Genomic DNA, 72,089 nt, shown 5'->3' on the forward strand with positions numbered 1-72,089 from the left:
TTTTTAAACCAAGCTAAGATGGCATCATCACCCTCAAGGATCAATGACTGAGGAAAATCATCTCCATAAGACCCAACCGAGGCCTTAGACGCATTAGCACCCGAAGAGTTCGAGGCTACTCCCGCATCCAAATCTGGAAGGTCCCTAGCACCGCTCCCCTCTGGAACATCACTAGCATCCACGACTCCCTTTCCCTTTCCATCCGCCTTGCTAGAATTACCAAGCACATCCCAATCGTCGTTTGGGGAAAGCATGTTGAACTCAGAAGCCAGGCCCAGGGCAGCGTTTATGTCAAATTTATCCTCCGCAGAATAAATCCACCCAAAGGAAAACTCCTGAGACGTAGCGGGAATTTCACCACCAACACCCTGATCATCAATGCCAATGTTATCATCACCAGCATCACTGCAACCCGCGGGGTTAGCTTCGGCACCAGCATCATGACAACCTGCGGGATTAATTTCACCACCAATACCGCTGCCACTAGCGGTAGTATCCCCCTCAAAAAATTCTTCATCATCATGACCTGGAAAGGATTATCAGTACGCTCTTCCATATCAGATATCTTCATCCTCTCCAAGCTCAGTCACAGGACTGTTAACTTCTTCATGAACCTCCGCCTCCTCGATTGTTGCGGTGATGGACTGCTTGGGATTTATCCTCCTCTTCTTCGTCGCCTAAAAAGACAAGGCACATAAAAATAAAATCCCTGAATTTGAAAAGAATTAAAACTGCCTCAACTAAAGAAGGACAAGGCATATGGAAATCTTACCTTGACAACCGCAACATTCTTCGTCTGAAGATCAGCATCAGAACTCTCTTCGTCATCTCCATCAACAATATCGAGGGCATATTAGAAATTCATGCCCTCAAAATTCAAATTCCAAGGACGGAAATTCCCATAACGAGCAGGAGGAGCCTCACGTATATGGCTATCTGCGGTAAGACGCCATCCTTGCGGACCTGGAACCCACCACCAAGCCCAGGGACCAACAACCTCAATAACAGTCGCGTGCCATTCATAGTCATGATCACGCTTGATCCGCTCACGAGTAGGAAACACCAGTTTGTTAGTAGAATTCTCTGTACCCGGGACGTACTTCACCTTAGCACCACTTACTTCACTCAGAAGGCGGATCTCACCACGAGGAGCGGCAATATTACGAAGACTCACACTCCACGGATTACGATTCCTACTGTTAACATAGTCACCAAAAGACTTGTTAAAATTCTCAGGCGTATAACACTCCATTTCCTCAGGATTGGTAACATAAAGAGTCATCATTGTCTCTCCTTTGCTCCGAAGATAACACTCCCTCAATGCACGAAGATAATTCCCATGAAGTTGGGAAATAGAGCGACAGTGTGTGTTCTTCGAAGAAACCTCTCGACCAGCCAGCACATCATAATAAAAAGAATCCCCAGACTTGTACAAAGGCAACATAAGACCCGCTTCAAAGGCCCCCGCCGTGGTCAGCAGATGAAATTCATCAAACTTATATGTCGATATCATCTCATAAGTAATATCATCATCAGCAGCGTAAAAATGAACATCGAATAGCTGAAGACCATGCTTTTCCTTGAAAACCTCCAGATCAATATGTTTGAAGGTCACTTTCTTCTCCCCAACAGCGACGCTACGTATTTCCTGAGAAATATCTTCCTCCTCCACGGGATCAGGCGCAGAACCCTTCGAAGGGTTTCTATCGGAAGCTTTCCTCTTAGTATGAACCTTAGATACATCAGTCTTCGAAACCACTTCTTTCAAAGACCTCCCCTTGGGTTGAGACACTGGAGGGGGAGGTAGAGGATGTTGATGAGACGTGGAAGGATGCGCCACTGACCGAAGAGGTAGGACATTCCGTGTTCTCTTGGGATCATCACGCGGATTATCTAAGGGACGAAAAACGGCATACCGGGAGCCAGGAGCCTCTTTTGGCTGGTCCCCCTTCTGCGTATTCCCTCTCTGCGACTCTCCCCTTTTAGAAGATAAGTGCCTCTGACCAGAAGAAGACGAAACCCTATGAACGCGGGCATCACCTTGGGAAGACTTAGACGAACCTCCACCAGGCGGAGAAACATCAGGATCCCTACGCGAAGGAGATCTACACGGACTCGGCGGTGGAGTTTGATAAGAAACCCGCGAATGGTCAGCCATGTCTGCATAGTACACAAACAAGTTTCAGATTTCCGCGGAGACAAAACATAAATCAAAAAACCCAATTTCATCCAGTTCTTCATAATCATGAACCAGATGGAAAATAAGAACAAACCCTAAATAAAAGGGGAAACAACAAATAGGGGAAAGCATATACGAAGGAACAAAATCATTACTGTTTGTAACAACGAACATGGGAAATCATACACACATTTATATATATGTTCTTCATCACAAACACATATAGCAACAGCAGAAAACGAATATACTTTTCATCAAAAGATAATCAAGACACAGCAAAACCACCTACCTATAAACAAAAAAAAATTAAGTAGAAAGCCTCGACGAATAGTAGCAGCAGCAGAAAACCTCGACGAACAACAGTAGCAGCAGCAGAAAACCTTGAGGAACAACAAACAACAACAGCAGAAAACTTTGAGGAGCAACAGTAGCAGCAGCAGCAGCAGTTAATAACAAGGATACAAAAGCAGAGAACAAAGAATAAAAATTCTGAGGAAAGAGAAGGAATGAAATTTATGATTAGAGAATTTTCACATTCCTTCTCATATATATATGCAAAGAGAAATAAAAACCGCCCCACTACCCAAGAAGAAGTTATTGCAAATAGTGGGGAATGTGCCCTAAAATCTAGGAAAATAATAAAGAGAAGATGAAGAGAGTAATACGTTTTTCCACTACCCAATAAGAAGTTATTACAAATAGTGGGGAACGTGCCCTAAAATCTAGGAAAATAATAAAGAGAAGATGAAGAGAGTAACACGTTTTTTCTTCCCACTTCGACTAACCGCCCAGTAGGAGGAAAAGGGGAAAATTGTAGGTACACATTTCATCTTCCGCCACGTGCCCACAAAGACACACGTGGAGGACATGCGGCTGAGGGCATCAAGATATGATATCACGCGTGGACAGCCAAGAGTCATTTTATCCTATCCCTAGAAAGATATAAGATCTACGGCTGGGGATAGTCAGACTGACGCAGACAAGACAGGGGCAGAGGAAAGCTGTCTACCGCGGACAGACATCTCAACTACCCGCATTAAATACCCTCAAACAGCATACGTGTCAGTCATCCTGCATAGGAAGCGCAGATAACACTGCGTATCTATACAGAACACGTAGATGCAGCCGAGAACACGAAGGCCTCTGCGTGAGTGACACAAGACATAAGAGGATAAGGTTATAACGGGCTTCAGAAGTGGACCCCACGTAACCTCCCTATAAATACCCCTATCTCCCAAGTGAAGAGGGGAGCCCGAAAAACATTGAGAGGAGAATAGGAGAGAGACAGAGAGATAGAGAAAGTGTAAGTGAAGTTGCTCCTTCTACGCAGGCTTATGTTGATCTCAAAGTCATTCGACTATTTCTGTAACCTTCATACATATAATGAGAAACTCAAACCCACAGACAGAGATCTGAGTGATGAATCATATAAGTTAATCGTTTCATCTATATTCATGCATTTATACTTTATATGTTCGATTCGATACTTATGGTATATCATGTTCGTACATTTTATACTTAATCCACTATTTATTTTATTGTATGAGCTAAGAAAAATGATTGTAGTTGATGAGACGAGGAAGAGTATTAGAACTCTGAATCAATGATTCGACATAACAAATTCATTCCCCCCAGGCGCAGCTTATTTACTGTATTGTCATGAGTCTGCGCGCATTATTTGTGAATACTCAGATGACAATGATCTTTGTGTTCACACCGATGATTCCAAGGAAGCTCATATCCCCGTAAGTGATGGTGATATGGAACGTAACTGATTGGATTATAGTCCAGCAACGCCCGAGAATTATCAGCTCGAACCTGCCGCTCCAAAGAACTATCCATTTGACGCTGACCAGCTCGAACTTGCCTTGATTAGCTTAAACCTTCCACTCACCGTTGATCGGTTAGCAGGGGTGCCTACGATGATTCTGCCATACTTTATACTTCTGTAGCTCGTGGTCTGATCGGCAGTGCCATGCTGCCAATTGACGCATGCTTATAGGACTGGACTGGAAAAGCGTCTGAAGTGCCTGATAAGGCTAAGCAATGTAGTTTTGAGGTAGGCATTTACTCCCTCCGTACCACATATATAGGCGGAGTGAATAATTCTCTTAGATTAAGAAAATTACCTTGATTTCATCATTTTTCATGTTTTTTCTTGTTTTACCCTTTGTCTTATTACTAACACAATTTTCTAATGTACAATAAATAAGGGTATTTGTGAGAAAATTCATCTTGAAAATAGGATTCCGCCTATCTATTGGTACAAAGAAAATTCAAAATTCCGTCTATATAATGAGTATGGAGGGAGTATTTACTATTATTAAATAAATGTACCTAACTAATTATTGGTTTTCCCATATGAATTTGCGGATGTGTAGAGCCTCCATTCTCACCAAAGCTACCGCCACGAGCCATTTGTTGACGTACTCAATTGAAGGTAGCAAGTTGTAGACACCCCTAGGTATAGCGGGAAATGACCACTGACTCACTGCTAGATGCGGCTCTCTCGCTGGACTCTTCGGTCATGTAGCTAACAATGCTTTTTATACAGTTTTTTTATGTTACTCTGGATATAAGGCTAAAAGTATCCTTGAGGAGAAAAACTTATGCGCCAAATTTCTTTCTCCAGAATGATTCTCACAGCACCTTTCATATGCCTTAACGAGCAATTTCTTCCTGCCTCTTAAGTCACACAATACAGGAACGGTTCCATTGCAAAAAACTTTTTTTCCTTTTTTTCCTTTTTTTCTTCTTTTCTGCAGAGTTCATCCTTGATCAGAGTATATCCACGTGCTCTTTAATATTTTCATTTCCCTCCATTTTTAGCTCCAGCTTTTATTGAAACACTTTCTTTTCGCCTTTCTCTTTATTAAAAAAATATTGCGTCTTTTTCCTTAATAATCAAAATACTTCATTTTTGTCTTTCTCTCTAATAGAAAAACATTCCTTCTATTTCCTTAATGATCAAAGTACTTCGTTTATGTCTTTCTCTTTATTAGAAAAACATTATAACTATTTCCTTAATATAATAATCAAAACACTTCGTTTTTGTCTTTCTCTTTATTAGAAAAACAATGCAAGTATTTCATTAATAAATACATGCAAAAATGTTCTCAATTGTAATTATAAACTCGATTTATAATGTAATAATTGGTGAGGACTTACCTCCCCAAGCGTTCGTTTGTTCAACCATAGCCGCTCCCATTACTTGAAATGATACTGAAAAAGATGTCTTCTACTGTTCAACTTCTTTAAACAAGTTTCTTTTGATTTCGTGCTTGGCGACACTTTAGACGCCCCCATTATCTATAGAGATATTTCCAAATAGCAAAGACTCCCCCAGGTGAAGCGGGAAATAGATCTATTATATTTGATCCTCACTTGCTAGATGGCTATGGGCTTATGATCAGGTATCTTTTCCGTTGCCATCTCTATTTCTGGGTCCATCACGATTTTTCTTTTTGGAATCACCCGCAAAATGTTGTCGTGGTGTGGCGTGTCCTTCGGATGTAGACCCTTTCGATGTCCGTGAAATCTTGTTTTTTTTACAGCTTTTCCGTATCTATCAGCCCTATCGTACGACTCCTTGAGGGTTTCGACTCGTTGGACAACTAAGAAATTGTATATCCCAAATTCGTCATAAGGTAAAGCATTCTTGTACGCTTCAATTACGAGGCTGGTATCGACTTTTCCAATTTCACTAACCTCTTGACGAAACCTTCGTGTGAAGTTTAAGAGATTTTCATTTGTCTCCTGTTGCAAGAGAAACAAGTGACTACTCCCCAATTAAGGTTATTGGGAAGGTCCTGCACAGTAGTTCGTCGCTATATCCCCACAGACTCATTGAATCTTGGAAATGTTGGACATGCTCCACTGGATCGCCATTCTTTCCATCAAAGAACTCCTTGAACTGAGGTTGGGGTGAAGTTTAAAGGCGGATGAAAACGTTTTATCTTATTAACGAATGGTGAATTCATTGATCTCTTCATTGTTAAGAGCTGCTGCCTCTCATCTTTGGATTGCTTTCGAGTCAACACTTCTTCAATCATTTCATTGAGTTTCCTTCTGTTGAACTCCTTGCTTCGTGGTGAGTCTCCCTCGGTTTCTCTACGGATCCGTTCGTTCCTGAATGGATCTGTTCTTCTTTTTGGACGGTCTTTCTCACGCCTGGATCATTTTGAATAGTCCCTGGTGACGTGGTCGTCCCTATGCCTGCACCTTTCGAGTCGTCTATGGCTCGTCCCGGATCACCTATCTTGCTCATCCGTATGATATTGTCCGTCATCAGGTACGTAACGATCATGATAACCATTGTTATGAGCATCACGACTGTGTTGAAGATTATTTCTGGCAGTTTCTACTCTTCTCTCATCATTTCGGTCGTCCCATCGCCCGTCAAGAATTTCATTCCTTTCGCGTGCGATGCCACGTTCTTGGGGTGTATGATGATTTGACCTGTTGCTCTCGGAATGTGAAACAACTACTTCTTTAATTTCTTTCCTTTTCTCCAATGCGATTCTGAGTCGCTTGTTTCCTTTTCCAACTCTTGGTAACGCTCACTTAGCGCCAAGAAGATAGGTGTTGCTTGTGGATTGACTTGCACAGTACGTGGTGGACAATGCACTTCTCTATTATCAATAGTCTCAAGATGAGTAACTTGAATACTTGGGTGTTGATTTCGAACCTCTCCTTGTCGATTGAGGTTTTCACTATTGGTTAGAGGAGGTGTTCTACGTACCCAGACACTGTTCCTCTTGGGATTTGGACAGATTCTCACAGAATGAGCACCCGATGCTGTTGAAGAAAGCGATGTTTCCACTCCATCCTGGTAGGTTTGGACAATATCACTCTGTATTGTTCGATTGACGACTCATTGAGAAGAAGGATTAGGTGCATCACGGTTTTTTCCATGTTGATTTGCTTGCGAAGATTCCATGTGATTTCTTTCTTTTGCTGCTTTTCGTAACACTATTTTTGTAACAGAAAAGTGTTTTTTTTCAACGTTCTATGTAACACTTGATAATATGTTGTTGTTTTCTTGACAGATCTGTAATACCAGTTTAACTGTTTCTGGACATATTCGTATCCCTTCGTTAACTGTTGTTGTTTCCGGACAGATCTGCAACACCTCGTTTAACTGTAGCTGTTTTTGTACAGATCTGTAACACTTCGTTAACTGTTGCTGCGACTTTTGTAACGCTTCAGGATCTGTTACAGAAACATCTCTTCTAAAAAAGCCTTGAGAAACAACTTATTTTGCAAGGGAAGCACGATCTTTTTGCTCGTCTTTCCCCTTAGTCGGCGCCAAAAGATGTTGGTGCAAAAATATTCACCCCAACACTCTTCGAGATGAGTGTAGATGGATTAAATTAATCTCCTTCGTCTATTTGATTCCACCAAAGATGCTGATGAAATTGTGATTGATATTGATTGATTGATCTCCAACTACTGATTCAACTCTACAGGAAATTGCTGATGTGATTGATATTGAATGGTGGAGGGTACCTGCAAAAAATACTTCGATGCTAAAGTCAGCGAGAGTTTCTTCACAAGTGTATAGTGTGGAAAAGGATTAGAAAATCTCTACCTTTTGAGTTAGAATTTAGCCTCTATTTATAGGCATAAAGTAGGTCTAGCTTTAGGGTTTTCATAGTTATCTTAATAACTTCCCTTTCGTATATAAATCCAATAAAACAACCAGGTTCATGATAAAGTTTGTTCTCATAATTCTTATTTATTTTAATTATTATCTTGAATAATAATTATCCTCTCTTAGGAATTATAATTATCTTAAATAATTATAAAATCTAAATCAATTTCTTCCTCTTTTTGTTAGGGTTCTGTATTTATCTTAACTATTATCTTAAATAATAATTAAAACCAAAGATAATTATCCTAGATGATTCCAAAGACTAGTATTAATTTTTAAATATCCTAGTCCTCATGACCCTTATCCAAATTAAAACCCCTTTCATGGAGAGAGGATAATTTGGATTGGTAGACCGAACCAATGAGTTCTAAGAGCCAACTCATGGGTATTTAGGCTTCCATAATAAGCAAAAATGGTTTTCCATAATAAACCAATGGGCTTCAATAATAAGTCAACTAGGCTTCCCAAATAAGCCAGTTATGTTTCTATAATAAACGAAATGGGATTCAATAATAAGCCAGCTGGGTTCCCAAATAAGCCAGTTGTGTTTCTATAATAAAATAATTGGGCTTCAATAATAAGCCAGCTGGGCTTCCCAAATAAGCCAGTTGTGTTTCAATAATAAACGAAATTGGCTTCAATAATAAGCCACTATCCATATACCGTTTTAGTATGGTAAAAACAGTATGCAATACTTGCATTCAATATTTGAATTCAGCAATTAATCAAAGTTCATTTTACTTAAAGAAAATCTCTATCAAATCCAAAAGAAAATCCTTAATCATCCACTTGTCCGAAACCAATCAAAAAATCAAAACCAAATAAAACCTCACATCTCTCATAAGTTCAAAGTTCAAGAGATCATGGAAGAAAATTAAAGGAAGCCGAAAAAGTAAGATTTTTGCTCATCTGCAACTTTCAAGTCTCGCAAAGCTGCTTTCTCCAACTCCAGCTCTTCGGTCAACTTAACAATTTTGGCTTCCTTCTCCATCACAACATCACTGGGAAAAGGTACATTCTTCTTACGTATGTCCCTGATGGTGTTAATTCTATGACGCATCCATTTTACGTTGAAACCAAGTCTCTCTGAATTGTCGAAGTTGTACTCCCAATCAAAGAGTACATCTTTGGTAACATTGCTTCTAGCCCTAGTTCGGATTTCATCACCATAGTATATCAGTAAAGTAATTGGAAAATGATATCAATGACCTGAGTTTGATTTTCTCTCCTTATAACAAAAATCTTTTGATCCCAGAAAGTGCCAAGAAAAAACTATGTATTAAGTACACACCATTCTTTCCTTAAGATAATGCCCAAATACAAAGTAACATGTTATCCCAAGGCTATATTGAGCATTATGTTCTTTTGTGCATAAATGTAAGCTTATATTAGTATTTTATCATAGAATACACTTTTTGTAAACAGTGTGTAATATCAAGTATTAATTGAAGATTTCATAGATATTAGTATTTCATTATAGAATACAATTTTCATAAACAGTGTGTAGTATCAAGTATTAATTGAAAATTTCATAGAAACAAATCTGAAATCTGGTAAAAGATTGTACTTTTTTTATGGAGCGAGACGATGAGCTTCAGAAGATGCGTTCGAGCGTGTGTAATCTCAGTGAACACTTACTCTCTTAGGAGGATGAGCAAAAGAGAATTGAGAAGGTCAGAGATGGAGAAGAAGGAAATTCTGAAAAGAAAAAAAAATGGAAAATATAAATTAAACACGTAAGAGAGAAGGAGAAAACCAAAAACAGGAAAAAAAAATGTCTTTGCCATGTCATCTGTGGGATCGACCATGGGATTTTGGATGGGATGAAAAGAATTATTGAAGTCTTATGTATCATAAAAGGAGAGGGCCAGATCCACAAGTACTTTTTAGAATTTATAGTTGTAATCATGTTTGAAACCTTGGTAAGGTCACTACAGGCATCAAGATTTAGGTTTATACTAAAATAAACACATGAATTATTGAAATTGAGTAACTGACATGAACTCTGACCAAATTAAATTATCTAGATACTCAAAATTCCTATAACATTATTAGTCTCAGATATCATAAAACGTTTGGATAAGTACTTCATATCCAGAATAAAGGTAAGGAAAAAGAGGATCCCCTTGCCTTATATAAGAAAAAAATTTTAGAAGGCGATCCACAATGAGTTAACTTGGAGAATTTGAAAATGACTCTAAGAGATGAAACTACACAACAAGATAATGCAGAACAACCTATGAACATCTAATAACAAACTTCAAAAGATAAACGATAAGCACAACTGTTGATGGTGATGAGCACAAGTGCTAGGGATGAACAAAACTGCAAAAGGGAACTTCAAAAGAAAATGCAAGTGAAATTCCACAGCTGGAAAGCATCACAAAGAGAATCACTCGGGAATCTGCAAAAAGAGAAATTAGTTATCCATAAAAGATTAAAAAGAATAAATGAAGAATAAAAGTGCAAAGAATGATTAAATTAAAATCAACAAATATCGACTTAGTTATACCAAACACTTTCATTTTGTAATCCAACAGATGATAACTTTGTCATGAGAGAAAATTCAAGAAATTTTCATTTTCCCCCGTAGTTATTAGTTAACCAACTTTTCCAGTATTTACTCGAGTAAGAATTTTCAAAATCATAATATTCAAAGATTCCAAGAGAAAAAAATATTATAGTAATTTTCTATATGCCTCAAAAATTCAACTTTAGCTCATCCAATTGTTGAGTACAAGTCAGCTCGCATACCAAAGTCAACTTCCCCAAAGTGTTATTGGATTTCACAAAAATTACCTAAGTTCTAAGAGCAAGGGCTATGGGATGAGAGTTCTCATTCAATATGAATGAGTTTGATCAAATATAATCAAATTAGGTGCAACCATGGAATCCAAATACTCACCCATTAAGCCAAACTATTTCCACACTTTTTCAGTTGAATGAGTATTCAACAATCGAGACTAAGAGGCTGATCTTCGGCTGCTTGGAAAAAAACCTTCTTGAGCAGTTTATGTTCAGAGTATCCTTTTTAGTTTTTTATCAAAACCTTTAAAATCCTAAGTCATATGAGCCCCCACGTCGCTCGGTGACAGAAACTCCCCCATACATTAGAAGTGAACACCACCCCTCTCACCAAATTGCAGAGAAAATCACTCTTTTTGCATGCTTTTTTTTTCTCCCTAAATTAACAAATTTACACGGAAGAATTAAAAAAAATCCTTTTTCTCTCACAAAATTATCAAATTTACACGGGAGAAGAAAAAAAATCCGGGAAAATAAAAACAAAAACTTCCGTGAAAAAAACCCCTAAAACCAAACCCTTAATGGTGGCACGAGTATGATGATTGAGAAAAAAAAACAGCTTGCTAGGAGTCTAGGCTTTATCTTTTGTTGGACAAGAGATTAGGGTTTTTCTTTTTGAGTTTCATTATACTATACTGGGAAGGTTGCAGGTAGGGTTTTTTGTCATGCGTATTTTTCATGATTCAATTAAGCTTCCATTATGGGTTTTTAAGTATTTTTAGGGTTTAAATCTCAGCATTCTATAGTTGCCAGATATTTAGATTTTTTTATCCACTACTCTTTTTCTCCTTCCTCTCTATCATGCATTCTAATCCCTCTCGTTTCTTCTTTGTTCATAGCTTATTTTTCTCAAGTTAATAATTTCTTTTCTAATCGTTGTTTGTTTTGATCTATTATGCAGGTACGATTTTTGTTGAAATGGAGACACAACAAAATCCCATTCTCTTTTGGTAAATCCTAACCATATTCTTCGTTAATCCCTTTCTTATTCATTCTTTGTATTTATTGGTTCAACAATTATTTTTGTTCTGATTATTTTACGTTGTGTTTTGTTATTTATTGATGATTTTGTTCTAAATATTTTTTGTTTGGTTTAATTTTGCAGGTGGGATTTTTCTTTGCTCTTGATAAACAACAAAATCCCATCTCTATGTGTAAAGCCTAACCTTATTTTTCACAAGGATTTTTATAGTTATTCGGGTTTCTATAAGCAATAAAAAGGTATTACTGTTTCTACAATGGTCATGGAAAGTGTATACAATGTTTCTGAAAATTTTGTTATTTGTTTGCTAAATTTTATTTTGTTTTGTTTTGTTTTGTTTTGTTCTTTGAGATAAACACCAATTGTTGCGATAATAAATCTATGCGTTTCAAGTTATCTAGGCATCAGCGTCCCTTAATGTAACAAGCAATCTGATTTTATTTGTTTAAAGTGCAATCACTTGATAACGAATCTGCTAATGGTTGGAAATTTTGTTTAATATTTATAGGGTCTGATTACAATTAATAGATACACATTGTAATGCCTTACTTTTCTGTCGATTTCTACCATTTTTTCCTTTTTCTTGAGTTCTTCTTCGAGTTCACACAATATTGATTTGTTTTGTTTTAGTTTGTAGGGACGATGATCACCGTCCCACGATTTTCACTCAGAAAGGTATGACCTTTACTACAAAACCCTAACCTTATTTTCCATTTTTCTATTTCTTTCTTATGATTTTCTCTTCCTTCGTCATATTTGATTAGCAAGGGTTTACTTTCTCTTTAATTAATCAAATTGTTTGTAGCTTATTGTAAACTGAAATCAGTTAGTTTATATGCAATGTAGCGTTTAATTTTCCAATCGTATAATGATGAAAATTCAGATGAATCCCATAGGACCCATAATACATCGATCCATGAAAGAAAATCAAGTGATCTTGCAGTACCAGTGGAACTAATAATATTATTGTTGTAGTTTGAAAAATTTCTATTGCGTGAAGTTAGTAGCCTGGTACGTAAATGAAAGTAATCGGTACCATTTATTTTCTAATTTGCAGTTATTGAGTCGATTGACGTCATTAATATACTATCTCAGCATGGGGTATAAGCCGTTTATCCATTTCAGCAATTATATAGGCTTATGCCCGGTGTTACATAAATATTTTTGTTACAAGGAAAGCTCGGGCATACCCAGTAACATTTACAGGAGCTTGGTTCTTTAGTTCCTCCGTCGCAAATACAACTACCCCTCGAATTTGGACCGATGTTTTATTCCATTTCTATTTTTTAGGAGCATAGGGAAGCATAGTGACAAACCATTTCAATTTTTTCGCGTACACCCAATAATATTTGCTTGCACTTATCTAATTTCATCTTCTGGAAAGCTGGATGAACCAGGCTACTCTAATGTGTGAAGACATCATCGACAACAACTCAAAGGAAGTTACACATGTAGTATTTCAGTTCATTTTGTTGTTGTCGTCCAGCAAATTAGCAAATGAAGACCAAGATGTGTCTTTTTGTACCGTGAGAGCGAAGGTTAAATCTTGAAACAGTAGCTTTTATTTTACATTGTTTTGTATTTTCCCGAAATTTTCATAATTTACATCGTCCCAGGAAGACGAAGATGAAAAAGAATATGGATCTAAAAGCATGTTTCAGATGCTAAAGATACTGAGGTAGCAACAGGTTAGTCGCACCACCTTCCACGAAAGTCATCAAAATGTATTCGATTTTAATGCAAATTTATATATTTATATGGTTTGATATACTGCATTTGATTACTATGGTATATTATCCATCATTATCTACCGGTTTAGGATGTCACAAGTAGTTGGATGGCTACCAGTTAGATTTTACGGATCAAGCAATCTGCAACCAAAGAAGAACATCGAAGGAGATAAATCATAAATTGCTATGTGAAAGTTATTATGGATATCAAGAACTTCTCAGGGCATTAGATGATAAGTTCAAATTCAATATGGGTCATTATGCTATGGTAGCTATTATTCCGAATTAGTGTGATGTTGTTAGGAAATTTCACATTGGATAATATAAATGGAGCAAAAATTATGTAGTTGTCGTAGTTTCGTTCACCTAAACCCTAATCACTATGATGTTGTTAGTTAATTATATGATTTATGAAAATGCGGGGGTCTAACAACCACACCCAACAATTCGTTTGGCAATCTGAGAGGACTTACTTCAATATACTATCTAGAGAATCAACTAGACAGTCAGACTCAATCTAGAGTAAAGTATATCAAAGAGTTTAATATCTCTGTTTCACAATGTAATCAGCAAATCAAACAAATAGAAATCCGCGAGCCTGATTATTATGTGAAACAACTTGAACGGTACCAAAGACCAATGTTCAAGCGTCAATCAACAACCAAAGGTTGGATATTCTAATTGATTGATCTTAACGCACAACCTGTGATATTTCAATTATATAACAAAATATAATGCAGAAAAGAAATAACACAGACACTAGAATTTTGTCAACGAGGAAAACCGCAAATGCAGAAAAACCCCGGGACTTAGTACAGTTTGAAAACCACACTATATTAAGCGGCTACAGACTCTATCCTACTACCAATTAACTTCGGTCTGGATTGTAGTTGAACCCTAATCAATCTCAAACTGATTCAAGGTACAGTTGTGTTCCTTACGTCTATGATCCTAGCAGTATACTACACACTTGATTCCCTTAGTTGATCTCACCCACAACCAAGAGTTGTTACGACCCAGAGTCGAAGACTTGATAAAAAAATCTGTCTCACACTGAAAAGTCTATAGATTGAATAAATATGTGTCCCACAGAAATACCCAAGATTTTTTGTTCCGTCTTTTGATAAATCAAGGTGAACATGACCAATTGATACCCCGGTCTTATATTCCCGAAGAACAGCATAGTATTATCAATCACCTCACAATAATCTTAATCGACTAGCGAAACAAGATATTGTGGAATCACAAACGATGAGACGAAGATGTTTGTGATTACTTTTATCTTGCCTATCGGAGAAATTAATCTCGAGTCAATTATTTCAATTGTACTCAATACGATATAATCGGGAAAGATCACAACACGCAACTACAAAGAGAATAGTTGGGTCTGGATTCACAATCTCAATGAAGTCTTTGAAGTCGTTAACCTACATGGTCTCGAAGAAACCTAGTGTTTAAAGGTGAATCGACTCTAGTTTATGCAACTAGTAACACACAGGAGGTGTGGGGATTAAGTTTCCCAGTTGTTAGAGTTCTCCTTTGTATAGTTTTCAAATCAGGGTTTGCAATCCAAGTTACTTTGGTAACAAAGCATTCAATATTCACCGTTAGATGAAAAACCTGATTCAACCAAGCTAATATATTTCAACCGTTAGATCGAACTTAGCTTGTTACACACAAATGAAATGTACCCTCATTTAGGTTTATGTAATCATACCCAAACATGTAAACCATCTTTGTAACACCTCGAGTTCCGGACCAAGGTCAAACCCATATGGAGATCCGAACTCGAAGCGTTACGGGTCGGAATAGAGATTTAAAAAAAAATTATTCATATACGAAACATAATTAAATCTTTATATACATGAGTTAATTCGTATGAATTTACTAAACATCTTTAACAACATTTCAGTTAAGATTTACATTTCAAGCAATACAATAAAACAATTCAATCATTAAGCTACTCATTCCTAGCTTTCGTTGTGCCACTCTGATAAATCTGCAAGGATGTCAATTGGGGTGAGATGACAACTCAATAGAGTGCACCCCTATTCTCTAAAGATGCGGAAACAAAATCATTTCATCAAGGAATAACAATACGATAACAAAATGATTTTATCAAGGATGTCAATCATTTAGTGCAACTTCAACGAATATATTCAACCAACAACATTACGTCACAAATATTATTTTCAACAAATCATTCAATTCATTTGTTTAATCATGAATTCACAATAAAATATTTTTTCTGACATATCATCTTAAGATTTCAAAACAAGACTTCACAATATTAATATTATATCAGAAAATCATCCTTCAATCACGAGTTCATAATACCAATAATACTTTCAATAACTCATCCAATTAGATTTCACACACGAATTCATAACACTATCAATATTTTCTACAAATACTTCAAATCGTATTTCAGTGCTTGAGTTCATAAAGCCAATAAGGTTTCCACAAATCATTCAATAGAGATTTCAACAAACGATTCACAAATTAATATTGTCACCAACAAACCATGAGTTTACAATACCAAAATAATTTTCAACAATTCATTCATCAATGATTTAATACATCTATTCACGTATTAATATACACAGAGAAAACATGAGTTCACTAATCATCCATTTGGGATTTAACACATCAATTCATAATTCATCCATTTAAGTTTCAACTCATGAGTTCATAAAACCAATTATGTTTCCAACAAATCATTTAATCTATATTTCAACATATCTCATCAAAAAATCTTGAGTTCACGGTACGAAAACCTTGGTTCGTACACCCACCTATCGTTTATCGGCACGAACAGCCTCCATCGATGGCCAGGAACGAAAGTTCCTATGGGGATCATACCCATTTTCTCTCGGGGATCATTACCCGTTTCATTAACAGTACGAAAACCTTGGTTCTTACACCAACTATCGTTTATCGGCACAGACTGCCGCCATCGATGGTCGGGAAACACAAGTTCCCATGGGGATCATTACCCATTTAACTCTCGGAGATCATTACCCGTCGTTATCATGAAACATGTTCCATATAACGGTAAAACATGAACTCATTTAGTTTTATAAATCATTTTTACAAACAACACAAGCAACCATGGCTTAACAACATGAATTTCTTTCAACCATTTAATCAAACACACTAACTGCAGACATTTTACATCATGTGTTTCAGGTGATAACATTTTCCGATCTACCTAAAACATTTACTGAACATTCCTGATGCCATATTATATAACATATCCAAATTTCACATCAAACTAACGGCTCAATAAAAAGATAATTATTTTACAAACGCATCACAAAATCTGGGCAGATAACACCAGTTTACCATAATATTCACCATAAATTTATCTTAGTTTCAAATTAAGCAAATCCAAAGTATAATGAAAGATATACATTTATCTACAACTTTTGTTAAGACTCCAAATCATTTTAACATCATTAAGACTACCTAAGAACATCAAAACCACTGTAAAATGAAACTGTTAGAATTTCAGAAACTATAATCCAAATTACAAGAAACATTCAACGGTGAATTTATGTTGGAAAATTCTCAAATTATAACAAGAGGTACCTAATCATGTTATATATGAAAGGGAGAAGCCTGATCATCAATACAACATATATATTTATTTAAATAATTTACAGAAACCTAACAATACAAAGACATATGAAGCAAACACCAAATATAAACACCAAAAGAGAAAGGGTCTAGCATTCTACCTCAATTGAGTTGATACTCTACTGATTTTGTTAATTAATCTTCCTCCTCAAGAACCCTAGCTCCATCTCATTCTCCTCTCTCTCTAGCCTTTTCTTCTCTAACCTCTAACTCTCTCTCCTAATTTTAATTATAATTATAAAACCTATATTAATACAATATTAAAACTATCACTAATATACAAATTTATTATTTTGTTTATCTTTTCATTTTACCTTAATTTTATCTATTTATTAAAATGACTCTATTTCCACCTATAGCTTTCCTAGTTTAAGCAACCCACCTAGGATAAGGCCAAAGAACAACAACCTAAATAACAAGTTAGAGGGTATAACCCGACCCGAAACCGTAAGTAAAATACAGGGTATTACAATGTTGGCTCACAAATAGTTAACCGAGGTTATCCATATGATTACTCTCATATCAACCTTATTCATCTTAACCATAACTAGTTTAAATGACTCAAATGAAACTAGTTAAAGAGTCGTTCAATTGCTATATTCTCAAAGAATTATACAAGAACACAACTGAAGCAAAATCGGTTTGCTTCACTCGAATCAATCATGAACATTATACCCACGGTTTGCAAATATTGCATTCCTTATTATAAAAATGTTTATGTTCATGTTCATAACCGATTTTAGAACTTTAACCTTCAAGTATGCAAACGGGTACGCATACTTGAAATAGTGGGACCAAGATTGGGTTTCGCCAGTACGCAAACGGGTACACGAACTTGAAATCCCGGCAGAAATTCTCAGACATGAACCTGTACGCCAGTACGCAAACGGGTACGCATACTTAGGTTCCCGGATTTCTCAAACCAACAGGTACACAAACGGGTGCGCATATTATGGTCCCCGGACATGGATTACATAAGTACAAGAGTGCACAACATGACATATCCAATAATGGTTAAGTGTTATAAACTCTTATTTCAATCATTGAAACTTTCTTAGAGGATGACAATAGCCGTTTTCACACACTATTAGCATCAAAGCAATTTTCAAGATATTGAGATAACCATAACGAAACATTCCAAGACTACACCAAATGATTGTATCACACAAACCATATAAGATGTTACTCGGAAATTTTCACATGATATAAGATGAACTTGGTCGAAGCGAAAGCTTGCCAACACATATTTCGAGAAATATGTAAGCGAGATAAACTCAGCTCGCTCAAATGTGTATATAGAAAACTATATCGTAATACGACTTATGTCTCCATATAGGAGATAAAGTAGAAATAGACTTTCCAAGTGATAGATGAGTTTCAGTCTCCGCATACCTTTTGTCGATGAAGTTCCACAAGCTCCCCTTAGTAGTTATTCGTCTTCAAATGATGAACACCGTGAAGTCTAAGCTCAACTACACAATGTATGTCCTAGTCTGAGACATCTATAAATAGGCTATAAATCAAGACTTATAGTTTTGATCACTAACATTGACAAACATGCTTGAGATAGCAACGCATGCGAGTTCGACCGAGCAGTTCTCTAACAATCTCCCCCTTTGTCAATTTTAGTGACAAAACTTCGTCACTTCCAAGTATCCTAGTATTCTTTAAGAAATCCTTCTTTTCTTGTAAAAGCAAGGTCGCCTTTGTTGTTCTTTCAGGAATGACATATTATGGGGGAGAGTTCTTTTTGAACTTGTTCTTAATTTCCAAATCTTTGTGGGGAGTGCAGTTGCGGAATATTATAGGGGTTATCTTGTATCTTTATAAACTCCTTGATGAATGCATTTAACTTCGGCTTTATGATTGCATCTTGGTATGTTACTCTCTTTTGGTCATGAAGTATCTCTATGAAAATTTCATGAGGATCCCACTAGTTTTCGTACCTTTGCCAATTTATAATGACAAAAGGGGGAGAATTAATGTGTAGATTCATACCACAAATACATATGGTTTACGGATCATTATGTAAGGGGGAGTGATTTTCATGTCGAGATGAAGTATTGACTAAGGGGTAGTGATACATATCACCATAGTACTGTTTTCAAAGTTGTGATACAATTGAACTTTGATGCTATGTAATAATACTATGATACTGTATAACAATAATCGAGAGCATTTGTTTGCTCATTGTTATCGCTACGGATCTTCAACAACTATAATGCTGAGTTGAACACGTTTATAATCATGGAGTACTTGGAAGTGACGAAGTTTTCGAGTCGTGTTGAAGATGCCAAGGAGATCAAGCATTTGGATGAGAAGCTACAATTTTTGATTATTTTATAATCCATACGTATTGATAGTTTTGTCACTAAAATTGACAAAGGGGGAGATTGTTAGAGAACTGCTCGGTCGAACTCGCATGCGTTGCTATCTCAAGCATGTTTGTCAATGTTAGTGATCAAAACTATAAGTCTTGATTTATAGCCTATTTATAGATGTCTCAGACTAGGACATACATTGTGTAGTTGAGCTTAGACTTCACGGTGTTCATCATTTGAAGACGAATAACTACTAAGGGGAGCTTGTGGAACTTCCAAGTACTCCATGATTATAAACGTGTTCAACTCAGCATTATAGTTGTTGAAGATCCGTAGCGATAACAATGAGCAAACAAATGCTCTCGATTATTGTTATACAGTATCATAGTATTATTACATAGCATCAAAGTTCAATTGTATCACAACTTTGACAACAGTACTATGGTGATATGTATCACTACCCCTTAGTCAATACTTCATCTCGACATGAAAATCACTCCCCCTTACATAATGATCCGTAAACCATATGTATTTGTGGTATGAATCTACACATTAATTCTCCCCCTTTTGTCATTATAAATTGGCAAAGGTACGAAAACTAGTGGGATCCTCATGAAATTTTCATAGAGATACTTCATGACCAAAAGAGAGTAACATACCAAGATGCAATCATAAAGCCGAAGTTAAATGCATTCATCAAGGAGTTTATAAAGATACAAGATAACCCCTATAATATTCCGCAACTGCACTCCCCACAAAGATTTGGAAATTAAGAACAAGTTCAAAAAGAACTCTCCCCCATAATATGTCATTCCTGAAAGAACAACAAAGGCGACCTTGCTTTTACAAGAAAAGAAGGATTTCTTAAAGAATACTAGGATACTTGACAGAAACACATCTACTAGAAACAAATGCAAACATGAAGCAACACCACTTTGGGGAATTCCAAACTCAATTCCCAACAGATTGAGATAAAAGCAGGGGAAAGAGTTATGGAGAAATAATGAACTAGAACAACACCAATAGACTGTCGTAAGTGTTGAAATGTGGCAGTTTCTAATGGTTTGGTGAGAATATCAGCCAATTGTTGTTTAGAAGGCACAAATTCCATAGTAATGATACCATTTTCATAAGGATCTCGAATAAAATGGTACCTTATGTCTATGTGCTTAGTCCTTGAGTGCTCAACTTGAATTATCACAAAAGATCTTCATTATTCCAGAGTCAATTCCATAATCAACAAGCATTTGTTTCATCCATAGAAGTTGAGTACAACATGAACCTGCAACAATGTATTCTGCTTCACATGTTGAGAGATATTGTGAATTTTGTTTCTTTCTATGCCAAGCTACAAGATTCATCCATATGATGTTTGTCGTAACCACAACAAATTAATAAATATTTTTCCACCTAATTAACAAGTAATATAGTGTAGTCAAGTTCGTTCCCACGGGGAGCAAGAGTTTTTAGTTGTTTAATTGTCACAAAAAGGGGGGGTTTTGGTTTTAGATTTTAAAAGCAAAAGAAAGTAAATAAAGCGATTAAAAGTATAAGTTGAAATCAATAAGAGAGATTAGATCAAGGAATCCTTCTTCGTTGCAAAACAATGATTCAAGTTATGTTCTTTTACACTTTTTATTAGTCTCAGATTATCACCAACCGTAGGATAACAGGTTCGCTTAGCTAACCCCAAAATTCCTTGTTTCACTGAGTAACAGGTCCGCTTAGTTATCAGATTATATTCAAAAGAACCACCTTGAGGTTCGCTTACAAGATGTAATTCCCCGAACACATTAAGATTTATGAATTTAGGTTTAGTACTAGTAGTTAGACTCGGTTCGCTCGGTCCACTTTCTAGCGTTGTTTTCACACATAATTGCTCCACAGAATCCCTCGCAAGGTCTCGTGTTTTCTACTTGTGTAGTGAATTATTCAACAATTACGTATTTCCTAACCACCACTAGCTATAGATTAAATTAACAAATCAATTTAGCGTGCACTCTAAACAATCTATCAATCAATCATAAACATTCTTAATAGTAAAAACAAACGATAATCATGTGAAAAACGTCAAGATAGAATTGAAACAAAAACTCAAATCATGTTAAGAACTAGGAATTCATCCTCAATCAATAATAAAATTAGCTACTCATGCTAAGGAGTTCACACAAAAATAAAGAAAAGAGAAGTGTTGTGTGTGTAGAGGTGTAAAAGTGTAGAAGTGTGTAGAGAAAAACAGAGAACTTCTCTATTTATAGGCTTCAATTTCCTAGCAATCCTCTTAGGAATAGAATCCCTTTCCCTTTATAAGTCTTCTTTCCAAGCCCTTGTCTTTCTCAAATCTTTCATCTTCACTTTCCAAATTTAAGTCCAATTCCTCAAACCCATGAATCTAGATGAGTCTAGAGAATTCTCCACAACTATCTGCACTTTTTTCGCCTGAAAAAGTTCTCGGTATCACCGGAATCCGTCCTGAAACGGCACCATCCACAACCCGAGATTCTTCTCCGCTGAAGGAATATTCCGTCATATATAACTGTCAAACTGACGGTCTTCTATTAGTCAACTGGGTTAAAGAGGAGGGTATTCAGACAACGAGTCAGCATCTTACTCGGCTAACTGGTCTTATGCAGCTGGGTTGGATCGGTTATTTGCTTGCCTGGATCGTCAATCGGCGGTACTGAGTTGACTCGTCGGTATTCAAAAGCGGACAAAGTCTACCTTGTTTCCTGGGCAATTCTTCTCAAATCCTAGCATACATCTAACACATTTACCAATTTCATTTTGCGGCAACTTAGTTAGCACCAGCTCTTCGCGTCAAAGTTATCCTGCATTCATCTACCAGCGACCACCAACAGCATCAACAGCTACCCTTGTTTATCTGTGTTGTTTTAAGAACCCATAACTCATCATACTCTGAACCACCAACATCATTCTAGTTAAGACCAACGGCAATAGTAACCCAATTTCTTCTCTGGTAATCTTTACATCACCTCAAACACCAAAACCCATTCAAACTCAGATTCAACTCTGTCTTCTTCGAACAACAGCAGCAACACCCACTCTTCTATCTCAGACATTTACATTAAACCCTCAATCTCGGCTATTTCCAGTGAACCCATATTAATCTTCAACTTGATTTAATCATTCGATTCTTTGTTCTTTGATTCACACCATCAACGCAACTCTGCCAGGATTCAAACCTTTAGAACTCGAATTTGCTCTAAACCCACCTTCGATTCAAGCAGCAGTACTTGCTCCAGATCCAATTTCTCAATTACTTCTTTGAACTCAATAATCTCTCGATCTCAATTCCAGTATCACCATCTCAGTTAAACCCCATCTCTCTGTAGAACTTGATTTCAATTCCTTCCATCTCTGTGAATTTCAGGTGAACAACAACATCTCTTCTCGGCCGCAGAGGGGAAGAACAAATGAGAAAAGAAAATGGGAATTGGTTCCCTTTCTCTCGACCTAATTAGGTCTTAAAGGTGGGACGACTATTTGCACCCACTGTGTTTGGGTATGGCCACCCAATTGCAGCCCCTTATCCTCAGCTCAGCTGGTTTTAGCATTCCTCCAACAAGAGTCACCCCTTATCCTCGGCTTAGCTCCCAATAGTGTTAGCCCAGGGAATGACCTTTTAGCTCAAATTGAATGATTTATTCTTCTCTTCCTCCGTGCGACTCCAGAGTACCTAATAACTCAAAAACACGCGTAAAATACATAATTTACAAGAAAAATAATAAAGAAAGCATAATCAATAGATATTAAATACGGTGTATTCTACACCTATCACCCTACATAGTAGAATCCCCTTGATGTACTTTTTCTGTCTTCCACACTCCCTGCCCAATCATTGTCTGAATAGGCAGTAAGGTCAGTGTTAGTATCAAAAGTGTAAGAAAGACCATACCCGGCAGTGTGATTAATGTAACATATGATCCTTTTTACGGCGGCAAGATGAGATTCCTTTGGATTTGCCTGAAACCTAGCACAGCAACCAACACTAAAATCAATATCAGGTCTCGTGGCAGTGAGATACAAAAGACTTCCAATGATAGATCGATAAAGTTTTTGATCCACATTTACACCTTTCTCATTTCTATGTAGTTTACCCGTGGTAGGCATAGGAGTAAGTTTTGGAGTTGACTTATCAAGACCGAATCTTGAAACAAGATCTTTTGCATATTTTTCTTGAGATAAGTAAATTCCATCCTTTTGTTGTTGAATTTGTAAACCCAAAAAGAATTTTGATTCACCAACATTGCTCATTTCAAACTCCTTACCAAGAGAGACTTGAAAATCTTTTGCAAGTTTCTCTGATGTTGATCCGTAGATGATATCATCTACATAAACTTGAGCAATTACAACATCTTTCCCATTCCATTTGGTAAACAATGTTTTATCAGCTCCACCTCTTGAAAAACCTTCCATAAGAAGGGAAGTAGTTGGTTTTTCAAACCAGGCACGAGGTGCTTGTTTTAACCCGTACAATGCCTTGTTGAGTTTAAGGACATGATCGTGAAAATCAGGATTTTCAAATCCCTTAGGTTGAGCGACATAGACTTCTTCCTTTAAGTTTCCATTTAGGAAAGCGGATTTAATGTCCATTTGAAACAGCTTAACCTTAAGAAAACAAGCATGAGCTAATAATAATCGAATGGACTCAAGGCGTGCCACAGGAGCAAAGGTTTCGTCAAAGTCGATTCCTTCAATCTGTGAATATCCCTGAGCGACAAGTATAGCTTTGTTTCTGACAATGATGCCAAATTCATCAGACTTTTCTTAAATATCCATTTGGTACCAACAATATTGATATTGGGGTAACAAGGTACGAGTTTCAATACATCTTGTCTTTGGAATTGATTTAACTCTTCATGCGCATTTACCCAATAGGGATCACTAAGAGCTTCATCAATATTTCTTGGCTCTACTTGCGATAGATAACAACCAAAATTGCAAATATTTTGAAGTTGACCTCTCGTCTTAGCAGTAGATTCCCTACCTCCAATGATATTGTTAGTATCATAATTCCTTTGAACCGAAAGGTGTCGTGGAGGGACATGTTCTTGTTCAATCGGAATAGCCTGACTAGAGCTTTTCTCCTCATCACTAGAGACATCAGGATCGGCAATCGTTGGAACAACTTCTTCTGATTCTGAAGTTTCTTTGATTTTCTCAATTGTCTCGGTTGGAGGAAATTCAGCAGGAGAGTTATCATGACGAAAATTACTTAAATCATCAATGATAACATTTGCTGATTACATCATAACTTGGGTTCCGAGATTGAAGACTCGGAAACCACGACTGTCAGATGCATAGCCAAGAAAAATACCTTCATTGCTTTTCGAATCAAATTTCCCTTTCTGTTCACGATCCTTTAGAATATAGCACTTACTTCCGAACACTCTGAGATAGTGTAAGTTGGGTTTTTTACCGTACCACAACTCATAGGGGGTGTTTAAGGTCTTTGACCGCAAATAAACACGATTGATCAAATAGCAAGTCGTAAAAACAGCCTCACCCCAAAACCTTAACGATAAGTTTTGTTATGGATCATTACCCTTGCCATTTCATGAATGTTTCTATTCTTCCTTTATGCAACTCCATTTGCTTGTGGAGTGATAGGTGGAGAATATTGTTGAATAATTCCCAAAGAGTCACAGTATTCAAATAGATTGGTGTCTTTGAATTCTGTGCCACGATCGCTTCTAATTTTCTTTAGTTTGCGACCCTGTTCATTCCGGATTCTATAAACAATAATCTTGAACTCACTGAGTGTTTCATTCTTGTGAGCCAAAAACGCCACCCAAGTGAATCTGGTGTAATCATCTACCATAACCAAAACATACTTCTTTCCAGCTACTGTAGATTGTTGAATTGGGCCGAAAATATCCATATGAATTAAATCAAGTGAAGTTTTCGTGAGAACATTTTGGGATGATTTGTGTGGAACTTTCGTTTGTTTACCCTTTTGACAGGCATCACATACACCTTCAACCTTAGCATTGATTTTGGGAACGCCTCTAACAAGTTCTTTGTTAATGATCTTAATTGGAAGACGATAATTGATGTGACCAAAACGTTCATGCCAGAGGTGTGTAGATTACACTTTAGTCAAATTACCACAATTACTGAACTGAGTATCTAGAAAATAACAGTTATTTTTTCCACGTGATCCTTGAAAAATTACTTTTCCGGATTTATCGACAATGTCACATCCTTTATCATTGAAGAAAACCTTATGGCCTTTGTCACAGATTTGACTAACAGAAAGAAGATTAGCAGTCATACCTTTCACGTATATGACATCATGTATTTCAGGAACTCCAGGTAATTTGATCCTCCCCTTCTTGCTTATGTAGCAACAACTTCCATCTCCAAAAGTTACTGGTCCACCATCAAAATCGCTTGAGTTGATAAACCAAGAGAGATCTCCAGTCATGTGTCTGCTACATCCACTATCAAGGAACCATTGAGAATGTGATGTTGACTTTATAGCAAAGGCTCCCATACTAGCACTACTAACCATATTTTGTTAGTATTGAATGTCTTTTAAGAGAAGACAAAAGTTGTAAAACTTTCTTATGAAGATCACCCGCAAATTTTAATCTTTTCTTGAAAGGAAAACAAGCATGTTGAAAATGATTATGAGCACCACAAAACAAGCATGTCCCAACATCCTTATCCTTGTTCGAAGAGTTCTGAGCACTATCAGGTTTCACAAAGCCTAAACCTCGCTTATCACCTGATTTACGGTAATTCTTCAAGGAAGAATTAAAGGAGTTATTTAAAACCATTGAAGATGACTTTACAAATTTCAAATACTTAAGCTTTGCAATTTTTGCAGCAAGATCAGAATTGATCCGGATTTGTTCATCTAACTTCTTCTGGAGGTCAACTACCTCTTCAGCATGTTCTCGAAGCACATATTTTTTGATATACACTTCGCAATGAAGACCATCAAATTTTCTTATTAAACGATGTTCTTCGAGACAAATAAAATTGATGAGTTTTTTTAAATCAGGATTCTCAACCTTATTGATGGTTTCTAGAACACGCTCAATATTGAGTTTATCCATTTCTGGTGAAGCGTTTTCAGAGACTATATTTTTCATCATCAGATCGTTACAAACACAAACTTATGAGGTCTTTAATGTGTTTGCCTGCTCTTGTACCAATTGAAAATGCGGGGGTCTAACAACCACACCCAACAATTCGTTTGGCAATCTGAGAAGACTTACTCCAATATACTTTCTAGAGAATCAACTAGACAGTCAGACTCAATTTAGAGTAAAGTATATCAAAGAGTTTAATACCTCTATTTCACAATGTAATCAGCAAATTAAACAGATAGAAATCCGCGAACCTTATTATTATGTGAAACAACTTGAACGGTACCAAAGACCAATGTGCAAGCGTCAATCAATTTAAATCAACAACTAAACGTTAGATGTTCTAATTCATTGATCTTAACGCACAACTTGTGATATTTAAATTATATAACAAAACATAATGCGGAAAAGAAATAACACAGACACCAGAATTTTGTTAACGAGGAAAACCGCAAATGCAGAAAACCCCCGGGACCTAGTCCAGTTTGAACACCACAATGTATTAAGCCGCTACAGACACTAGCCTACTACCAGTTAAGTTCGGACTGGAATGTAGTTGAACCCTAATCAATCTCACACTGATTCAAGGTACATTTGTGTTCCTTACGTCTCTGATCCCAGCAGGATACTACGCACTTGATTCCCTTAGTTGATCTCACCCACAACCAAGAGTTGCTACGACCCAAAGTCGAAGACTTGATAAACAAATCTGTCTCACACAGAAAAGTCTATAGATTGAATAAATCTGTCTCCCACAAAAATACCCAAGAGTTTTTGTTCCGTCTTTTGATAAATCAAGGTGAACATGAACCAATTGATAAACCGGTCTTATATTCCTGAAAAACAGCCTAGTATTATCAATCACCTCAGAATAATCTTAATCGACTAGCGAAACAAGATATTGTGGAATCACAAACGATGAGACGAAGATGTTTGTGATTACTTTTATCTTGCCTATCGGAGAAATTAATCTCGAGTCGATTATTTCAATTGTACTCAATACGATATAATCGGGTAAGATCAGAACACGCAACTACAAAGAGAATAGTTGGGTATGGCTTCACAATCCCAATGAAGTCTTTGAAGTCGTTAACCTACAGGGTCTCGAAGAAACCTAAGGTTAAAGGAGAATCGACTCTAGTTATGCAACTAGTAACACACAAGAGGTGTAGGGATTAGGTTTCCCAGTTGCTAGAGTTATCCTTTATATAGTTTTCAAATCAGGGTTTGCAATCCATGTTAACCTTGGTAACAAAACATTCAATATTCACCGTTAGATTAAAAAACCTGATTCAACCAAGCTAGTATGTTTCAACCGTTAGATCGAACTTAGCTTGTTACACACAAATGAAATGTACCGTCATTTAGGTTTATGTAACCATACCCAAGCGTGTAGACCATGTTGGCTCACAAATAGTTAATCGAGGTTAGGCATATGATTACTCTCATATCAACCTTATTCATCTTAACCATAACTAGTTCAAATGACTCAGATGAAACTAGTTAAAGAGCCATTCAATTGTTATATTCTCATAGAATTATACAAGAACACAATTGAAGCAAAAGCGGTTTGATTCACTCGAATCAATCATGAACATTATACCCACAGTTTGCAAAGATTGCATTCCTTATTATATAAATGTTTATGTTCATGTTCATAACCGATTTTAGAACTTTAACCTTCAAGTATGCAAATGGGTACATATACTTGAAACAGCCGGACCAAGATTGGGTTTCGCCAGTACGCAAACGGGTACGCGAACTTGAAATCCCAGCAGAAATTCTCGGACATGAACCTGTACGCCAGTACGCAAATGGGTACGCATACTTAGGTTCCCGGATTTCTCAAACCAATAGGTACGCAAACGGGTGCGCATACTATGGTTCCCGTACATGGATTACATATATGCAAGAGTGCACAATCCAATAATGGTTAAGTTTTCTAAACTCTTATTTTAATCATTGAAACTTTCTTAGAGGATGACAATAGTTGTTTTCACACACTATTAGCATCAAATCAATTTTCAAGATATTGAAATAACCATAACGAAACATTCCAAGTACACCAAATGATTGTATCACAAAAACCATATAAGATGTTATTCGGCAATTTTCACATGATATAAGATGAACTTGGTCGAAGCGAAAGCTTTCCAACACATATTTCTCGAAATATGTAAGCGAGATAAACTCAGCTCGAAATCTCAAATATGTATATAGAAAACTATATTGTAATACGACTTATGTCTCAATGTAGAAGATAAAGTAGAAATATACTTTCCAAGTGATAGATGAGTTTCAGTCTCCACATACCTTTTGTCGATGAAGTTCCACAAGCTCCCCTTAGTAGTTCTTCGTCTTCAAATGATGAACGCCTTGAAGTCTAAGCTCAACTACACAATCTATGTCCTAGTCCGAGACATCTATAAATAGGATAGAAATCAAGACTTATAGTTTTGATCACTAACATTCACAAACATGCTTGAGATAGCAACGCATGCGAGTTCGACCGAGCAGTGCTCTAACAATTTATGTTCTACAATTAACAGGAGGAGATTAAGATGGTGTTTGATAAAGCCGACTTATATGTGATGTTCAACTATGTTCACTCGGGTTGGCATCGTTGTAGCCCTATCATGGCCTTGCTGCTACAACTACCACGCTGCTACGACACTGCATAACTGCATTTATTTAGTATGTTTTTATTTATGCAGTTTTCTCTTTTTGTTCCAGCTCTGCAACTTTGAACGTAACTACTTAGTAAGATGCACCCAAAAGATCCAACTGATAGTTTAGAATGTATTCAATTTTGGCTTTTCCTTTCATAAATAAAAAATGTATCGAGATGGGGGCGAGGCGAGGCGAGCCACACCAAATCAAAAATCCTAAGCGACGGGACGAGGCGGAGCGGAGCCATACCAAACCAAAAATCCTAACTGACGAGGTGAGGCGGGACAGAGCCACGACACCAAGTCAAAAATGCACGACGGGACGGGGCGAAGCCCCACGACACCAAGTCAAAAATGCACGACGGGGCGAGTGATCGCTGTCGTATGCGTCAAAAATAATTTCACTTTCTCACTCTACTAATATAAATGAAGTACGTGGTAAGAAAGAGTTCGTTCCCACAGAGAGGCTTTTGTTGTTATGTAAATTTCAGTTTCTCGGTAACGAAGGGGGGAGATTTTTGTTTTAGCAAAGCAATAAAAGTAATTGAAAGCAATAAAATAATTTGAATAATCAATAAGGAGAAGTTATTGGTCACGGGATAATATCATTCACAAACATGTATTTTCATCAATGACTAGAATTGATATTTTAATATCTCATTTATTAAAAGACCTAGGATACCTTGATCGCAAGAATATTCCGCTAATTCCCTGATTTCATTACAACCACATTAAAAGATGCATATGTGAATTCTACCTAGAAAGCAACCTAAAGTGTAAAAGCACAATTAAGTTTAACTCCCTAGGAGCAATAAGTTTTATGAAATGAGACTAATCAAAGTAACCGAACGTGTAAAAGCACTAATTCGATTTAACTAAGGCTATGATTCATATGTGACTAGTAGGATATATCACTACAAGTACTACTCACATTTATGCTACTTGGAATCAGGGATAAACAACTATTTCGTATTTAAAACCCTAATCTAGCAATAGAGATGAAGACTAATCTAATTGATTCCGGACTCAACCAAACAAGCATTCAAATCATAAAACAATATAAACCATGAATCATATACAATAAAGCTGAGACAAAACTAATCCATTGATTTAAATATCATGCTTGAGAAATCAACTTTTATCCCATAACCAATAATAGTATTTAGCTACTCATAGCTTTTGAGTTCATCATAATCATAATCATAAAATAATGAAATGAAAAATATGCGAAAAGCAAACCCTAGTAGAATCGCTGCTCTCCTCCAAACTCCAAGTAAAAAAATACGTCATCCCCCAAAAGTTGTAGAAAACTTTCCTTTTGTAGCTTTTCTCCAACTTCTAAAATTAGGTCCAATCTCCAAAATCCAATAACAAGATGTCCACCAAGTCCATATGTAAAGAGTACCCAAGTGACAATATGTCCCAAAAGAGATCGCCGGAAAACTGGGTTCACCGCCGGAAGTTGGCTGGAAATGTAGCCGGAACATAACTCTGGTGACCCGCAAAGTCCACCTGGTCACCGGTCAACGAGTCAACTGAGTCAACTCGGGTCAACACCGAGCCAATGAGAAGTTGGGTGAGTCAAGATCATGAGTCAGAACCGAGTCAGCTATTCATGTGAGCTAACTGGGCTGACTTGTCTGAGTTTCCATTGCATAAGCCATTTGCACTGGCCTCATTGCACATATACAGCCATGATGGCTGTTCATCCTATAACTCTGGCCCGCAATCTCAGCTCAAGCTCCTCCATACATCAAGACTGCTTCAAACCACCAGCAACTGCACCATTTTGCATTTAACCACAACTGCAGCTGCACAAGGCACAACAGAAGTGCACACTATCTTCTAGGTCATCTCATCCTCCAACCCAACCATGGCATAAATTGCAGCCGCTGCTCAACCCTTGTAATCTTAGCTGCTTCTTACCTATTCAGTCACCGCAATCAACACCATATCCTTCTATAGCTTCAGCTTAACTTCTGGGGCTCAAATCATCCTTTGCTGTAGCTTCCTTCCATTCCTGCAGTTCCATTTTCTCTATCTTGTAGCAAAGACCCACCTCCATCTGACTGCAACTCCACATACATTATAGCACCAACGAAAACCCATTTTACCAGCCACCATTTCCAGCTCTAAACAACATCAGTAGAAGCTTCATCTCAGTTAAAACTCCATCAGTATTCGTTAGCACTTGCAACTGCAAACACCCTTGGATATCTCCATCTGAGCTGCAACTGCAACTCAGTTCCATCCACCGCAGATTGTCATGTACTGGTAGCAGCCGCTTCTTGCTTTCTGTAGCTTCAACTGCAACATCACCTCCATCCTACCAGAACTGCACCTGCATAGCAACAGCGTGCTTGCAGTCCCAACACAAGGCACCAGATCCACTGTCATTGCAGTAACCACCATCTTCTTGAACATAACCTGCATTTCACCTGCGGCACACAACCACCAGCAACTATGAAACCTGTATCTCAGGTCACACACAGTTTCTCTGAACTCCACCTCCTGCAAAGTCAGGTTCACCACACACAACCAGAGCACCATTATCACAGCAGACTAACATCAATCCTGCAATTGCATTACAGTCCATGTCTGTTGTTCCATTCAAATACATGACCTGTACAACTACAACTCTTCTCTTGCTTGATACCAGCAACACTTCAGCTTAACCAGCAACAACTTCTCTCCTTGTGAGATCAACAGTAAACACATAAATCCACAGCTTCAGGCATTCAATTAAAACAACTGCAATTGTTCTTGACAATCATAAAACACCAATTCTTCTTTGTTTCTCAAAACCCTATCTCACAGTTCACCAACATCCATTTCAGCTGCATCACTTTCCAGTTTTGGTAGTAGCTGAACAACAATTACAACACCACGATCAACATCAGCAACATTCTTCCTCACCTGAATCTCAGACTTCAAACTCACCCCATTTCCTTCTCTATTTCATACACCAGCAACATCTGCAGTTGAGCACTGCATCAAACCCAACAACAACACCTCCATTATCAAATTCAGTTAAAACCCATCCATGTGTTCTTGGCCAATTCAACTGCAGCAACAACATAATCATCATCTTTGTTTTCACCACATAAACCCTAGTTTCTGTTTCTTCATCTTCTTCCCTGCGTCACATCGATCTCCTTTTATTACTGCAAATCCATGGCAGCTACAGATCCAGCTTTTCTTCCATGTTCCTCTATTTCTTGTATTACCAAAGACCCACCTTCTTATTATCGAATTCGATTCAGTTTCACCTGATTCATTCACCCAATAATCTTTTCCATATCTCCAATTCTTCATCTGGATTTAATATGAAACAGCAAACCCTAGCTCATTTCACTGATTCTCCAGCCACCGGCAACACAACATCTTCCCAGGTTTCTCTTCGAATTCGATCTGTAACCCTTACCAATCTCAGGTGGATTCTCTCTTTCTCGGAGTGATAATGGAGCCGCCATGGACTCTCCTCTGAGTTGGGGAATAAATGATTGAGAAATCATTCTCTCAATCCCGGGTGTTGGTAATAGCCATATTAGCTAGAAGCACCCAGACATATGATAAGGGCTACCTGAAACTACTCTATTCCTTGTACTATCAGTTTTGGGGAACTGACAAGCTTAATATTTGATTTTGCTCATAACTTCCTCATAGAACATCGACATGACCGCATTCTTTCACTTTTGCCTTCGTCTTTTCGTTCTCTTCAAGATGATGGGAAGAAATCCTGGATTTGCGCTAGTTCCACTTCTTTTTGCTCCAAATGACTCCATTGTTCCTAATAAACTCAAAAGCAAACATAAGAGATGCAATTCACAAGGATAATAACAAAGAAAACATAAATACTAGATATAAAATTAGGTGTTTTACAACACCTATCAAATTTCCCCACACTTAGACTTTGCTAGTCCTCGAGCAAATCAAATAAACTTATTCTAAAGGATACATACATACAACTCCATCTCGTGAGGGTTTACTAGAGATATACCCACAAAACCTACTTTTCCAACTTACTAGTTCTCCGTAAGGATAGCATCCAACGCGCTAAGAAGACATAGAGATTCCGCGCACTAGTCATAAGAAGTTAGACACATATATGAACCATCCCTATCGAAAGAAATTCGGGTTCGGAGTGATCAAAAGTCTCGACTCTGCCTCACAAGAAAAGGGTTTTATGAAGTTGCTCTCAATAATAAATAGCTTTTTATGGGTCACACATGTGTCCAGGTAGGAATGAAGAGAGAATCCTGTAACACGTTTGAATGGTGGGAAGGTAAAAACCCTCCGAATAGTTTGAAAATCCACATCTTTTATTCATTTTGAGAACCCTTTTTTTTCTGACGATCTCTAAGAAAGGAAATCAACCACTTAACGAAGGTGGGAATATGCTTACTTACCTCGTTATCCGTTCGGCGTGCAGTTAGCACCACTCTCACAGCATCCATAGAAACGTCTTCGGTCTTCAATCCTTGTCTTCATCTTCGTCTTCGGTCTTCAACTCTTGATGATGAAATCTTGAACTTCGTAGAATCTTGACAATGTGATTCTTTCCTCTAACCTTGTTGCTTGAAACTCTATTATAAATATTTCTTCTTCCATTGGCTTTATTGAATGAATACAAAACCAAAAATGAACTAAACAAACCAAATATGATGCAATGAATTTTTTTATTTTTTTTATTTTTTTTCTACTTTTTAAATGCAAAATAAATAAAGTAAATACAAAATGAAAACAAACAAAATATTAAAACTAATGATGAACCTAATGAACTTTTCTCTTGTCTCTTTTTTTTCTTTTTCTTTCATTTTTTTTTTTGACAAGAGACCTAGCATAATGATGACCATGTCCCAAGTTTTTTTTTTTTAATTAATTTATTTATTTAGAACAAGAGAAAATAATATATAAATATGATAAAATAAAAAAAATGCAAGTACAAAGGCCATGGTGTAAGTACTTTACCGCTTGATTCTTCACAACTTGTATGTCTCGATATCATAAACTCCTTGAACTCTCATCGTAATAAAATTCGCTCGTGTACAATAGTCTTCAACTTGTAAAAATTATGCTCCTTCTCTTGTTGCTTTACTTGAATATGAAATCTACTCATTTTTGTATTGTTGCTTGTAAACCTTGAACGTCTTTAACTTTCCTTCGAATTTGTGATGCTCCTCTTCTTGATGATGATGGTGTTTCTATGGATCTGTTGGTGTAGCGAGAGATAAAGTGGATGGTGTTAACTGCGAACAAGATTACAAGTGGTATGTAAGTTAGCAATTCGATGTCACCATTCATGATTGATAAAATATCACTCAAGAGATCAAAATAATGCTTCTATTGGTGGGAGGTTGGGTAGCTCACCATTCTACACGGAGTTTACGTACGGTGACACACACTCTAAAAGCACAAATTTAGACAGGTACAAAGAATTGAAGGTCGGTGCCTCTCATGATGTAACATGGGTAGTCTCCACTATAGGGGATCACAAATCTAATACCGAATTCAGTCTGCACCTCATTTTCCATTGTGATGGTTAAATCCAACTTTAACTCTCATACAAGTAAGAAACCCGATCATGTTCTCTGTCATCTCTAAGTTCAGTCACTCTTATGAGAATCTCAATGTAATCTTAGCGACATGTATACTATGTGACTCTAAACTAACTACAAGTTGGAGTTTTCTTATTCACTATTTTACACAAAAGTTGAAAATTTCATGAAAAATTTACAATGCACATGCTTAACCACTCCCCCACACTTAAACTTTACATTGTCCTCAATGTAAATTGAATCGTCCAAAGAAAGTCAAGGTGGGAAATCTTACAATGATATGTGACAAGAAAAAGTAAATACAAGACAAGAACCAAAAATAAAAATAAGACAAGACAAGAAATACTCATCGTATGGGTTGCCTCCCATGCATCGCTTGGTTTAAAGTCGTCAGCCCGACTATCTCCTTGTTTGCCACGCCTTAGCCGGTTTCCAACACGTTATGGAAATCTGATTGAATGTTACTTGGGTGTTTCCTCGCCTCAAAGATGTTGAAGTGAATGACTTCTTCATCAAACTCCATAGTCAAGGTGCCATTGTGGACATCAATCTTCATTCTAGCGGTACTCAAAAATGGTATACCCAACAGTAAAGGTGTAGACGAGGATGAATTCACATCACTCATGTCTAAAACGTAGAAATCTACTGGAAATATTAGTCCTTTTACCTGCACCAAAACATCCTCAACAATCCCTTTCGAGTAAACATTAGATCTATCAGCAAGTTGAATAACTATGCTGGTTTTCTTAAGAGGACCAAGGTTTAAAGCATCATAAATAGAAGTAGGCATAACATTAATAGAAGCTCCTAAATCTAACATAGCTTTTGTAAACCTCGTTTTACCAATAGTGCATGGAATAGTGAAACTACCGGGATCTTTCAATTTAGGTGGGAGTTTCCTTTTAAGATACGCGGAAGCGTTTTCTCCCACACTCATTACCTCATTACCGGTTAGCTTGTGCTTGTTAGTGCACAATTCCTTTACACACTTTGCATAGCGAGGAGATTGCCGAATTACTTCAATGAGTGGAATATTGACTTGGACCTTCTTAAAAACATCCCAAACATCTCTATCTTGTTCCACCTTCTTATTAGCTTCAGCAAACCTACCAGGAAAAGGTAAAGGGGGAACATAAGTAGAAACATGATTTTTTTAATTGGCAATAGGTACCTCGGAAGTTTGGGGGAAATCAACATCCTTTACCTCCAAAACTGGTTCCTTTGGGCCTTCTTCTTTACCCGAATCAGTAATTTCAGGTTGCACAAGTCGTGTACCACTTCCAAACGTAATAGCATTGGCACCATCTCTTGGGTTAAGAGGTTGGGAAGGGAGTTTCTCACCATTTTGTGCATCCAACTGATTAATCTCCTCGGCCATCGAACCAACTTGTGTTTACAAGTCCTTGACTGCACCCTCCGTTCTTTGCATAAAAGATTTCAACAACTCTTCCATATTGAACCCTTGATTTTGAGGTTGTTGTTGCTGTGGTTGACCAACTTGTGATTGCAACTCCTTAATTGCATTATCTTTTTTCTGCTGATTTAATTTCACTAGTTGTTGATTTTTCTTTACCACGGACATTAGAGCCTCCAACAAAGTAACCATCTTTGCCAATTCTGAATTTTGGGCTTGTTGCGGTTGTTGCACTTGTTGTTGGAACTCACTCGAATGGTTGTAAACAGAACTTGTACTTGCAACTTTCTCGTAAGTGTTGGAGTAAATACCATACGGCTGAGTTGAGAATATAGCATTGACATGCTCTACATTCTCATAAGCTGGGCGTGATGGTTTTACAACCACTGCTGCAATTTGTTGCATCATTGCCATCATATTGCTCATTTGTTGACGTAATTCAATAATCTCGTCAACTTGATTAACTCCCTTGGTAGGTGGTTCTGATCCACGACTTGAAAATTGTTGAGAATTTGCTGTCATACTCTCAATCAACTCTCTAGATTGTGTCACCGTCTTGTTCATAAGTGCACTACCACTTGCAGCGTCAATAAGATTCCTATCACTTGCTTGGAGACCTTCATAGAAGTATTGGATAATCATTGCGTCACTAAATTGGTGATGAGGGCAGCTTGCTACCAATCTCTTGTACCGTTCCCAACATTCATACAACGATTCTCCCACACTTTGTTTCATCCCACAAATCTCCTTGCGAATTTGAGTCGCTTTCGACACAGGAAAATATCTCTCCAAGAAAAGTTTCTTCAACCCATTCCATGTTGTAATACTACCAGGCGGTAAGTAATATAACCAATCTTTAGCTGCATCGAGTAAAGAGAAAGGAAAAGCACGCAACATTCCTTCACCTGCATTCACCCCATTAGGTATCATGTTTGTCATCAACCATTGAAACTCCATAAGATGCTTGTTCGGATCTTCCCATACACATCCATGGAACTTTGGTATTTGACTGATCAACCCTGACTTGATATCAAAAGTGGAAGTTGCTTCAATACACCATTGTTGTTGATCCAACTTCTGAGAAGCTAGCTCCTTGAGTGTGCGATTTGCATCACCCATTGCTTCTCCCAATTTGTATTTCGGTAAGGTACCTGAAACACAATTCTCAAAACACAAGTGAGAAACAAGACAAGAAACAAAAAGCAAATATGAAAGCAGAAATGATGATAAGAAACTAAAAACTTAATAACAAGCTGTATGTCTCCCCGGCAGCGGCGCTAAAATTTGATCGTTGCCATATGCGTCAAAAATAATTTCACTTTCTCACTCTACTAATATAAATGAAGTACGTGGTAAGAAAGAGTTCGTTCCCACAGAGAGGCTTTTGTTGTTATGTAAATTTCAGTTTCTCGGTAACGAAGGGGGGAGATTTTTGTTTTAGCAAAGCAATAAAAGTAATTGAAAGCAATAAAATAATTTGAATAATCAATACGAAGAAGATATTGGTCACGGGATAGTATCATTCACAAACATGTATTTTCATCAATGACTAGAATTGATATTTTAATCTCTCATTTATTAAAAGACCTAGGATACCTTGATCGCAAGAATATCCCACTGATTCACTGATTTCATCACAACCACATTAAAAGATGCATATGTGAATTCTACCTAGAAAACAACCTAAACTGTAAAAGCACAATTAAGTTTAACTCCCTAGGAGCAATAAGTTTTATGAAATGAGACTAATCAAAGCAACCGAACGTGTAAAAGCACTAATTCGATTTAACTAAGGTTATGATTCATATGTGACTAGTAGGATATATCACTACAAGTACTACTCACATTTATGCTACTTGGAATCAGGGATAAGCAATTATTTTGTATTGAAAACCCTAATCTAGCAATAGAGATGAAGACTAATCTAATTGATTCAGGACTCAACCAAACTAGCATTCAAATCATAAAACAATATAAACCATGAATCATAAACAATAAAGCTGAGACAAAACTAATCCATTGATTTAAATATCATGCTTGAGAAATCAACTTTTATCCCATAACCAATAATAGTATTTAACTACTCATAGCTTTTGAGTTCATCATAATCATAATCATAAAATAATGAAATGAAAAATATGCGAAAAACAAACCCTAGTAGAATCGCCGCTCTCCTCCAAACTCCAAGTAAAAAAATACGTCATCCCCCAAAAGTTGTAGAAAACTTTCTTTTGTAGCTTTTCTCCAACTTCTAAAATTAGGTCCAATCTCCAAAGTCCAATAATAAGATGTCCACCAAGCCCATATGTGAAGAGTACCCAAGTGACAATATGTCCCAAAAGAGGTCGCCGGAAAACTGGGTTCACCGCCGGAAGTTGGCTGGAAATGTTGTCGGAACATAACTCTGGTGACCGGCAAAGTCCACCCGGTCACCGGTCAACGAGTCAACTCGATGGTCAACGGAGTCAACTCGATGGTCAACTGAGTCAACACGGGTCAATACCGAGCCAATGAGAAGCCAGGTGAGTCAAGATCATGAGTCAGAACCGAGTCAGCTATTCATGTGAGCTAACTGGGCTGACTTGTTTGAGTTTCCATGGCATAAGCCATTTGCACTGGCCTCATTGCACATATACAGCCATGATGGCTATTCATCCTATAACTCTGGCCCGCAATCTCAGCTCAAGCTCCTCCATACATCAAGACTGCTTCAAACCACCAGCAACTGCACCATTTTGCATTTAACCACAACTGCAGCTGCACAAGGCATTACAACAGAAGTGCACACTATCTTCTAGGTCTTCTCATCCTCCAATCCAACCATGGCATAAATTGCAGCCGCTGCTCAACCCCTGTAATCTTAGCTGCTTCTTACCTATTCAGTCACCGCAATCAACACCATATCCTTCTATAGCTTCAACTTAACTTCTGGGGCTCAAATCATCCTTTGTTGTAGCTTCCTTCCATTCCTGCAGTTCCATTTTCTCTATCTTGTAGCAGAGACCCACCTCCATCTGACTGCAACTCCACATACATTATAGCACCAACGAAAACCCATTTTACCAGCAACCATTTCCAGCTCAAAACAACATCAGTAGCAGCTTCATCTCAGTTAAAACTCCATCAGTATTCGTTAGCACTTGCAACTGCAAACACCCTTGGATATCTCCATCTGAGCTGCAACTGCAACTCAGTTCCTTCCACCGCAGATTCTCATGTACTGGTAGCAGCCGCTTCTTGCTTTCTGTAGCTTCAACTGCAACATCACCTCCATCCTACCAGAACTGCACCTGCATAGCAACAACGTGCTTGCAGTCCCAACACAAGGCACCACATCCACTGTCGTTGCAGTAACCACCATCTTCTTGAACATAACCTGCATTTCACCTGTGGCACACAACCACCAGCAACTATGAAATTTGTATCTCAGGTCACACACAGTTTCTCTGAACTCCACCTCCTGCAAAGTCAGGTTCACCACACACAACCAGAGCACCATTATCACAGCAGACTAACATCAATCCTGCAATTGCATTACAGTCCATGTCTGTTGTTCCATTCAAATACATGACCTGTATAGCTACAACTCTTCTCTTGCTTAATACCAGCAGCATTTCAGCTTAACCAGCAACAACTTCTCTCCTTGTGAGATCAACAGTAAACACATAAATCCACAGCTTCAGGCATTCAATTAAAACAACTGCAATTGTTCTTGACAATCATAAAACACCAATTCTTCTTTGTTTCTCAAGACCCCATCTCTCAGTTCACCAACATCCATTTCAGCTGCATCACTTTCCAGTTTTGGTAGTAGCTGAACAACAATTACAGCACCACAATCAACATCAGCAACATTCTTCCTCACCTGAATCTCAGACTTCAAACTTACCCCATTTCCTTCTCTATTTCATACACCAGCAGCATCTGCAGTTGAGCACTGCATCAAACCCAACAACAACACCTCCATTATCAAATTCGGTTAAAACCCATCCATGTGTTCTTGGCCAATTCAACTGCAGCAACAGCAGAATCATCATCTCTGTTTTCACCACATAAACCCTAGTTTCTGTTTCTTCTTCTTCCCTGCGTCACATCGATCTCCTTTTATTACTGTAAATCCATGGCAGAGCTACAGATCCAACTTTTCTTCCATGTTCCTCTATTTCTTGTATTACCAAAGACCCATCTTCTTATTATCGAATTCGATTCAGTTTCACCTGATTCATTCACCCAATAATCTTTTCCATATCTCCAATTCTTCATCTGGATTTATTATGAAACAGCAAACCCTAGCTCATTTCACTGATTCTCCAGCCACCGGAAACACAACATCTTCCCAGGTTTCTCTTCGAATTCGATCTGTAACCCTTACCAATCTCAGGTGGATTTTCTCTTTCTCGGAGTGATAATGGAGCCGCCATGGACTCTCCTCTGAGTTGGGGAATAAATGATTGAGAAATCATTCTCTCAATCCCGGGTGTTGATAATAGCCATATTAGCTAGAAACACCCAGACATATGATAAGGGATACCTGAAACTACTCTATTCCTTGTACTATCAGTTTTGGGGAACTGACAAGCTTAATCTTTGATTTTGCTCATAACTTCCTCATAGAACATCGACATGACCGCATTCTTTCACCTTTAGCTTCGTTTTTTTCGTTCTCTTCAAGATAATGAGAAGAAATCCTGGATTTGCGCTAGTTCCACTTCTTTTTGCTCCAAATGACTCCATTGTTCCTAATAAACTCAAAAGCAAACATAAGAGATGCAATTCACAAGGATAATAGCAAAGAAAGCATAAATACTAGATATAAAATTAGGTATTTTACAACACCTATCAGCGAGGCGAAGCCGAGCCACACCAAATCAAATCGGGACGGGACGGGATGGGGCGACGCGAGGCGAAGCCGAGCTTTACCAAATCAAAAATATAATTAAAAGAAAAAAATTCCAATGCGGGGCAGACATAGACCTAATGATGGTGGATGGTTTTGGGGTCAGCCTGATATGTAACACGGGCAAAAAAATCTAGTTTTAGTTTAAACTCTTTGCCGGGTTTGACGGGGATTTTAGTAATAGAAAAACAAAATATATACATGAAAGGCACGGATCCTGGGTTTATTGAGCATGTCAACTGTAGATTTCGGGCTACTTCTGGATCTGGATTTTCTACAAAGAGAATCCGACTGTGACACTGAATTACCTAAAACGCACCCGAAAAAGTACAAAAAAAAAAAAAAAGTTTACGTTGTAAAAATTCCATTTGTAAAATAACAATTAGATCTAGTCTCAAAATTGGGGCTTTGATTCTGCCATTAATGTTTATGGTATAAAATTTCTCAGATACAAGAAGAAACAGAGAAAGAGAGATCTTCTACTTGCATGGTAATAAAACTTCTCAAATCTCTCTATTCTCAGTGTCAGATCGGATTTATCAGGCAGGCGCGTTTCAGAACCCTAGAAAATATCAATCTTGAATTTCTGGGATTCAATTAATCTAATACGGAATTCGTATAGTGTGATTCAATAATATCCTAGATTTGATAAATTCAGGATATATATAGAATTTGAGTTTGGGTGATCAAATTTGCAGATTTTTATGTGTGGACACGTTTTTTGTTTATTTGGAAGTTGATATGATGATGATAGGTGATTGTTGGAATGGTGAAGATTGAGAATTTTTCTTTTAGGGTTTCTACTTTGTTGTTTGTGGCAGAATTTGTTGAAGACAAGTTTGTCAGAATTTGAGATTTTGTTTTTCTAATGGCGTCGGCACAGGTTTCGCGTAAACAAGATCTTGAAGCTGGAAAGCGCAAGGTATTGATTTAGTTCATTTGGAATTATGAAATGCACATATATATTCTTCTATTGTTTTTAATAATCTATAATTTGTCAGAAGGTTGGATCCGAATTTGCAATTGAGCTAAATTTTGTTCTATTCTTAGGTTTAGGCTAGTGCTGTAGTTGTTTACTGATTCAACTTTTTAGGTAACCTCTAGTTTTCAACTAGAACGAAACTGTTTCACTAAAATAAATTTTATACCATTGCCATGACGATCATATATATGCTAGAGTGAATATGGAATTCCACAAACTAAATAGAATGGTCTACAAGAAGTTTGTAGATGAAAGTATTAGAAGTTTAAAAATCTCAGGTCTGCTGAAAACCTTAAATGTGCAGAAAAAATATTTCTTGAGGCAGGGAAGGAAAGGACAGAGATATTGCACTTGGTGCATGACAGAGCTAGGAATAATATTTGAATCAGTTTCAATAGTTTCTTGAAATTATTATGAATTACTGTGACAAAATAGGACCATTCTACGGCGAATCAAATGAGTTTAATTCATCCGCCACCTCTCCGAACTGGAAATTTGTATAAGATTGATTACTCAGGTTGATTGAGTGAATACTTGTACTATATTGGCGCTTCAGATATATCATATAGCATTTTATGCGGTTACTGTGTTGACTTATGATTATTGCAATATTAGGAGCTATTTACAATAAATATGTCTATTTTTTCAGCTCGAAGAGTTTCGTAAGAAAAAAGCAGAAAGGCGAATCGGCAAAAAGGTTGCACCAATTGGCCAGACGCAGCCTGCTGCTGATGTTAGTCAATCAGAAGACAAAAAAGCTCTACAAATTCCTGATTCAGATGGAGCTGGTCCATCGGAAAGAAATGGTGTTTCATACGAAGAACCTCCTCCTTCGGCAGTCGTTCGCGATGACACTAAAGCATATGATTCATCCCAGACTACTGAACTGGGTTCCTCTAGTGTAACTCATGATAGCCCCCCCATCTCTAACAAAACACATGATGTATTATTATATGCCGGTCCATTTCAGAAACCTGCAGCTGATCAGGACTCGAGATGGTATGATCGGTCAAGGCTTCCTGAGTCACAATCTGTTAATTATGCTGGTCTACGGGAAGATATGAACCATAACATTGACAGTGCAGGAACTCGAGAACCAACATATGAGGCCACAGTAGACCAGCCTGCTACTCCTAAACCATTCTATCGAACAGGGGGGACTGATACAAACTCCCAATCTGATTATTACTCCAGATATGATGGTCATTTAAGACAAGATTCAAAGGAATTTTCAGCCAAAGCTCCAGAAACATCTCATGTTTTTAATGCAGATTTTCAATTTGATAAGTTGGCTGATGATGTTGGATTTGGTACTTTGTCAACGAGTGGCAGTCAATATGAAGGTAATATTGTCTTTCCATATTCATCAATTCTGTACTGGGAAAAGCTTCATGAGTGTTAGGCCTTGTTATTTTTTCTTTTGTATAGAACTGACTCTTTCTTTCTGGTTGTGGACTGTATGCTAGATCGTATACATCCATCTGCCAACTTAACAGAGTCGGTTCTTGATTTCAAGAACAAACATGGTGGTTCAGATTTTAATGGTGCTAGTTTTCTTGAGGAAAGAAGGAAGTTTAATAATTCTATTAATCATCAGCAGGGCACAGATAATGCACCTTGGCTGTCATCAGAATTACCCTCCATCGATTATAAATTAGATTCAAGAAGTTCCTCTAATCATGTTCCTCACACAGCTTCCATTGCTGGAAATCGGCAATCTCGTCCATCTTTTCTGGGCTCGCTTAATGTAAATACAGTCCCTTCAGAGTCACACATATCTTGTACTGACCAAGAAAAATCTGAACCATTTCTCATAGCTTCTAAAGCTAAAAATCAGACTCAATTTTCATCTGCTTCTCGGTGGCCTTTTTCCAGTACTGTTGGAAATTTTGACAGTCTGAAATCAGATCTATTTGGTTCTTCGGAGCCTCTTCTTAATCTTTCAGTTTCTATTGGTAATGACGCGGAAACACTGAGGCAGAGTACAAAGGAAAATAATGCGGAGAGAAAGCAAGAATCTTTTTTACCAAAGCATGATGAGAACTTTGCTGCTCTAGAACAGGTTCAAATCTTGCACTTATCTGTCAATATTACTCTTATGCGTCTTCCATTCGAAATGGACTATGTTCGTTTGTGTGGTGAAATTTACTAAATCTTACTCGAGAAATCTGACCTAGCCTTTTTTGCAGCATATTGAAGACCTGACTCAAGAAAAGTTCTCACTGCAGCGATCTCTTGATGCTTCAAGATCTTTATCAGAATCATTGGCTGCGGAAAATTCGTCTCTCACAGATAGCTATAACCAGCAGGTTTGTTATAGTTACTTGAGTTCTTCACTTGTCTAACGTAGCGGAAGCGTATAACTTGGATCAAAGATCCAAAAGATAATGAAAACTGGTGTAAAATCAATAGATTCACAAAAGCTATAAGTAAACTAGAGAACAATAATAACTAAATAAAATATCTTTGATAAATCAAATAGGAGAAATAATGTTGAATTATTGTATAATGATATGGGAAGTATCATGGCTGTAAGAAGGTTGGGAAGTGATTGGAGTGGTTTGCATGGTGGTTTCAGGAGGGGTGGAAGTTTGGTGGTGGACGGTTTTAGGTTTTTGTCCAAGTATCTTCTTTCCTTCTTCTCCCATGAACTTAGTAGACAACAAAATTTCGATTTTTTCTGTGAAATCTTCGAAACGTTTATCTATCACTGTGGTTAACTTCGTTTCAATACTGATTGTCATTGCCTGCATATCAGTTTCTAGGTCCTTCTTCAAACTAGTCCTCAATTCTTCAATCTTCTTATCACCCATGTTAGTGGAGGCTCTCAATCGAGGCTCTGGTACCACTTAAAGTAGCGGAAGCGTATAACTTGGATCAAAGATCCAAAAGATAATGAAAACTAGTGTAAAATCAATAGATTCACAAAAGCTATAAGAAAACTAGAGAACAATAATAACTAAATAAAATATCTTTGATAAATCAAATAAGAGAATAATGTTGAATGTGTAAGCCTTCTTATATAGGCTTCACTATTTCCAAAAAGTATTATAACTAGAAAAGGGAAATCAAGCTAAACTAGGAAACCAATAAGTTCTAGAATAGGGAAAATTAAGAAACAACACTAGAAATAGAAAGAGGTTTGACTCTCATGTCAAACGGCGGTGACTGGTCTAGATGTCCTACATCATTGTCTGTTAGCAGATTTGCTTTTATGGAAACTATGTTGTTGATTAAATTAAGCTGTACTATAGCTCTAGCTTTACATGGTTCTTTCTTGGCTGAATTAATAATGCATCTGAAGAAACAACATGGTTAAGCGGCCCGATTTAGATTCTTTATGATCTTCAGCAGTAGTTTATTATGGGTTTTAGTTTTTGGCATCTGTTCCTTGGTTTATTCATTTTGTAATTGGTTATTTATCAGGGAGCATTAGTTAACCAACTAAGATTAGACATGGAAAGATTACAGGAGGAAATCAGAGCTCAGCTGGTTAGTAGCTAATCTGCACTTGCGTAGTTGTTAACTTGTTATTCTGGATACAGACATGTGTTAGTGTTGACTGGCACTTGACAACATGTTTGTACATGTATTTTTTTTGTTCGATTTATACAATACAATCCAAATTAAATTAATTCATGTTGACCTATTCTGGATTAACAGCTTGAAATTGAGTCCATCAAAATGGAGTATGTTAATGCACAACTGGAATGTACTGCAGCTGATGAACGAGCACAAATATTGACTTCAGAAGTCATTGAGTTGGAAGAAAAGGTATTAGCTTTTTGGTTATGCTGTTTGCTGTTGTCATGTCTAATCTAGACCTTAATACATCATACAAGTACAAAGAGTTATTCATGCACTTTATTTAGTTCTTTGTTAGAGTTAATTCCCCAAGGAAATTATTCATTAATTTTAGTAGAAAGCTTCTATTGATCATGTTAAATTGAGATGTTTCAAAAAGTAAAATTATTTTGAATTATGATTTCTGTGCGTTTTCAGAGAATGGGTTGGGAGATTGTTGGTTACTGTTAATGTTTATTGTTTTGCAAATGATTATTCATGTACACTTTTGTAGCTTATATTTCTTCATTTTTTATGTACAGTAACTATTATTGCATCCTTACCCTCTCTTCAATACGCATAAATGTATTCCGTTAGCGTCCAGAATTTTCTTTAGGAACTAAAGGAACATATTTATTGTAGGCACTCAGACTGAGATCAAGTGAGCTAAAGTTGGAGAGGCAATTGGAGAATTCAAATGATGAAATTACTTCATACAAGTAGGTTAACAATCTACATTGATGAGCAATTTAGTATGTTAGTGATGTTCTTTGCACGGATTAGCAATTTGGCTCCTTTTATTTTCTTTCTCATAGTCTCGAGGACAATTTTACCTCGTTTGTGATTTTTGAAGTTGTAAATTACGGATGCATGTAAGGATAATCTTCACATCAAAATTACCAGAAAGTTTTGGGTTCCATGTATTCTTTCTCTATATAATTAGCTATCATATTAAACTATGTGACTGGACCTGCAATTCAATTGATACAGGAGGAAAGTGTCTATACTGGAGAAAGAGCGTCAAGACTTGCAACTCACTATTAATGCTATGCAAGAAGGTACACTTACGTACTATATGCTCATTTTGCTGAATTGTATTTATCACCTTTCCTCTGATTCTTTACGTGCTATGTGCTCATTCCTTATATGGTAGAACACCATGTTTGGTCATCTAACTGTGTCTCAATCCAACACAGCAGGCACTTAGATTCATGCCTATCATCATGTGTTAAGGCATATAAATAGTTTTTTTTTTGATCGGTAAAGAATATAGTTATGAACTCAGGTCACTGGTATCATCCCCTATGACTTTACCACTGTACTACAGTGACATCGGCCAAGGCATATAAATTGTTAACAGGAACTTTTGATGTGTTCATCAATGTTTGTATTTTCTAAGGTTGTTAACTCTTATAAGTTGGGACTATAATGTAATTGGGATTTTTAGTTACCATGTCTATTTTTAGTATTTTAATTGTGTATCTCAGTCTGCTTTATTAGTTCATCAATAATAATGTCTGTGCGTGCTATCTAAATGCAGAGAAAAAGGTATTGCAATCGAAGCTACGGAATGCATCTGGAGGTGAAAAATCATTTGACGTCCAAACTCCCTCTGTCAAAGATATGTTAACTTCTACACAAGACTTAGGTAGGTCAATGATTTTGTGCTGTGTCCTGAGTTCATGTAAATCCATCTATAACCAGAGAGCATTAGCTGTTGACAAGCTTTCAGATTAATGCCATTTCTCTTATGGCAGTCTATCACTGTTGTATGACAACTGTGGCAGGAATTTCACACTTTTTCTTTAGGTGCTTATGTTTCCATTGTCGTTTATACAGAAGTAAGTGGTGGGGAAATTATGTCAAGCACGTTTGATCCTGAAATGCAAGAAGCTGCTTTTCCTCTCCCCGGTAGTAGCTCTGCCATCCAACTGCCTGAGAATAGCCAATTCCATCCTTCAGTCTCATCTGCAGCTATTCCACCCGATCAATTATACATGATTGGAAACATCAATTCCTTGATTTCGGAGGTACCGTAATTTTTTGTTATATTATTTAGGTCTTTGATTTTGCTTTATCCTTCTGGAGATCAAATTTGCATTTCACTGGAAGATATTATACAAAAAGTTAGCTAAAATGATGGCCATATACCTTATCAACTACATGAAATTTGTTTACATGCACTGATTAGAAAACTTCAAATGATTGCAGTTAGTATTGGAGAAAGAAGAGTTGACCAGGGCCTTGGTTTCAGAATCATCTAATAGTTCAACTCTGAAGGTAACAACTAAGTTCTAATTAGTGGACTTTTGTAGAGTACGCAGTAGCAATTCTATTAGTCAAGAATTAATGCCTGTGGATGGAAACTATCAATGGCACGTCAGAGATTGCTCTGTAAAACTTGGATCTATCATTTTTAATTTCTCATACATATTTTTGGTTACAAATTCACCAATATCTGTCACTCTTTGTCTGTTTTGTCATTTATTGTTAAAGGAACTGAATAGGGAATTATCCCGCAAACTGGAGGCTCAGACCCAGCGGTTGGAGCTCTTGACTGCGCAAAGTATGGCCAGTGAAAATCTTCAGGCAAGACAACCAGATCTACTGACAATGAATGATAGCACAACATACGCGGACGAAGGAGATGAGGTATTATTATTTTTTATTTTTAATGATCATTTGAAGCCCCTTTGGAGGAAGTCCCCAACAACACAGTATACATCCTCACCAACCACCACCCCTGTCACATACCCCGTAGATGTGTTTACATGTTACATCTAGCTCCCTACCAACACAGTATACATCCTCACCAACCACATAGCATGTTTTTGTTACTAACAGTGACAGCGTTAGTTATTTCAGATCTGTAGATTTCAATAACCATATGTCAACAAAATTTGGGGATGTCTGTGCTGCTGTTCCTTGTATAGCTTCGAATTGGAAAATTGATCTGTTGGCTCAATAGATTTAAGTCGGTTGCATGGAATCTAAATCCCCAGCAGATGCTTAGACTTGGCTGCTTTTATTGAATCATTTGTCACACTGTGTTACGTAGTTGTCGCTTATCTTCCTTTATTTCGTTTCGAAACTAGGTGGTAGAAAGAGTTTTAGGTTGGATAATGAAGCTCTTACCAGGAGGTCCAACTAAGCGGCGAACCAGCAAACTTCTATGATCAGAGTTAGGGGATGTCTTTATCAGAAAGATTCCTTCTTATTTTGTTCACTTCGATGGTGCAGTGTAGGAGTTCACCATCTGTATATTGCGAGGCATTAATTTTTGCCCATTCTTTTTCAATAGAAGAAAGTGAGTTTTTTCTTTTTTTACTTTTTTCTGTTCCATATTTTAGAAGGCAGAATAGTCATTTTCCTTTTTGATTACGAATTTGTTTGGCTAACAGTAGAGAGAAAAGACGTGTGTTCCGATGTAGCAGAAATGTTGTTATTGTTGTTTGTGTAACAAAATTTTAGTGGAAACGTTGGATGTAAGGATATAAATCAGGAAAATCCCCATTGAATGGTAGTCCTACTTTTCCTTCCTTTTTCTATAATGTAATGTTTCTTGCAAATTCAAGATCTACAAAAAAGCTCTAAAATTGTTGGTTGATGTGATATAAAAAAAATCAGTAATACGCGTCAAAAACTTACTATCAGTGGAAAGCTGTTTTATGGTTTTACATCAGATTTGTTGTTTTGTGTTGCCAAATTTCGTTTCACTATTTAATACTGTTGTCATTTCCGAGCGATCTTTTTCTAATCACAACTGAAGGTTTTTCTTGGACATTAACAAATTTACTCACAAGTTACGAACCGAGTAGATTTGTATCCCAATATATTTTTTTTCTTGTCACCAGTTACTAACAAAACAGTTGAAAATAACGATCTTAATGTTAGAGGCACTAAGATACATGACACTTTATGCAATATGACTCAACATAAGAATTATATCTTTCCTAGCCATGTACTGACGTACTGATTAAAGTTCTCGAACTTATTCCCTGGCAGTTATGCAATCAAGGATGAAAGCCGATTCCTAGAGAACATCTTACGGAGTCCTGAGCAATATATTCACAAAATTTAACCATGGAGAGATCAAGATGTTGATTCTCAAAATATTTTACTCCTCTTGTGACGAGAGTTAAGAGCTTAATATATGAGAACAAGTGAGGTATTCATTATAAATACCATAAATACGATAGAAAAGCACAAGTCTTACTAAATAAGCAATACATATATATAATCAACTAGGTATTACTGGGGCCTATGACCTCCGCTTAACCTTTTGTTTTTATGCATTGTTTTTTTTTTATGTTAGATGATAGCTAAGTTCACTCAATATTTTCTATTTGCATGAACTTAATTGTGCAGGGAAGTAAGCCTGAAGCAGGCTTGGAATCGATGGAGAAATAAACAGAACTCTGTCTCAGGCGAGTTAACTCAGTGTTTAGAATGACTCAGATCAGTCAGCCGAGTTAGATCAGCTGACTCGGCAGCTGACTCTCCCACTTGACCGTCGGTCTGCCGTTAACTTTGACAGCTGATCATTACTTGACTCGGGAGCCGGCGACAAAACCTCAGGCGACCGACGAGGACTATACTGCTACTTTCCGGCGACACTTTTGACCCAGAATCTCCAGAAGAGATATTTTGACTCATGGGCCATGGTACACTTTCGGCTAAAATGAAGATTTCACGACTTAACCTTCTTTTGGAAAGGGTATTCTTCTGGGACAAGCATATAAAAGATAAGAGTTCCCTCTATAGCTAGCCACCTCTCTATTTGAAACTTCTATTACGTTTCTAGGGTTGCATGATAGCTTCCTTCTCCAACTTTTGTTATGATTTCCATAAATATGTTTAGTTAATTTTGTTTATTGGTTAAAGCTGTAATCGGATTTTGAAAACTCGTGTTTGATTTATGAATTAGTTTCCTCCCATAATCATCGTTCACTTTCTAAAGTTTATAACTATTGCGTGAGTGACGTATTGCAATATGATACGAATGTTTGTTTAGTTAAGTCTAAAATTGATTGAACTCACATCCAAGATCCATATCTCTAGCTAATTTAGGATTTTCCATACGTAAAAGTGATAATCCTTGAATACAAGTAGCATGATGTGATTAGAGATTGTAGTGATATTTTCTTGTAATTATATTAGAGTATGACCCGGACCATTGTGTTGTTGCTTGCTTTGGGCCTTTCACGCTGCAAACAACTCGGCGGCATGGATACTACACAAAACGGGACGATCATTTTTAAAGAGTAGCATGTAAAATGAGATTTTTTTTTCATGAAAGAGGATAAAACCTCAAACTTACAGAGATAACAAACGTCTTTTGATGAAGTCGTTTGTGTTCATAACTTGTACATTCCAATTTTGAATATCTAGATAGTTCATTATGGCTAAAAGACTTTCACCTTTTCCAATTATTTTGGATGGTGAATCTATTACAAAAAACTGATAGATTTGCTTCCCAAATGATATTGTATCTACTTGTTAAGACAAGAGCCTTAACTTGAAAATTTATATCAAAGTGTGAATTGTTTCCAAAGTTTGAGCTTTGTTTGAATCTTCTTTCTCCAGCTTTAGCATACATTCCTATTGGCAGCTTTAAAGTGGGTTGCGAATCACTTTGGAAAATGATATGGTAGCCACTCATTTCAACTGCCCATTGAAAATCCGCCTCAGCCCCTGCCACTTCTAATTGGTCTCTGGTAGTACAGATTCTCCAGCTACCTCTAGCTTCAATGGTTCTACTTGCAAAATCAATCATTATTAGTCCAACCACCCCCGAACTAGTTATAGGATCATGCATGGATAAAGCTACATTTATCGTTATTTCCATGTATCCCAAAGTATCCTGAGGTTGTGTGCTAGCAATAATCAAAGAGTCATCATTAAGTGGGTTGTAAAATAAAGCTTGAATGATATTGTAGTCTTTTCTGTTAACCCACATAAAACTATTTATGAATTTTACTATCCTCCCTGCTGTTACAACACTATTTTGAATTTCCTTTTTGAACAACCTATCACATCTTGCCTTCCAAACATGCCATGTTACAACGCTACAGAAAACCTTTCATTCCATTATTTTCTCTATCTCTCAGAGTAAACCAACCATTTAACCAATCATGAAAAGTGCCAGCACTTTGCATTACATTATCAATATCAAAGTTATGATGCATCCATACCTGTTTTGTGAAATTACATTTCATAAATAAATGAGTGAGAGATTCCTCATCTATATTACAAAGTTTACAGCAGACATCTATTTCTGGTATTATAGAAGCAATTCTCACACTAACTGGAAGTATATAGTGTACTGCCTTCCAGATAAAGTTTTTGATTGAGGGAATTATCTTCATTTCCCATATTTTGCTCCACATCATGTTAGTTCCTCCCATACAATTTATATTTTTATATAAATAATTTACAGTAAAATTACATGTGTTGCTTAAAGTCCGGTGAGGTACATCTTCTAAACCATTTTTAGGAATTTGTATCTTCCTTATCTTGTCTACAGTAGTTCGGTCGAAACAACCTGCCAGTTTTGTTAAATCCCATGTTTTATTAGCTGTAATCGAATGAAGACTTTAGTGATACCTACATTCCCTGTCCTAGTAATGTTTTCGGTTGGTTTAACATCTGGAATCCAGTAATCGTCCCATATATCTATGTTTTCTCAATTTCCAAACTCCCAAAAACAATATTTCTTTAAATAAGTTATTCCTAGGAGTATACCTTTCCATATCCGACTATCACTTTGGTTTGGAACAATGTTTATATGAAGAATATCATACAAAGGATAATACTTAGCTTTAAGACTTTTAGCCATTAGAGAACGAGGATTTTTGTACACTCTCCAACCTGTCTTAGGCAACATAGATATATTAAAGTTTTTCATGTTTTGAAAACCTAAGTCTCCTTCCTCCAGAGATTTACACATGTTATCCCAAGCCATTAGATAAATTCCTTTTTTTACCTTTCTCATGCAATCCATTCTCATCTCTCCCCCACCAAAAGTTTCTTTGCAGTTTAGTTATGTCATCACAAATCTTAACAGGAATTCTAAAACAATTCATTTGGTAAACACAAACAGATGAATAAAATTTATAATCATAACTGCCCTTCCTTCAGGGTTTAAAATCTCATTTTTCCATCCTATCAATCTATTTTTCATTTTTTCCACTAAGAGTTCAAAATATTTTATTTTCGAAGTGTATGTAAATAATTTAGAGAAAAATGTTGAATGTAATTTAGACTTTCGTTTTTGAAAATAAATAAATAATTTTCATTTCAATGTTATATGAGATGACAAAGAATGGCGTTAGTAAATTCTACCAAAACTGTAGAGATAAGACAAAAATAAACAACAATGGTAGTGTTGTTATCTTTGTTTCCACGTTTAACAACTTTTATGGCCAATCTCTTCTAGCACATCAGTTGCTTATCTATGCATCTATGATGGATATAACATCCTTGATGTTCATTATTAACGATTGATTACAACCTCATCCTGTTTCCAAAACTAACCAATGATATTGGCGAGGATGCTGGTACAATTGAATGATACTTTTTGAATCCACAATATTAGGCTGAAAAATAAACTCCTACATTTTGAATTTTGTAAGACCAACTAAAGTCACAGATTTATCAGAAAAAAAGACTAAAGCCACAGGTGTGTTGCGGCAACTCGATACGCTATCATCAATGATGAATATTTTTCAGGAGTTTTTGCAACCCCAGTTGTATGTGGGAAAAAATGTTGGAGAAAAAAACTAGAATCGTTGGGAGGCTGGGTAGCTGTAGCGCCCCCTAAGCTAGCAGCTTACTAATCCAAGAGATTAACTAAATAAGAGGCACTAAAATCTAAATCATTTACTTAAACATTCAATTAAGAAATCTGCTACAAAACTTAACCCAAAACTAGCCCCGCTCAGAAATATATATATACAGGAACTCATCTCAAATGATAAATATACAATAGTCATTTGGTTTACAAATACAATATGCAATATAATAAACATTTTAAAAAAAAAAATAACCAACTAATGAAATCAACCCTTGAATATTTCGCTACGCAACTCTAATCTGTCTCTGAAACTGAAAGTGAGAATGGGTGAGCACATCATCCCTAAAAGGGTGCCCAGCAGGAATAACATTTAACTTTAAAGAAATCATGAGAAAAATTCGGAAAACAATACATGTTTTCCCAAACATCAAAGTGACTAAGTCACTGGAATGCACAAATATGTATATGGACAAACTCCTTCGTCAAACAATGTATAATATTGATGCCACTTCCACACCGAATACTAATATTGTTGCCAATTCCACACCCAATAAACTTATAATAGGTATAAATGTGAAGGAGCGCATCCTATATACCACATGTGGAAATTCTCATTTCCCATAACAGTTTTTGATTACAACAAACATACAAGTCCTTTCCAAATCGTGGAAAGATTCAAAGAATCAACAAAACAATCATAATGCAAACTAACAATGCATGGAATGCACAAATGGACAATGCATGAGTTTGTTAAATATAAACTTTTATAAAAGGAACAACAATGGTTTCAAAAGAGTAAAATGTATTCCCACCTCTTTTGATGACAACCCAAGCCTACCTCGAGATCCACGATCCACTGGTTCATCCTTTGAATCGATCGTTGTTAATAGACCAACTGTTAATCATACAAAAACTCTAAGAATCTAGCCAAGATGACTCACACAAGAATCATACAATCCTATTTAATGGTTCTAAGCCCATTATGGTATCTTATTCTCTATCTTTAACATAACTAAGAGTTTACTAATCCAATTAGGTTGATTCTATAGTCCGTAACTAAGTCTTATGAATATCTACAACCATGTAAAATAAGCCAATGGTCAATTCGGACCATAAGGGTCTGAAACATCAAACTATGATGACTAATCTTTAAGCACAAGCCCACCTAACAAGCCCATTAAACTAAGCTCCAGTCCACTAGTCAACTAACAGTCAACGCCAGGTCAAAGATCAAGGTCTAAGTCGAGTCAATGGTCTACTGGTCAGGTCACTGAGTCAGATCGGGTCAAATCCTGGTTACTGAGTCAACTCAGTCAGAAGACTGATTTAAGTAAATCAAATACACATTTAACTCAGTCGGATAAACTGAGTCAGAAACACTAGGTCAAGTCAGCTAAGCTGAAATAACTCAGGCTAAGATTCTAGCACAATTCATAACTCAAAAACAACTTCAACTCATAAATTCTTAAGAAAATTTCACAATGAAATTACAAACACAATTACATCTTAATTACCTGCAATTGCAGCTTTAGGCTTTCACAACTAACACTAACTATAGTCCTGCAACTATCATCTCAGTTACACCTTCAACACTCAACCTAACTCTCCAACAGCAACATCATTATCACTTCAACCAATTCCATACAACATCCCAAACAACTTGTTCATCACTAACCCTGTGGCTTCATTACAACACCACTACCAAACTCAGTTCATGTCCCTCAATGAACTACCAATCAAACTGATATCACAGGTTATATCCAACAACATCTCAACTCCCGCAAACACACAACATTCATCACATCACATACTCATATCTAACACAATCCTCACCTGCACTCATTACAGTTCACTTCCATACCAACTCATCAGCACTACCAATTCAACCATCCTCAACTACCACCACCTGTTATGCACACTTTAGAGCCAACACAAATAACCCCAGCCACCGAAAGTACGTCTCTAACAACCACTGATATCCATTGCAACTTCAAAACATTCCTCTAAAGCATATCTCAGTTTCATTCATGTCTTCACTGGAATCACATCCATTCACTGATGTCCCCTGCAACTTCAACATCACAGTTAACACCAACACCACCATTTCAATATTAAGATAACCACCACTACCAATCTGTAACTCCAATGAAACTATCTCTTTTATACTCAACCCTGTAATTCCATGACTCAACTACGACAACTCAGCTAAATCTTAACTCAGATAACATACACACTGCCTGCAACATCCCATTCATTATTATTGCACAACATAACTTAATCTAACTTCTTGCTACAACCTGACAACATTCATCCAAGAACTTCAACCATTCCTTACATCATTCCAACTCAGGTCATAATCTCAACCCATGGTAACAAACACATAAGAAACAACATAAAGAATTAACTACCAAATTCCTTGAGAAGAATAGTTACCTTAGTATAGTTTCAGCTCTGCAATTGAATTAGATTCTTTTGTTGCTTGATTCGATTCAGATATCTTCCTCTTCTAATATTCAAACCCATGAACCCCAAAACTCTTTTCTATCCAGAACTCTAAACTCAATCACCATCATCGATTTTGGCCTCATCTTATCACACCCCAAATACTCAATTCACTCATTATCCATTTCAACTCCTCATCCTAGAATGTCAATTTCATCTTCTAATCCTTTACTGAGTTCTTCTTATGAACCCTAACTTCTCAATTAATCATCAAGACAACTTTAGAACTTTGATTCAACAACAACCCCTTCCGTTCTTCATCAATCATCAACACAACAAGCTAATATGACTCCAAACAATCTCAAAATTAGATGAACCTAACTTCATATTCAAAATAGAAACCCCAGCTCTTCAGTTCTTCACTAAAATTCCTGAATCAACATCTAATTCTTCTCACTTGTCTTAAATAAACAAAACCCATCATCCAAAGATCGATTCCATCATCAACCTCACTTGATCTCTAAATAAGAAGCAAACCCTAATCTCTTTCTTCTCATGTTATCTCGAAACTAAATCAATCTTCAATTGATCTTCTCCATAGATTACTGTTTATGGGTGAAAACTGTTTCTACTGGTTTTGGTAAATTTGGGTTTGTGTGTGGATGAAAAACGAATCTAAACCCTAAACAAATGCACTGCACGGGAGTGCTTTTGATTCGAGAGATCAATCTATACAATTCCGTCCTAAACCAAGAAATGGCCGTTCCAGACTTGCTTCGGTCACAAAGTGAAGGAGATGGAGTTGATCTTAGGGAGAGAAGCGAATACGGTGTTGAGATTGTGAAGATGTTAGCTGTTTATGACTTGTATCAGAATGTTGAGATGGCTTGCACAATGTAAGTTATCAGTTCTGGGTGTTTTCTGGATACTGTGACAACACTTGGTTTTTATGTGTTGTTTGGAAATAGGTGAAGGACCTATTTATACAAGTCATTGAGCGCAATCCTCATCTCGTAGGAAGTGGAGGAAGTTGAGTGATGGAGTAGTGGGGTCGTGTAGGTGATTGTCACATGATCACGCCTTTGCCCACTTCCCTCATCATCGTTAACCTTCCATGCCTCCTGACACGTTCTCGTAATGGGTTTGTTGCACGCCGCACGCTGTAAACCGCCAGACCAATACCCCAGTAAGTATCCCCCAGTTTGTGACATGTTTGATGTCTCGAATTAGTGGGTCGATTCGTGGGACTCGCTACATGAAATAGCATGTGGTGCTATTAGGTTAAATAACTAAGTTATTTAAGGAGTTGACATTCGTGAAATATTGTGTATGCTCGATGCATGTAATGCATCTCTTTTAAGCAAGCAGCTCAAAACAATCGATATGTATGAAGCATCATTGTTTTAAAGCTTGATTGAACAAGTCGCGGATTAAGCGTCTTAAAATAGCAGCACGTTCAACCATCTTCGAGTGATCGTTTGGAGGCCGCATGGTGGGCCACCATCTGGTCAATCACTCTATGTGGCAGAGTGGCGGACGGTAATCATTGAGGCGTTTCATTGATCGCCTAATTTTTAATCCAAGCCGTCCGACCAAGCTGGCAAAGTTGGACGGACGAGATGATTTACGACACATATTTGCTGTCGTGGATGGATTTTAGGTTTTTTAGAGGTGCGCAAACATCCCCTCTTTGGCTTGATCGAATCCTAGCATGGCGCTAATTTTTTGGAGATGCGGACCAGGCGTGTGTGGAGACGGCCCGCTGTCGAGCATGTCTACACCCCTCAGTTTCACAAAGATTCGATTTAGGCCACTCAATTTGACCGGAAAAGATGAGTGGTCGTGATCGATTTGCGACAGAAATTCATTGCCGCAAAGGATTTAAAAGCCGTGGGGCATGCCACCTTGGGCGTGCGTTTCGAGGCGTCGGGCCATAGTATGCCTAGGCTGGACGGTCACACGCAAAGGTGGGCCCATGGTGATCGCATTGACATCCTTGGAACCTCCTGAGTCTATATATACACCCTCCGTTTAGGCTGGCGAAGATGGATGGCCGCGATCGAACTACGACAGATGTACATTGCCGCAAACCCTAATTAGGGCTTTGAACAGTTACGCACACGCGACTTCGGCCAAACGATTTGACAATCCATGCTTCTCCTTTGGGGAGATCGATCATGTGGGGCCCATGTCGGGCTGATGGTGAACATATGTGCACCTTCCTGCTTAAATGCGATCTAAGCCATCCAAATAGGCTGGCTAAGTTGGATGGTTGTGATCGATTTAAGACATTAGTAGAATTTCACGACCCTTAGAAGAATCACGCCTGCCATGGTTTGAGCAATCGTTTGATTGCTTCATGGCCTTGTCGTGAGAAAACCGATCGGGTGAGGGAGAAGTGAGCCCGCTAACATATGTGTTAGCGCTTCCCTGATCATTCGCGGGATGATCTAATCCGTCCAACCAGGCTGGAGAATCTGGACGGTCGTGATGGTTTTAAGACTGCCTTAAACAGTCTTGCTCATTCGAGCCTTTCCCAAAGCAACCCGGCCATCCTTCTTCGGACCGGCGTTTGACGGGCGTTGGTAGTGTAGTCTGGTGTTCGACCGGCTAAGGCATAAGCGGGCCCGCCGGTGGTCATCACAACAATTGCCTATTTTTTCCAGGGTTTGACTAGGCTTGTTAAATCGCGCGACCAACTTGCGTGGTCGCGATCGTTTCTGAGACTGATATGGACATTCCAGATTTTCCTTAAGGACATTAAATTCGATCGAGCTGTTTCGCGTCGATTCGAAATTCTCTTTGTCAGAGAGTGATGCAGCCTGCACGGGTATTTCGTGCATATCTCAAAATTAGCACTTGGAGATTCATGTTACTCTGCTGAGAGTGAACACTCAGTCGTCATGTCATGCTAATAATGAGAGTTCGGCTAGGAACATCACAGGAAATACTAGGCAAATCGTGCATTAATTAATAATGCTAAAGAATTCACGGAATATTTGGGATTGCTGTTGCATGTACCATTCCGGGTGAATTTTGTGTATTTATTGAATTGCTTCGAATAAATAAAGTGAAGAGGTTTTCTGCCCTCATCACTTATCAAACGGCTTTACCCTTTGCAGGATATCAGCGCATTAAACACTGGTTTTACAATTTTAGCCCTGAACTAAAATCCACCATCAACAATTACAATCACACCATCTTCATCATCTTAGCTTCAACAAATAATTCTCTCAAACAATCGCAGAAAAAGAAGAACATAGAAGAAGGAAATGAGAGAAGAAGAATGAAGAAGATTAAGAAAGAAGAATGAAAAGAAAAGAAGACTTATCCTCTCGGCCGGGTGAAGATAAGACCAACCAGGAAGTTTATGGAACACCCGTTAAATTGATAAGGGAAGTCCCAGACTGTCTAATGGCAAAAAGACTATTCCGATGATTCCTTCTTCAGGTATCCGAATGACACGTTCGAGTAGTCTATTTCGCATAACTTTTCAAGATCTATTCAACGGTACTGTTTTAGAATCTAGATCGTTGTTAGAGTAATTCCTATTAACTAACGTTCGTTTTAAAACTAATCGACTTATTATCGTCTAAGACGTCTCTTGACTATTCTAATAACGTTGACGAGCTTGAGGGTCTTTACATTCTCCCCACCTTATTCATTTTCGTCCTCGAAAATCAACCATTCTTCTGGTATTCAAAAACTCCCCACCTTATAGAATAATCATCTCTTGTCTAAGCGCAAACAACATAAAACAAAGCATAAACCCAAATGGTCTTCTACAACTAAGATTAAAATTTGTAGCTCTAGGTTTAACTATCCTGATTTAATAACTATCAAATAAAGAAGTCTAAGTTTCTTACACTAATTTATATCTTATAAAATACTTGTCTCTAATTACAAGGGAGATTCCTACGAATCTTTCTAATTGACTTTATAGTTATTGGTTTCTAAAAAATCTAAATCATACTAAACGTCCATGATCGGTCACCTCTGAATGCAGTTGCTCTGTCAAGGTTGGCTGATAGACACATTTTTGTGTCTGAATTGTCCTCTGTGTCTCTATTGTTAGTGCTTGATTTTGTACTTATTATAGTGTTTTTATGTTTGTGTAGGTGTTTTGGGAGAAATACACTTGTGTGGAAAAAGTTGCACAAAAAGTGCTATTTGGACCCCAGGAGGACAACTGCTAAATGAACCCCAATTTCAGTTAAGGGGCACTCAATTACTAAGGGGCACTCAATTACTAAGGGTCACCACCGTTACTATTTTCACCCCAGGGCGCCGAATGCTATTCACACCCCCTTATCTTTTAGGGGGAGGTCATCCCCAACCTTTCAAAATCCAGTTTTTGCGGGAACAGTTGCAGCGTACGGGAAGAATTAGGGTTCGAATTTTCTAGATATTCCAGGGAGATTTAATCGCTACAATTGGTTATATTCACCCTGTTACACCTAAACAGGGCTGGTAACTTGTTTAGTTTCGATAAACTTGGGTTGTATACGTGGACTTTGCAAAACAGGAAAGGATGGTTTCTCACGGGTTTTTAGTTTGAAATAGGGAATGATTTGAGAGAGATTTTATCAGTAATTTGGATTAGTATGGTCCTGTTACGACAAAACAGGACGGGTATATGGGTTAGAATCGATCAACAAGGGCCGAATCATTGCTTTTGGATAAAACAGAGTAACCCGAGTTTTCTGTGTGTGATTAAGAGGTTTGCATGTGCTTGCTGCGAGTTTAACCACTTCTTGGATGATGATTGAACGTGTTTGGAGTGTTTTTACACGAGAAAACAGCGTGAGAAGATAAATCAGGAACAAAAATATCTCGAGAATATTTGCATTTACTGCCGAGTAATGGAAGAATTTTTGGAGTGATTGCGCGAGATTTCTTGGTTCTGTTAGCTATATAAAGGCTTCTGGTGTATCATAAAAGGGGGATGGAGAGTTGGAGAAGAGAATAGAGAGCTAAAGAGAAGATATTGGACGAGTTGCAGAGAATATTTTTCTGCTGTTGTAGAACACGAAGAACAGACTGCCAAAGACAATCGTTTTTCTACAGTGATAACGACTCACAGCCGAGGGTCGTATATCAGAGGAAGACTTATTTGCTACAACGTTTGCCACACAGAGTCGTGGGTCTTAGAGAAACAGTAACACATATAACTGTTACAAAGGCCCTGTTTTATACCTTTTCTCCTTGTAAACACCTTTTTGAGCAATGAAAAATTCCTTTGAGTGTGTTTTCACCATGCGGAGCTAGACCCCATCACTGGGACAACGGAGGAAGCAACTTTTCATGATTGTGGTAAATGAATTAATTATTTTATTGAATTTTTGCATAGATTTAATTGTTTTATGATTTCTATTAATTATTTGTTATTTTGTTAAATGCCGCATGCTTAGTTCTAAATACTTCAGATGCGTCATGCTTTTAACTTACAAATAATATTTTACGAAATCTATTTTTGGCAAAGAACTATAGTCACAACTTCTTTTGTTTGAGATATATTCTGTAGAGTTAATGACTGAACCATAACAATATGAAAAGTAGTGGAATCCCGCGTCTCAGCGTCTCTTCATCTTGTGACAAATTGTATATATATATTTTTCCTTATTTTCTTTATTAAGTCTTAAAACAAATTCTCAATAAATCTGAGTGAACGAATCATCTTACTACAACTCAATTGAAAAATCACATCAATTTTTGGCGCCGCCGACGCGGATTTGTTTATAAATTTGTTTTTAGTTTTTTTTATTTGTTCCTTTTTACGCCTTTTGGTATTTCTTGTTTGCTTTCAGATTTGGAACTGAGCTAAAGAAAAGGGGAGAAAGTGCTGAAAACAAAAGCGAAGCCAAATAAGAAAAGAAACGAGGAATCCAAAAGGAGTGAAGAAGAAAATTTTTGTCTATAAATATTCTTTCTTTTTTTTAGAAACTGTAATTAAGGTTTTTATTTTTGTAATCTTTTATTTTTGGACATTTTTTTTTTATTTTCGGACATTGAACTTTTGGGAATTTTTTTTTTAAACCCTACGGAAGGGTAGTTTTAAATATAAACTGTGTGCAGAGAAGGACGACTATTACGATATCGTCTCGGCCCCTCGGGTTCGTACACGACATTGGAGTTGTGGTCCGAGTCGACTTCAACAGTTCATCCCCCGTCTGGAACGGGAGGTAAGAATTCTAAACACCCGCGAATCCCATGTCAGCGGGTTTACTGGATGATTTTGTATGCCTATATGTTGAGGACCTGAAATCGGATTTAATTTTCTAGTAAAGGGCAAGGCCTGGCCAAATCAAGATAAGGACTCGGATTTCATCACCGTTTCCTTCTTGCCCGCCTTAGGAACACGTAACCTACGCGAACCTAAGCCTAAAATTTTGACTAGAACGAGACCGATAGGGTAACGATTAATAGGAAAGTCATTCGAAAAATATTGGTTACTCTTTTAAGCATACTTCGAAGTTCATGATGGTTTATGTGAGTTGAATGCGTGACTGCGCCGCCTTGTAATGCGGTGAGGCCTTGGGTATCAAAGCTCTACGCAGCTTCCCTCGCTTCTATTCAACTTACTTTGACTCGGATTGATTCCAGAGGGGTTTTCTCAAATTGTAACGAATTCCCTTTCGAAGGATTAGAAGATGGTATAGAAACAATCTAAGTGGAGCCATCATGCTTTTTGTTTGCTAGATAAAACAGGCTTGTTGTGGTCGAGTCAGCCTTCTTTGTGTTTGTTTAGAATTCCCTTGCAGTTAGGATGTCGAACTGGTATTATAATAGCCACTACAATGAGTATCCGACTGAGCAACTTGGACATTATCCTTTTTATGACCATAGTATGAATAGTGATTGGGAACGCGAAACTTTTGAAGGTTATGGTCCATACCGTTGTGAGCCCAATTACTATCCACATACCCACAGGTCATACGAGCAAAACAATCCTTCTATTTCTCTAGAAGAGTCTCTCAGGAGTTTCAACGAGTCAACACGGAAGTTATTTATGAAAGAGACTTATAATATTCTTCTCCCAGAAGAGTCCGTAGAGCGGTCAACTAAGTTATCTCTAGAAGAGACCCTCAAGCAATTTACTGAGAGTACAGATAGGATTGTGAAAAAACTTGCTCAGGATAGTCTTAAATTCCAGTATAGTGTTCCCAATACCACCCTTGAAAATAAGAATAGTTTTTATTCACATAATCGAGATGACGAGGTTATAATTGGTAACACTACCTGTTTTGATGAGGTTTGATCTTTTTCATGTTATAATAATGATGACTATGATGAGGATAGTATTGATGAAGAACATGAAATATGTAGGCATAGTGATCAGAAATTTGTTACTCCAATTGAGCTTTATAATGATAGTGTTGTTTCTAGTTCAAATCCAAATAATTTTAATAATTACTCACCTATTCAAAAGGATGAGGATTTGACTAGAGATACCACCGTTTTAGACGATGCAGTTCACGATCCTTTAGCTTGCAGTGTGTTGGATAATCCATTATTTGATGTGCCTATCAGTGAATCAGAAGAAGTTATTATGATTAACACCTTAGTTAATGAGCCTTTACTAGAAAATTCCGCTGATAATCCTTTATATGATTGTGATGATGGTTTAGAGGAAAGATTTTACCTTGAGAATACTGTTTTAGAATCTAGCGATTTAGAAACACTAGTCTTAGAAGATGATAAACTCGTAGAAATGAGTGAGGATGAACCCAACTTAGAAGAATCAATTGACCATTTCCAGGAATCTGATGATCTAGAAATTAGGGAAGTTGTGACTAGTCTTTATAGAGACACAGAAAACTCTAAGTTTGGGGGTGATTATCATTCTCCGTGTTCTTTAACTCTTAGAAAGTTCCCTCGTGTAGGACTTGACATTTATGCCTCAACCATCTTACAAGATTATCTTCATACATGTTTTACCGAACCTAATGATGTCCAGAAAGAAGCTCAGTTGTTAGAAACCCATCCTCTGGTTGATGTGGTTAACCCAGGCTATGATACCAAGATTGACTTTGTTTTCCCACCAAAAAATTTTCTTCCAATTGTGGGAAGATATGATTTTCAGATGTGTCGGTTATTAAGTTTTGAGACTAAACCTAATTACTTTAGGATATTAGGGTCGACACATTTTCTTAAGAATGACCATCATTATGGTCAACTTTGTGAGTTAAATCTAATTGACTTAGAGGATCCCCAATTATTCAGGTTGTCGTTATGTGCTTCTAAGTTCTTAGTTGTGTTTTTCCAGACTCTAATACCTAAACCGGATCTTAGCTTTGAGGAAATCCAACCGATGAAAACCTTTTATTTAGACCCTTTCATAGAGCCTGAACCTGAACCACAACTAGATGTAGTTGTCTTAAGCAAGGGTATGTTCGATATCTTCTTGGTCTGTTGCAGTTTTCTCTTCTTGTGGGTAACACTTTTTGATCCAGATGACCCACAGTTATTCCGTCTACTACTATATGATTCTACGTGGTGACTAATCCTTGCTTAGTCTGGCTGAAGACTTTAAACTTAGCACTTCTTGGGAGGTAACCCAATATTCATGAGACACGGTAATATCTTTCCTTATCTCTTTTGCTTCATTGGTAACAGTTTCTCCTTGTTCATGCTTTTAATTTCATCTTTAGAACATTGAGGAAAACGTTAGATTTAAGTTTGGGGGTATGGGAGAAACTTCTTAGTTGCAATAAATAAGCTCCAGAGACTAGAAATTTATGCTTATTAAGGTTGGCACTAACTAATCTAAGTGGATGGAAGCATTTTGTTTGTAGGAGTTGAGGAACCAATCTGATTAGATGGAAACATCTAAAGAGTCTATTCATAAAAGCACAGAGCTCGGGTGTTAGAAAAATAAAACATGATAGTTTCGCCATATCCTCGTGATGGAAACATCGAAAGAATCCTGATCATTTCTTTTTATTTTTCTTTTTACCATTGCTAGGGTGAAATAGAGTGACTGAGATAAAAAAAAAAAAAAAATTGAGACCAGACCACCAGACCAACCGGAATAAATTCAATAAAGTCGACCACTGGTGCCCTTGTATATGCCAGTTGTGTTGACCTAGAGTTAGGTTTATCCACCACTTGTTCCCTTGTATATGCCAGTGTGTTGATACTAGTCCAGACCAGTATCTCAGTCCATTAGGATAGGTTCACCTTAGTCAACATCATCCACGTTTTTCTCTACATCCATCTTCTTAATCTATACATGTGATCGGTTGACTCCTTAGTCAACATCATCCACGTTTTTCTCTACATCCATCTTCTTAATCTATACATTTGATTGGTTGACTCCGGTTTATGATGTCCAGAAACTATATGAGTAGAGCTCTGTCACTTTATATGAATTTTAGTATGCTTGAGTGCAAACTCGTGTACATCAATTGGAATTTCGCATCAGGAGATTCTTTAGTGCTTTCCAAGGTTCTGCATAGATAGCTAGGGTCTTGAGTAATGGTTTTGTGGGTACACCTCTGGTAAACCCTCCCGAGATTAACTCGGTTTTATTTTTATTACTTTTATTTTTTTTAGTTTTGCTCGAGGACTAGCAAATAATAAGTTAGGGGGTATTTGATAGACACATTTTTGTGTCTGAATTGTCCTCTGTGTCTCTATTGTTAGTGCTTGATTTTGTACTTATTATGGTGTTTTTATGTTTGTTTAGGTGTTTTTGGAGAAATACACTTGGGTGGAAAAAGTTGCTCAAAAAGTGCTATTTGGACCCCGGGAGGACAACTGCTAAATGGACCCCAATTTCAGTTAAGGGGCACTCAATTACTAAGGGGCACTCAATTACTAAGGGGCACCACCGTTACTATTTGCACCCCAGGGCGCCGAATGCTATTCACACCCCCTTATCTTTTAGGGGGAGGTCATCCCCAACCTTTCAAAATCCAGTTTTGGCGGGAACCGTTGCAGCGTACGGGAAGAATTAGGGTTCAAATTTTCTAGATATTCCAGGGAGATTTAATCGCTACAATTGGTTATATTCACCCTGTTACACCTAAACAGGGCTGGTAACGTGTTTAGTTTCGATAAACTTGGGTTGTATACGTGGACTTTGCAAAACAGGGAAGGATTGTTTCTCACGGGTTTTTAGTTTGAAATAGGGAATGATTTGAGAGAGATTTTATCGGTAATTTGGATTAGTATGGTCCTGTTACGACAAAACAGGACGGGTATATGGGTTAGAATCGATCAACAAGGGCCGAATCATTGCTTTTGGATAAAACAGAGTAACCCGAGTTTTCTGTGTGTGATTAAGAGGTTTGCATGTGCCTGCTGCGAGTTTAACCACTTCTTGGATGATGATTGAACGTGTTTGGAGTGTTTTTACACGAGAAAACAACGTGAGAAGATAAATCAGGAACAAAAATATCTCGAGAATATTTGCAGTTACTGCCGAGTAATGGAAGAATTTTTGGAGTGATTGCGCGAGATTTCTTGGTTCTGTTAGATATATAAAGGCTTCTGGTGTACCATAGAAGGGGGATGGAGAGTTGGGGAAGAGAATAAAGATCTATAGAGAAGAGATTGGACGAGTTGCAGAGAATATTTTTTTGCTGCTGTAGAACACGAAGAACAGACTGCAGCCGAGGGTCGTACATCAGAGGCAGACTTACTTTCTACAGCGTTTGCGACACAGAGTCGTGGGTCTTAGAGAAACAGTAACACATATAACTGTTACAAAGGCCCTGTTTTATACCTTTTCTCCTTGTAAACACCTTTTTGAGCAATGAAAATTTCCTTTGAGTGTGTTTTCACCATGCAGAGCTAGACCCCATCACTGGGACAACCGAGGAAGCAACTTTTCATGATTGTGGTAAATGAATTAATTGTTTTATGATTTATATTAATTATTTGTTATTTTGTTAGATGCCACATGCTTAGTTCTAAATACTTCAGATGCGTCATGCTTTTAACTTACAAATAATATTTTACGAAATCTATTTTTGGCAAAGAACTAGAGTCACAACTTCTTTTGTTTGAGCTATATTGTCTATAGTTAATGACTGAACCATAACAATATGAAAAATAGTGGAATCCCGCGTCTCAGCGTCTCTTCATCTTGTGACAAATTGTGTATATATATTTTTCCTTATTTTCTTTATTAAGTCTTAAAACAAATTCTCAACAAATCTGAGCGAACGAATCATCTTACTACAACTCAATTGAAAAATCACATCATTGGCCAGTCCCAACAATGCCCTCCTACGAACAGAGAGAACACAGCCTTAATTTATTGGGATTAATTAGTCTTTAAACTTTTATTGTAACTGGTGTAATTATGATAAATTTATTTCGTAAAATATATAAATAGTTCACATCATTTTAAGCATTTTAGTCATCTGAAATTATTTTTTTATTTCTTTTACCAATATAAGTAATCCCAATTCGATTTACGCCAATTTATAATATTTGATAATTTTAACTTTATTGTAATATCATATATAAACTTTCTAAATATTATCTATTATAAATTTACTACCAGTTTAATTACTCAAATATCATTAATAAATGTGTTATTATTCTCATTATTCTTAAGTTGATAGTCTGGTTGGTACACTCAGCCTTAATCTTGTAAATACAATTCTACTTTCACGTAAAGATTGACATAACACATTTTTATTTATTCAGATTGAATCTGTATACTATACCTTGTTAAATGTTGGCGGGTAATTTAATAAGATTTAAATTTAAGTCTGCATACAATTATAATATATCCTAATAATCTTTAGATTTTGTTATTAATGTAAAATATCCTATTAATAAACGAAACTGTTTTCTTTTAATTCCAAATATTACACTAAACATCCAAATATTATTATTACTAGTTCATGTATATTTGTTTCATTTTAGAGATTTACTGGATCATTTGTTAGACTAAAAATAATTTCGGTACATGATTATTAACAAGTTGGGTCTTTTTACCTTGTATATTATATTATATCTTCACCTTTTACGTCTAATAAGTATTAGACGTACTAAATATCTAGTTTAAGCGCAAAACATACATTTCTAATTTATCACTGGTTTAATTTACAAAATTTAACCCTAGATAAGCGTTATTAATTTTCCATAACTATTTAATCATAGTTATTTTTTCTCGTTATACATCTTTACTAAACATTTTAGTTAAATTAAGTTCTATATAATACTAATTGAGAAACGCTAACATTACTTTATTAAAATTATTATTACTATTATTACCATATCATTATTATTGATAGTTGAACTATCATTCTAACTACTCTTACAAATATTATTAAATCCCATAAGTATCGTTGACATTTACGTAATTATAAATTGTTGATTCCACGTATATGTCATGGTGTTCAGTAAGTTTCTATGTGATTTACAAGATCTATCAATAATACTAATCTCACTATTTTTTTATAATATTAGATTACGTGTTCATACATTTTAGACTAATTATTCTCAAAACCTTATTAGCTAAAGTTATTGGTGTACCCTATAATTTTTACTTCATTACATAAACAAACGAACAACCAAACAAACAATTCAATTAATCAAATAAATCTTTTAATTATTAATAGCTTTTAGTGATTAAGATTTATCTCACAAACTCAACCCAGTTCTAAACTAGTCTATTTCACTAACTGGCACTGGCTAATTTCTATCATTTCCCATATAAGATCTAATCGTGAGCTCTGATACCAACATTGTAGCTCCCCCTAAACTAGCAGCTGACTAATCCAAGAGATTAACTAAATAAGAGGCACTAAAATATAAATAATTTACTTAAACATTCAATTAAGAAATCTGCTACAAAACTTAACCCAAAACTAGCCCCGCTCAGAAATATATATATATACAGGAACTCCTCTCAAATGATACATATACAATAGTCATTCGGTTTACAAATACAATATGCAATTTAATAAACATAGTAAAAAAAATAACCAACTAACGAAATCAACCCTTGAAGCTTTCGCTACGCAACTCTGATCTGTCTCTGAAACTGAAAGTGGGAATGGGTGAGCACATCATCCCTAAAAGGGGTGCCCAACAGGAATAACATTTAACTTTAAATAAATCATGAGCAAAATTCGGAAAACAATACATGTTTTCCCAAACATCAAAGTGACTAAGTCACTGGAATGCACAAATATGTATATGGACAAACTCCTTCGTCAAACAATGTATAATATTGATGCCACTTCCACACCGAATACTAATATTGATGCCAATTCCACACCGAATAAACTTATAATAGGTATAAATGTGAAGGAGCGCATCCTATATACCACATGTGTAAATTCTCATTTCCCATAACAGTTCTTGATGACAACAAACATACAAGTCCTTTCCAAATCGTGGAAAGATTCAAAGATTCAACAAAACAATCATAATGCAAACTAACAATGCATGGAATGCACAAACGGACAATGCATGAGTTTGTTAAATATAAACTTTTATAAAAGGAACAACAATGGTTTCAAAAGAGTAAAATGTACTCCCACCTCTTTTGATGACAAGCCAAGCCTACATCGAGATCCACGATCCACTGGTTCATCCTTTGAATCGATCGTTGTTAAAATACCAACTGTTAATCATACAAAAACTCTAAGAATCTAGCCAAGATGGCTCACACAAGAATCATACAATCCTATTTAATGGTTCTAAGCCCATTATGATATCTTATTCTGTATCTTTAACATAACTAAGAGTTTACTAATCCAATAAGGTTGATTCTATAGTCCGTAACTAAGTCTTATGAATATCTACAATCGTGTAAAATAAGCCAATGGTCAATTCGGACGATAAGGGTCCGAAATATCAAACTAGGAATACTAATCTTTAAGCACAAGCCCACCTAACAAGCCCATTAAACTAAGCTCCAGTCCACTAGTCAACTAACAGTCAACGTCAGGTCAAAGATCAAAGTCTAAGTCGAGTCAATGGTCTACTGGTCAGGTCACTGAGTCAGATCGGGTCAAATCCTGGTTACTGAGTCAACTCAGTCAGAAGACTGATTTAAGTAAATCAAATACACATTTAACTCAGTCAGATAAACTGAGTCGGAAACACTAGGTCAAGTCAGCTAACCTGAAAGAACTCAGGCTAAGATTCTAACACAATTCATAACTCAAATACAACTTCAACTCATAAATTCTTAAGAAAATTTCACAATGAAATTACAAATACAATTACATCTTAATTACCTGCAATTGCATCTTTAGGCTTTCACGGATAACACTAACTATAGTCCTACAACTATCATCTCAGTTACACCTTCAATACTCAACCTAACTCTACAACATCAGCATCATTATCACTTCAACCAATTCCATACAACATCCCAAACAACTTGTTCATCACTAACCCTCTGGCTTCATTACAGCACCACTACCAAACTCAGTTCATGTCCCTCAATGAACTGCCAATCAAACTGATATCACTGGTTATATCCAACAACATCTCAACTCCCGCAAACACACAACATTCATCACATCACATACTCATATCTAACACAATCCTCACCTGCACCCATTACAGTTCACTTCCATACCAACTCATCAGCACTACCAATTCAATCATCCTCAACTACGACCACCTGTAATGCACACTTTAGAGCCAACACAAACAACACCAGCCACCGACAGTACGTCTCTAACAACCACTGATATCCATTGCAACTTCAAAACATTCCTCTAAAGCATATCTCAGTTTCATTCATGTCTTCACTGGAATCACATCCATTCACTGATGTCCGCTGCAGCTTCAACATCACAGTTAACACCAACACCACCATTTCAATATTAAGATAACCACCACCACCAATCTGTAACTCCAATGAAACTTATCTCTTTTATACTCAACCATGTAATTCCATGTCTCAACTACAACAACTCAGCTAAATCTTATCTCAGATAACATACACACTGCCTGTAACATCCCATTCATTATTATTGCACAACATACCTCAATCTAACTTCTTGCTACAACCTAACAACATTCATCCAAGAACTTCAACCATTCCTTACATCATTCCAACTCAGGTCATAATCTCAACCCATGGTTACAAACACATAAGAAACAACGGAAAGAATTAACTACTAAATTCCTTGAGAAGAATAGTTACCTCAGTATAATTTCAGCTCTGCAATTGAATTAGATTCTTTTGTTGCTTGATTCTGTTCAGATATCTTCCTCTTCTAATTTCTGATTACCAATTCTATCATCACCATCTAAAATTCAAACCCATGAACCCCAAAACTCTTTTCTATCCGGAACTCTAAACTCAATCACCATCATCGATTTTGGCCTCATCTTATTACACCCCAAATCCTCAATTCATTATCCATTTCAACTCCTCATCCTAGAACGTCAATTTCATCTTCTAATCCATTACTGAGTTCTTATTATGAACCCTAACTTCTCAATTAATCATCAAGACAACTTTAGAACTTTGATTCAACAACAACCCCTTCTGTTCTTCATCAATCATCAACACAGAAAGCTAATCTGACTCCAAACAATCTCAAAATTAGATGAACCTAACTTCATATTCAAAATGGAAACCCTAGCTCTTCAGTTATTCACTAAAATTCCTGAAATTCTCCATTGTCTTAAATAAACAAAACCCATCATCCAAAGATCGATTCCATCATCTGATCTCTAAAGAAGCGGAAAACCCTAATCTCGTTCTTCTCAGGTTATCTCGAAACTAAATCAATCTTCAATTGATCTTCTCCATAGATTACAATGACACCATCTTCATCATCTTAGCTTCAAAAAATAATTCTCTCAAACAATCGCAGAAAAAGAAGAACAGAGAAGAAGGAAATCAGAGAAGAAGAATGAAGAAGATTAAGAAAGAAGAATGAAAAGAAAAGAAGACTTAGGTCCTGTTTGGTATAGTTTTCAAAAACAGTTTTCTGTTTTTAAAAACCGAGAAAACAGAAAACAGGAGAAAACGCGTTTGGTAAGGACATTTTCAGAAAATTTTTTCTATCTGTTTTCTGTTTTTAAAAACAAAAAAATGAAAACAACAAATAATTGTTTTCTGTGTTTTCTCTTTTTTTTTTTCTTTATTCTTTTCTTCTTTTCAGAACAAAGTAAGAGATGGGGAATGACTGCAAGTGAGTCATGGCTAATATCACTATCTCTTAGACGAATCTTTACATTTGATCCGATTTAGTTGGTTTTCCTTGTTTTCAAAAACAGTTTACCAAACAATTTTTAGAAAATGAAAACAAGGAAAAAAGGGTATGTTTTTAAAACAGTGGAAAACTATTTTTGAAAACTGTTTTTCAAAACTGTACCAAACAGGCCCTTATCTTCTTGACCGGG

General features: G+C 36.9%; 2 protein-coding genes and 1 long non-coding RNA gene across 5 annotated transcripts; 1 reads left to right on the forward strand and 2 right to left on the reverse strand.

Moving 5' to 3' along the window:
* Window positions 1-30,232: 30,232 nt before the first annotated feature.
* On the reverse strand, window positions 30,233-33,558 carry LOC113319258. The gene is made up of 2 exons (XR_003345277.1): window positions 33,506-33,558; window positions 30,233-32,886 (listed from the first exon to the last, which is right to left on the reverse strand). It is a non-coding gene; the product is annotated as an uncharacterized LOC113319258 (long non-coding RNA).
* A 738-nt stretch (window positions 33,559-34,296) lies between these two features.
* LOC113319194 lies at window positions 34,297-36,580 on the reverse strand. Of its 3 annotated transcripts, none has more exons than XR_003345207.1 (3): window positions 35,859-36,580; window positions 34,992-35,760; window positions 34,297-34,345 (listed from the first exon to the last, which is right to left on the reverse strand). XR_003345207.1 is itself a non-coding variant. In XM_026567467.1 (2 exons), the coding sequence occupies exons 1-2, from the start codon at window positions 36,005-36,007 to the stop codon at window positions 35,076-35,078; spliced, it is 834 nt and encodes a 277-aa protein (XP_026423252.1). In that variant the 5' UTR covers window positions 36,008-36,580; the 3' UTR covers window positions 34,945-35,075. The 3 variants fall into 3 exon arrangements, 1 of the variants encoding a protein (XP_026423252.1); XR_003345208.1 differs by having other exon boundaries at window positions 34,303-34,345; window positions 35,001-35,760; XM_026567467.1 differs by lacking the exon at window positions 34,297-34,345 and having other exon boundaries at window positions 34,945-35,760.
* A 4,705-nt stretch (window positions 36,581-41,285) lies between these two features.
* On the forward strand, window positions 41,286-49,059 carry LOC113318163 (protein BLISTER-like). The gene is made up of 13 exons (XM_026566291.1): window positions 41,286-41,887; window positions 42,597-43,290; window positions 43,414-44,009; window positions 44,137-44,256; window positions 45,374-45,439; window positions 45,611-45,721; window positions 46,154-46,230; window positions 46,502-46,569; window positions 47,052-47,159; window positions 47,351-47,541; window positions 47,723-47,791; window positions 48,008-48,163; window positions 48,607-49,059. The coding sequence occupies exons 1-13, from the start codon at window positions 41,834-41,836 to the stop codon at window positions 48,685-48,687; spliced, it is 2,391 nt and encodes a 796-aa protein (XP_026422076.1). The 5' UTR covers window positions 41,286-41,833; the 3' UTR covers window positions 48,688-49,059.
* Window positions 49,060-72,089: the final 23,030 nt, after the last annotated feature.

The sequence above is a fragment of the Papaver somniferum genome, chromosome 10 (assembly GCF_003573695.1).
Source record: "Papaver somniferum cultivar HN1 chromosome 10, ASM357369v1, whole genome shotgun sequence".
Lineage (NCBI taxonomy): Eukaryota > Viridiplantae > Streptophyta > Magnoliopsida > Ranunculales > Papaveraceae > Papaver > Papaver somniferum.

Bases quoted from the DNA above. Each gene is read 5' to 3' on its own strand.
- LOC113319194 (XM_026567467.1), bottom strand. From the start codon at position 36,007: ATGCACAAAATGGTGAGAAACTCCCTTCCCAACCTCTTAACCCAAGAG. The intron at 35,761-35,858 runs GTAAAGGATGTT...TTTTCCTGGTAG, and splicing joins CAAAGGAACCAGTTTTGGAG to GTTTGCTGAAGCTAATAAGA.
- LOC113318163 (XM_026566291.1), top strand. From the start codon at position 41,834: ATGGCGTCGGCACAGGTTTCGCGTAAACAAGATCTTGAAGCTGGAAAG. The intron at 47,160-47,350 runs GTAGGTCAATGA...TCGTTTATACAG, and splicing joins AACTTCTACACAAGACTTAG to AAGTAAGTGGTGGGGAAATT. The intron at 47,792-48,007 runs GTAACAACTAAG...TTATTGTTAAAG, and splicing joins CTAATAGTTCAACTCTGAAG to GAACTGAATAGGGAATTATC.